At 48.2% G+C, this 69,194-nt stretch overlaps 4 protein-coding genes across 7 annotated transcripts; 2 read left to right on the top strand and 2 right to left on the bottom strand.

Moving 5' to 3' along the window:
- The first annotated feature begins 20,938 nt into the window (after positions 1–20,938).
- ATP5MC1 (ATP synthase membrane subunit c locus 1) lies at positions 20,939–24,423 on the top strand. Of its 2 annotated transcripts, none has more exons than XM_080826269.1 (5): positions 20,939–21,471; positions 22,033–22,080; positions 22,879–22,956; positions 23,675–23,856; positions 24,207–24,423. In XM_080826269.1, the coding sequence occupies exons 2-5, from the start codon at positions 22,042–22,044 to the stop codon at positions 24,319–24,321; spliced, it is 414 nt and encodes a 137-aa protein (XP_080682395.1). In that variant the 5' UTR covers positions 20,939–21,471; positions 22,033–22,041; the 3' UTR covers positions 24,322–24,423. The 2 variants fall into 2 exon arrangements, with proteins under 2 accessions (XP_080682395.1, XP_080682394.1); XM_080826268.1 differs by having other exon boundaries at positions 21,421–21,541.
- A 6,902-nt stretch (positions 24,424–31,325) lies between these two features.
- UBE2Z (ubiquitin conjugating enzyme E2 Z) lies at positions 31,326–46,095 on the top strand. Of its 3 annotated transcripts, XM_080827200.1 has the most exons (8): positions 31,326–31,726; positions 33,725–33,797; positions 35,738–35,925; positions 38,300–38,411; positions 40,660–40,772; positions 41,664–41,754; positions 42,012–42,063; positions 44,026–46,095. In XM_080827200.1, the coding sequence occupies exons 1-8, from the start codon at positions 31,404–31,406 to the stop codon at positions 44,055–44,057; spliced, it is 984 nt and encodes a 327-aa protein (XP_080683326.1). In that variant the 5' UTR covers positions 31,326–31,403; the 3' UTR covers positions 44,058–46,095. The 3 variants fall into 3 exon arrangements, with proteins under 3 accessions (XP_080683326.1, XP_080683324.1, XP_080683325.1); XM_080827198.1 differs by lacking the exon at positions 42,012–42,063; XM_080827199.1 differs by lacking the exon at positions 44,026–46,095 and having other exon boundaries at positions 42,012–43,091.
- SNF8 (SNF8 subunit of ESCRT-II) lies at positions 46,069–55,780 on the bottom strand. Its single transcript, XM_080827201.1, has 8 exons — positions 55,620–55,780; positions 55,206–55,256; positions 52,345–52,483; positions 51,152–51,256; positions 50,596–50,668; positions 49,565–49,706; positions 48,646–48,720; positions 46,069–47,648 (listed from the first exon to the last, which is right to left on the bottom strand). The coding sequence occupies exons 1-8, from the start codon at positions 55,671–55,673 to the stop codon at positions 47,511–47,513; spliced, it is 777 nt and encodes a 258-aa protein (XP_080683327.1). The 5' UTR covers positions 55,674–55,780; the 3' UTR covers positions 46,069–47,510.
- Positions 55,781–61,294: 5,514 nt separating this feature from the next.
- GIP (gastric inhibitory polypeptide) lies at positions 61,295–64,237 on the bottom strand (the record flags this gene model as incomplete). Its single annotated transcript, XM_080826642.1, has 4 exons — positions 61,295–61,445; positions 62,143–62,232; positions 62,767–62,913; positions 64,152–64,237. 4 exons carry the CDS (start codon positions 64,235–64,237, stop codon positions 61,295–61,297), a joined length of 474 nt encoding a protein of 157 aa, XP_080682768.1.
- Between the last annotated feature and the right edge of the window lie 4,957 nt (positions 64,238–69,194).

The following is a 69,194-nucleotide window of genomic DNA, read 5'->3' as shown; positions in this document are numbered from 1 at the left end:
CGGGAGGCCTGCTTCTCCCTCTTCCACTCCCCCTGTTTGTATTCCCTCTCTTGCTGTCTTCCTCTCTGTCAAATAAATAAATAAAATCTTTTTTTTTTTTTTTTTTGACAGAGAGAGAGAGACAGTGAGAGAGGGAACACAAGCAAGGAAAGGGGGAGAGGGAGAAGCAGGCCTCCCGCCGAGCAGGGAGCCTGATGTGGGGCTTGATCCCAAGATCCTAGGATCATGACCAGAGCTGAAGGCAGATGCTTAATGACTGAGCCACCCAGGTGCCCCCAAGTAAATAAAATCTTAAAAAAAATTAAAAAGTGTCTCTTGAGCTCATAGGATCTCTGTTGTCTTCATCTCAGAATATTCTTTTTTTTATGATTTTATTTATTTATTTGACAGAGAGAGAGAGAGATCACAAGTGGGCAGAGAAGCAGGCAGAGAGACGGGGGAAGCAGGCTCCCCACTGAGCAGAGAGCCCGACATGGGGGGCTCGACCCCAGGACCCTGAGATCATGACCTGAGCGGAAGGCAGAGGCTTAACCCACTGAGCGACTCAGGAGCCCCCTCAGAATATTCTTAATCCCAAAGTGGTCCACCTTGGGGCAGCCTGTCCTCAGCCCCTTTGGAGAGAAACGGTGGAGGAGGAGGTGGGGGAAGGGCACAGAGAAAGCTGGGGAAAAGGGAGCGTCCATGTTAAACACCTTCCTTTCTAAGGCTTAGGATAGGAAAACCCTCTCCCTGTATCGCACAACCGAGACACGTAAAGTTAAATTACTGACTGTTTGTTCTACCCGCCATTGCTCTTTTGAGCTCCTTCGTTTACTGTTTCCCACTCTGTGTTTTCTGAGGGGAAGACAGTCCCACCATTTGACAGTGGTCTACTGTGGAGATCACCCAGAAGGCCTCCGTTCACCTTCCTCCCAGATTTCTAGATGGAGCAACTATTAATCACCCCTCCCGGTGTCAACTTTACCTGAAGACTCTCTTGGCTCCCAGATGAGTGCAACAGTTCCAGGCATAAATCCAGGCAACAGCATCCAGAGTAAGAAAAGGGATCATTTATCCATTCTGTATCTGCTTCTCAGAACCCCCCTGGCAGACGTCCCCTACAGATCATTGGCCAAACTCAGGTTCCATGTAGAGAGACCAACCATCCCGGCTGGCCTGGAACTGAGAGGTTTTCTGACATGTGGCGACTTTCAGGCTAAAACAAAGACAGTCCCAGGAACACAGAGACGGTTGGTCACCCTAGTCTCATCCTGTCGAGGATGCCATTGATGTCTCACTCAAATCCCCTTGGCTGCGTGGGGGATTTTGCCAAGGGTTGACTGCTAATGACTCACAGCTGCCTGCAACTCCGAAGTCTTGCAGCTGTGACCAAAGCCGCCCTGCTATGGAGTTTCCTCCACCACCACCAGCACTGCCCCTCCTCAGGGGAGCCTGTAGCCAGTGATCACTGATGGAGAGAGGAAGGAGGTACAAGATGTTGGCCCCCAGTTCCAAAATGGGAGCAGCCTTGTGGTCCATTTCACACTCCAAAGCCCCCCATGTATTCAGATTGAAGCTGATCTCTGAATGAGACCACATCCTCGCTACTCTTTTCCCTGCTTCCGTCATTTCCTGAGGGCAACCTGTCTGTCAATCACTTGCACAACATCCCTGCCTCAGGCTCTGCTCTGGTGAACCCAACACTTGCCTGTTACCAAACCAGTCAACAACCAGGGAAGTGGAAATGCCATGAGTCACTTCAGGTTCTGCCCCCCTAGACTTGGGATGGGAGTCCTCTTCTGACGCACATAATACCGTGGAGAAGGAACACCCGGCCCCAACAAGGTGGACGATTAAGAAGGAAGAGGAAGACGTGATTATGGGTAAGGCCATCAAACCAAAAGTGTGCTCTAACAGGTTACACTCTTGAGGGAAGAAAAGAAGTAATTCTGTCACATCTGGGCTGCCCATTGTACGAGGAGAAAAGTTTGAGGTTTTATGAAAGGTGATCCCCGTGAAACACCCCTGTATCTTTATAAATCCTTCCAAGGTCTTACTAAATTGCCTTGGAGTCTGTTACTTGTGACCAAAGAGTCCTAAATGATACAGACTTGAGCATCCCGAGGAGGGTTCCCATAGTGACGCCTGGGAGAAACTGTGGCTGAGTGGGGGATGGGGGGGGGTGCAAGGACGACACGTGACCACAGAAAGGGAGGAGGCAGTCCTGGACATGGGGTAGTGAAGAGGTTAATTAAGTGCTTCCCTGATGTCTAATGTGCTCAGTTTATGTGTCCTCTAAGACTGAGGCTTCAGGAGGCTTTACAGCAAACACGGTGTGGGGGTCATTGCTATGAACTTCTGCAAAGTGCAGCCAAAGACAGTCTATTACCCAGTAATGACCCTGTTGACAAAAGATGGTAAAACCCAGGGCAGTCTAGCTGCGGTCGTTGTGATCCAGATCAAGAATTAGCCTTGAGGAGGGTCTGAATGGCTCAATGGGAAGAGTGTGCAACTCTTGATCTCCGGGTCGTGAGTTCGAGCCCCACACTGGGTGTAGAGAGTAATAAAAATAAATAAATAAGCTTTTAAAAAAATGAGCATTGAACTGCAGATTCTCTAGGCCACCTCCACCCCCAAGAATGAAGTTAGAGCATTGATTGGAAAACTATAAGATCTTCGCTGTGGGAGTGAGGGTATTGATGGGTCCATGCCACACATATCTACTGACCACCTACTCTGGGCCAGGTACTGTTCTAAGCACTGTTAAAAAAGCAAAACCAGCCTAGGAAATTGGAAGATCTAATCCAATCTAACGATTCATCATTGTGGCAGCATCCCGTCTAGCCAGGAGAGGGCCACTCCAAGGAGTTGTACAAAATGGAAGGTTTTTATAGGAAGGAGGGGTGGGGGAGGAAGGCATAAGCAAAAGAAAAGAAAAGATGGTTCCAAGCAAGGACACTTTCCCTTAGTGGGAAGGGCAGGGGGCCTTCTGCAGATGACCTCACCTTCCTTTGGGGGATGGAGAAGGCCTATGCGCCCATGATTTCATTGGTGCAGAAAATGCCTGACTGACCTTTCTGGGGGAGGTTGAAACTGCAATTAGATTAAGTTTGGTGACTTGGCCTGGCCCAAGGAACACCATTCTGGGCTTGTTGGTTTTCCCTTGAACAGCACAGTGAACAAAACACGCAAAGATCCCTGTCCTTGAGGAGACCAAACTGTAGGAGGATGAAAGATGATAAACAGTAGAGGCACCTGGGTGGCTCAGTGGGTTAAGCCTCTGCCTTTGGCTCAGGTCATGATCTCAGGGTCCTGAGATCAAGCCCCACATTGGGCTCTCTGCTCAGAGGGGAGCCTGCTTCCCCCCCCCCCCCCCCCGCCTGCCTCTCTGCCTACTTGCGATCTCTTTCTCTCTGTCAAATAAATAAATAAAATCTTTTTTTAAAAAAAGATGATAAACGGTAAACATAACAATTACATTTGTTAGAGTCAGAATAGAGCAGTACGCTATAGCACCTGGGCCGCTCAGCTTTGGATTTTGGCTCAGGTCATGATCTCAGGGTCCTGGGATTGGGTCCTCTGCACTCAGCAGGGAGTCTGCTTGGAATTCTTTCTCCCTCAGCCCCTACCCCTTCCCCTCTCTCAAATAAATAAATATTATATATATATATATTTAAAGATTTTATTTATTTGACAGAGAGAGAGATCACAAGTAGACAGGGAGGCAGGCAGAGGGGGAAGGGGAAGCAGGCTCCCCGCGGAGCAGAGAGCCAATGAGGATGTGGGGCTCCATCCCAGGACCCTGAAATCATGACCTGAGCCGAAGGCAAAGGCTTAACCCACTGAGCCACCCAGGTGCCCCAATAAATATATTTTTTAAAGGTGCTAAATACTATAAAGGAAATAATAGAGCTAAGGAAATAATAAGCTAAGTCAGGGCAAGGTTCATGGAAAAGGCAAGCTTTGAGCAAAAACATGAAAAAAACAAAGACAAAAAACAAGGCGTGAGTTCCACGGACGTAAAGGGGAAGAGCAGGAACAGGCCCCCGTGGTGTTCAAGCAACAGGAGGGGAGCACTGCGGGGGGAGGCGCAGGGGCGGTCAGGCAGGCATCAGGGGACCAAGGGGGATGGGCTTTAGGACTTCAGCTTTCTTTCCAAAAGAAATGGCAAGCCCGTGCAGGATTTTGAGCAGAGGCATGACGTAATGTGTGTATATCTTGAAAGGATCTCTCTGGCGGCTGGGCGGGAGGAGGAGAGATGTTAAGGATGTAAGGAAAAGCAGAGCACGTGTTAGGCATTCCCTGCCGTGATCCAGATGAGAAACTGAAAGCGGCTGGGACCAGAGCGGTAGCCCTGGAGGTAGCCAGGAAAAGTGGCCAGACCCTGGATGCAGTCTGGAGGCAGAACCAGCATGGTTTCCTGGGACGGAATGCAGGGCGTCAGAGAAACCAGCTTTGTTTAAAGGACAGAAACAAAACCCCCAAAACCAAACTTCAGATCTCTCCAAAGTATCTGCCCTTTGCGCCCCCTCTGCTGGACAAATGCGAAATTGCCTCCCTTTTAAAAGACCTCAGACTGCTGCGGAATGCAAAAGTGCAGGTTAATTAACCTTCCAGGCTGATTAGTGGAGAAATGTTCCCCTTAGACACTTCCACCCACCCCCGAAACGTACCATTCATACCCTGGGGCTAAGACCCTTAACTGAAGAGGAATTGGTATAGATGAGCAGAGCACCCTAGCCAAGCCAGGTGCTGACTCTTGACTCTTCACCAAGCCTGGGAACTATCAGAGAAAGATAAGATTTCTGGTTTGGGCTTTATAACAGAGACACCCCCCCCACACACACACACACACACACGCACACCAAATAAAATGCTCAGGCCAGCAAGGTTTTATGGGAATTGTAGCACTAGCAAGAATATGTGTATAATGCTGGCAAGCAGAGGTCTGAGATTTCTTTCTTTTTTTTTTTTTTTAAGATTTTATTTATTTATTTGACAGACAGAGATCACAAGTAGGCAGAGAGGTAGGCAAAGAGAGAGGAAGGGAAGCAGGCTCCCTGCCGAGGAGAGAGCCCGATGTGGGGCTTGATCCCAGGACCCCGGGATCATGACCTGAACCAAAGGCAGAGGCTTTAACCCACTGAGCCACCCAGGCGCCCCTGAGCCACCCAGGTGCCCTGGTCTGAGATTTTCTTAACCGATGTTGCTGGGAGACTCCGTTCCAAAGTACATCAAAAGGGTACCAGCAGCAGTAGGAAGTGAAAGGCACAATCCTCACAACTCCCTGTAGGAGACCCTATCCACTGGTCTTCTTTGGGACAGTCTTGAAGGATGCAGGTTGTACAAAAGCCGTCCTCCAAGCGGGTAGATCATAGGCACCGAGGAATTTACTCCAACTGCCCAGAGAGTTAGTTACATGAGGCACCTGTGCGATTTGCTGGTTCTATTTACCTGCACGGACTTGTTCAGCAAGGTAGAGCACGGCTTCTAGATCAATGGCCAAGTACGGTGCTTTCATAGAGCCTTCCCAGTAAACCCTTTGCTTAAGGGTAGCTATTATGATCATCTTTTTTCTTTCCCACTACTGTATATGAGTAATGGTTAATGGTAGGTACTCCCAACCAGAACTAAAATTGGAATTTTGTTAGGGTTGGTAATATAGAGGGAAATATACCTTAAAATTGACACTAATGTGAGTATGGATGTTTAGGAATATTTTGTGTCAGGAAAAATGCAAGAAAATTAGATGAACACTGCTGATGGTCACACAACAGTGTGAATGTGTTTAATGCCCTCGAACTGTAATGGTGCATAAATATAAATGGTTAAGTTGGAGGTGAACCTGGGTGGCACAGTTGGTTAAGCATCTGGCTCTTGGTGTTGGCTCAGGTCCTGATCTCAGCGTTGTGGGATTAAGCCCTGCATCAGGCTCCCTGCTCAGTGTGGAGTCTGCTTAAAATCTTCTCTCCCTCTGCCCCTCTCCCCTGCTCACATGTGTGCTCACTCTCTCTCTCTAAAATAAATACATCTTTTTTATAAAAATGGTTAAGATGGAGAAAGAGAATGGATTAAAAAATGGCTACGATGGTAAATTTTATGTGATGTGTATTTTTTTTAAAATAAAGATTTTATTTATTTATTTGACAGACAGAGATCACAAGTAGGCAGAGAGGCAGGCAGAGAAAGTGGGGAAAGCAGGCTCCCTGCTGAGCAGAGAGCCCGATGTGGGGCTCGATCCCAGGACCCTGGGATCATGACCTGAGCCGAAGGCAGAGGCTTTAACCCACTGAGCCACCCAGGTGCCCCATGATGTGTATTTTTTTAAGATTTTTTAAACTTTCGGGCGCCTGGGTGGCTCAGTGGGTTAAAGCCTCTGCCTTCGGCTCAGGTCATGATCCCAGGGTCTTGGGATCGAGCCCCGTATCAGGCTCTCTGCTCTGCAGGGAGCCTGCTTCCTCCTCTCTCTCTGCCTGCCTCTCTGCCTGCTTGTGATCTGTCTGTCAAATAAATAAATAAAATCTTTTAAAAAACGATTTTTTAAACTTTATTTTCTAAATTTTAAAAAATTTATTCATTTGAAAGAGAGAGAGAGAGAGAGAGAACGCACAAGCAGGGGGCGAGGCAAAGGGAGAAAGAGAAGCAGATTCCCCGTTGAGTTGGGGCTCCACCCCAGAACCTAGAGATCATGACCTGAGCTGAAGGCAGATGCTTAAATGACTGAGCCATCCAGGCACCCCTCATTCGATATTTTTTAAATCATGAGAGAGGGAGGAACTGGGCTGGAACTTGGAAGATCCAGCAACTTCATTATCTTTGTGCAAAGATAACGACAGATGTAAGTTGTGGATAAAATGAAATACAATAAACCCAGGTGCTCCGAAAGGACTTGACACTATACCTTCATAGAGGAACCAAGTGCCCATGAGTCTGTCCTGACCCTTTGCATGAGCAGAGAGCTTTGCTGCGTGGCAGGAAGCCCACGTGAGCATCCGGGAACAAGAACTCCTGTCCTTGGCAAGGGTCCCTCTGGCTGGGCTAACAATCAAATTGACGTGAGACAGATTAACAGGAGAAAATCAAATTTAATAGCATGTGAGTGGGGAATCCACACAGACGTGGAACTTCCAAAGACAGCCAGGCAAAATGAGGTCTATGTGTCATTCCAAACTAAAGAGAAGGGGTAGAGGTCTGGGTGGAGGTCTGGTAGAGAACTTCAGTGGGAAGGAATGCAATTCACAGGAGAGTGGAAAAGGGTCAATGTTTGGTGAACAAAAGTGCGCCCTATCATACAGATGGGTACTCGGATAATACTCATCTCTGCAAATAATCCTTATTCTGGAAAGACCCTCCAGTTTAGATTCTTCTATGCAGTCAAGGAAGGAGCAAAATTTTGTATTGAGCTCATAGGGTCTCCATTGCCTTCAGAATAATCTTCATGGCAAAGTGGCTGTCTTGGGGTGGCCTGCCCTTGGCCCCTACCTGAGCATAGGGTGGGGCAGGTGGACATTATACTCATTGCTTACTCTGGAGATGACAGGGTGATGTGGAGCCATGCCGAGGTGAGACTGAGCCTGAACTACAAGACATTCATAGGTTACGTACTTGGGGAACGGCCACCTCATCATGGTGCCTCTGGAAACGAGCTGGACGTGGATGATTTTTAATTTTGGGAACATGAGTTGTAGTTGTCCTTGAGGTGACTAGGTCATGCTTAGTGGGCTCATCTTGGGCTGTGCTGGGAGAAAGGTGTGTGCGTGTGTGTGTGCACGCACACACGTGACTAGACGACATGGCCTAGAAAATAGTGAAGACCTTTTGGGGTGTCTGCTTGGTTAGGACTCTTCACTTACCCTTTTCCCGAGACAACCCCTCAATACTTGATATGACTCCAAGTCGTATTTGAAAGGTGTTTTTTTTTTTAATGTCTAAATGCATAGATTCTAATGTCTTGATTTCTTATTTAATTACATTGTGGTCTGAGAGTGTGGTCTGCGTGATATTGATTCTTCGGTGTTTATTGAAGCTTATTTTGTGGCTCAGTAAGTGGCCAATTTTTTAAGTGTTCCATGTGTGCTTGAAAAGAATCCATATTCTCTAATGACTGAGTTCTATGGAAATTCAGTAAGTGAAGGTAGTTAATTGTGCCGTTCAAATCTTCTATACCCTAGGGGCGCCTGGGTGGCTCAGTGGGTTAAGCCTCTGCCTTCCGCTCAGGTCATGATCCCAGGGTCCTGGGATCGAGCCCCGCATCGGGCTCCCTGCTCAGCGGGGAGCCTGCTTCCTCCTCTCTCTCTGCCTGCTTCTCTGCCTACTTGTGATTTCCATCTGTCAAATAAATAAAAAATCTTAAAAAAAAAAATCTTCTATACCCTAGTTAATTACTGGTCTGCTAGATCTGTCTATTACAAACAGAGATGTGTTAAATCTCCTACCATGCTGATGAATTTCTGAATTTCTCCTTATAGTTCTGTCAGTGTTGACATTACATGCATATTATTAGACGCATACAGTTTAGAACTACTGTAGTCTCTTTATGAATTGAACCCTTTACTAGTATATATGTGACCCTCTTGTTATAGAAGTGCTTTCTGCTTTACAGGATATTGTGCCCGATACTAACATACTCACCGAAGACCGGCTTCTCAATCCCAGGACCCTGAGATCATGATCTGAGCTGATAGCAGAGGCTTAACCAACTGAACCACCCAGGCGCTGCCCCCCAAATAACTATGTTCTTAAACCCACTCCAGTCATTTTTCACACCCAGGGATCCACAAAATTTCTCTTGTGAAGTTCACCGATCACCTCTAGGCTTCTACATTCAGAGGTCAAGTCTAGACCTCATCTAGTTGATCAGTCCTTCCTTTCTTTTTTTTTCCTTTTTCTTTTTAAGATTTTATTTCCTGGGACACCTGGGTGGCTCAGTCAGTTGGGTGTCTGCCTTTGGCTCAGGTCATGATCTCAGCATCCTAGAATCTGAGTCCTGCATTGGGCTCCTTGCTTAGTGGGGAGCCTGCTTCTCCCTCTCCCGCTCCCCCTGCTTGTGCTCTCTCTCTCTCTCTCTATCAAATAAATAAATAAAATCTTCAAACAAACAAAAACATTTATTAATTTATTTGAGAGAGAGAGTGTGCACAGGAGCAGGGGAGCAGGAGAGGGTGAGGGAGAAGCAGACTCCCTGCATAGCCGAGAGCCCAATGTGGGACTTCATCCCTGGACTCTGGGAATCATGACCTGAGCCAAAGGCAGACACTTAACCAACTGACCCACCCAGGTACCCTGATCACTGCCTCCTTAAAACACTCTTCATTTGACTTTCAAGACACCACTCTGCATTAATTACCCTCCTACTTTGCTAACCATTCCTTTTCAGCCTCCTTTGCCAGTTCTCATTTCCCTGACCTCTCAGTATTGGGGTGCACAAAGCTCCCTCCTTGAACTTCTCTATCTATACTCATTCTTTTTTTTAACCTTGAACCAGAATGTATGTTTTCTTCTGAATCTGTATGCCATTTATTTATTTATTTATAAATTTAATTTTTTAAAAGATTTTATTTATTTTTTTGACGCAGAGAGAGCGAGCGAGAGAGAGCACACAAGCACAAGCAGGGGGAGTGGGAGAGGAAGAAGCAGGTTCTTCACTGAACAGGGAGCCCGATGTGAGGCTCAATCCCAGGACCCTGAGATCATGACCTGAGCCGAAGGCAGACACTTAACCAACTGAGCCACCCAGGCGCCCCTATAAATTTAATTTTTTTTATTTGAGTATAATTAACATGCAATATTACACTAATTTCAGGTGTACAACATAGTGATTTAATGTCTCTATACATTATCCCATGTTCACCCAAGAGGTACTTTTTTTTTTTTTAAGATTTTATTTATTTATTTGACAGACGGAGATCACAAGTAGGCAGAGAAGCAGGCAGAGAGAGAGGAGGAAGCAGGCTCCCTGCTGAGCAGAGAGCCTGATGTGGGGCTCGATCTCAGGACCCTGGGATCATGACCTGAGCGGAAGGCAGAGGCTTTAACCCACTGAGCCACCCAGGCGCCCCAAGAGGTACGTTTTTATCATTAACTTATATATTTGGTCTTTCAAAGTAAATGTGTAATACATATTATTTTGTACAACTTAGACAATGCAAAAAAGTAAAAAATAGATTAATTAAAGAATCTATTACTTTACAACCTAAAAACCCAGAGGAAATCATTGTTTTGTTTTGTTTTTAAAGATTTTATTTATTTGTTTGAGAGAGTGAGAGAGAGAACGTGAGGAGGGGGTGAGCAGAGGGAGAGGGAGAAGCAGACTCCCCGCTGAGCAGGGAGTCCAATGTGGGGCTCAACTCCAGGACCCCAGGACTATGACCGCAGCCAAAGGTAAAGGCTTAACTGACTGAGCCACCCAGGCACCTCAGGAAACCATTGTTAATAGATGTATCTTTCAGATTTTTCTGTTTTTCTCTCTCTGTCTAGGAGTTGTGACATGCCATTAAAAAGTATTTACATATCACTTGGATGTATTTTCCTCCATATTGTAGTGTGTGTGTTGTGTGTATGTGTGATATACATGTATATATTTATAATTGTAGTTAAATATATACCTAGCAAATTTACCATTTAACCATTTTTAAGTGTACAAATTAGTGGAATTAAGTACATTTACATGGTTGTATAGCTTAGAAATATTTTTTTAAATCTCTAAAACTTTTCATAATTCACGTAACATATAATTCAACCACTTGAAATTTACAATTCAAGGGTTTTTAGGATATTCACAAGAGTTGAGCAATCAGCACCGTGGTCAGGTTTAGAACATTTTCATCATTTTATTTTTTTTTAAGATTTTCTTTATTTATATATTTGACAAAGAAAAAGAGATCACAAGTAGGCAGAGCAGCAGGCAGAGAGAGAGAGGGGGAAGCAGGCTCCCCACTGAGCAGAGAGCCGATGCGGGGCTTGATCCCAGTACCTCAAGATCATGACCTGAGCCGAAGGCAGAGGCTTACCTGACTGAGCCACCCAGGCATCCCTAGCCATTTATATATTTTTGAAAGGGAAATGTCTCTTCAGATCTTTTGCCTATTTATAAATTGGGTTTGGTTTGTTTGTTCATTTGTTTACTGAGTTATAAGAGTTCTTCATATATTTTAGACTTAAGTCCCTTACTAAATATATGATTTGCAAATATTTTCTTGTGTTATGTGGGCTGTCCTCTCACTGTCTTGATGGTGTCCTTTGAAACACAAAAGAGTTTAATATTAATTATGTCCCATTTATGTATTTTTTTCTTTTGTCACTTGTGCTTTTGATGTCATATCTAAGGAAATATAGCCTTAATCCAAGGTCAGGAAGATTTATACCATTTTTCTTCTAAGAGTATTATAGTTTTAGTTCTTATGTTTAGATCTGTCATGGATTTTTTTTAAGATTTTATTTATTTATTTGACAGACAGAGATCACCGGTAGGCAGAGAGGCAGACAGATAGAGGAGGAAGCAGGCTCCCTGCTGAGCAGAGAGCCTGATGCAGGGCTCTATTCCAGGATCCCAGGATCCCAGGCAGAGGCTTTAACCCACTGAGCCACCCAGGCACCCTGGTCTGTTGTGGATTTTGAGCTAGTTTCTGTACCTGATGTGAGGTTGGGATCCAGCTTTATCCTTCTGTGTGCGGGTATCTGGTTTCCCTGGCACCATTTGTTGACACAGTATTCTTTCCCCTATGGAGCTGTCTTAGAGCCCTTTTTGCAAATGAGCTGACTATAAATGTAAGGATTTATTACTGGACTCTTCCTTCTTTTACCTTGATCTGTCATCTCTCCTTACACTAGTACCACACTGTCCTGAGTACTGTCGCCTGTAGTAAGTCTTGAAATTGGGACGTATGAGTCTTCCAACTTTGTCCCTCTTTTTCAAGATTGTTTTGTTGTTAGGCGTGCTTTGAATTTTCATTTGAATTTTAGCATCAGCTCTTCCATTTCTTTTTTTTTTTTAAGATTTTATTTATTTATTTGAGAGAGTGCAGAGCCAGAGAGAGAGAGAGTGAGCACAAACAGGGGGAGGAGCAGATCCCAGGACCCCAGGATCATGACCTGATCCAAAGGCAGACACTTAACCAAATGAGCCACTCAAGCACCCACTAGCTCTTCAATTTCTCCAAAGAAGCCAGCTGGGATTTTCATAGGGATTGTATTGAATCCTTACTGCAAAGAGTCCCTTCTATTCCTAGTTTATTGAATGTTTTTTTTTATCATGAAAGTATGTTGTATTTTGTCAATGCTTTTCCTGTATTTATGGAGATGGTCATGGGGTTTGTGCTCTTTATTATATTAAAATGCTATATTGCATTAATTGTAGTGTGTTAACCAACCTTGCATTCCTGGGATAAATGTCATTCAGTAATGGTTTATAATCCTTTTTATATGGTGGTGGATTTGATGTGCTAGTTTTTGTTGAGGGCCCTTGCATCCATATTCATAAAAGATATTTGGCCTGGGGTTTTCTTGTGATCTTATTATCTGGTTTTGGTAGCAGTATACTATAGGCTTCACAGAATGAGTTGAGAAGTGCTGCCTCCTATGCTCTTCTGTGTTTTTAAGAGTTTGTAAAGGACTGATGTTAATTCTTCATTAAGCATTTGGTAGAATTAATGGGTGAAGCCGTCTGGACCTGGGCTTTTCTTTTCAGGAGTTTTTTCTACTACTGATTCAATCTCTTTATTTTTTATATATCTGTTGAGAGTTTCTATTTCTTCTTTTTTAAAATTTCTTTATTTATTTAACTAATCTCTACATCCAGTGTGGGACTTGAACTCATAACCCATGCTCTTCCAACTGAGCCAGCCAGGTACCTCGAGATTTTCTATTTCTTCTTAAGTCAGTTTCAACAGTTTGTGACTTGCTAGGAATTTGTCCATGTCATCTAAGTTGTCTAATTTGTTGGAATATAATTGTTCATAGTATTCCCTTATAATCCATTTTATTTCTATAAGGTCAGTAGTGATACTTCCTCTTTCACTCCTATTCTTGGTAATTTGAGTCTTCTGGTTTTCTTGGTTACTTTACCTAAAGGTTTGTCAATATAGTTAATCCTGGGGATGCCTGGGTGGCTCAGCTGGTTAAGCATCTGCCTTTGTCTTAACTCATGATCCCAGGGTCCTGGGATTGAGTCCCACATTGGGCTCCTTGCTCAGCAGGGAACGTGTTTCTCCCTCTCTCTCTGCCTGCTGCTCCCCTGATTATGCCCTCTTTCTTTCTCTGACAAATAAAGTCTTAAAAAAAAAAAAAAAGGGTGCCTGGGTGGCTCAGTGGGTTAAGCCTCTTCTTTCAGCTCAGGCCATGATCTCAGGGTCCTGGGATCGAGCCCCACATCGGGCTCTCTGCTTGCAGGGAGCCTGCTTCCTCCTCTCTCTCTCTCTCTGCCTGCCTCTCTGCCTACTTGTGATCTGTGTGTGTGTGTCAAATAAATAAATAAAATCTTTTTTAAAATAATAAAATAAAATAAAACATAGTTAATCTTGTCAAAGAATCAACTTTAAGTTTTGCTGATTTTCTCTACCATCTATTTTCTATCTCATTTATTTTCATGTTATCTTTTTTTTAAAAAAGATTTTATTTATTTATTTGTCAGAGAGAGAACACCAGCAGGCAGAGTGGCAGGCAGAGGCAGAGGGAGAAATAGGCTCCCTGCCAAGCAAGGAGCCTGATGCGGGACTCAATCCCAGGGCCCTGGGATCATGAACTGGGCCGAAGGCAGCCACTTAACCAACTGAGCCACCCAGGCATCCCTATTTTCATGTTATCTTTATTATTTCCTTCTTTTCTGCTTGTTCTGGGTTTAGTTTGCTCCTCTTTTTTCTAGTTTCTTTCTTTTTTTTTTTTTAAGATTTTATTTATTTATTTGACACAAAGAGAGAGAGAGAACAAGCAGGGAGAGTGGAAGAGGGAGAAGCAGGCTCCCCGCTGAGCAGGGAGCCTGATGTGGGACTTGATCCCAGGACCCTAAGATCATGACCCAAGCAGAAGGCAGTCACTTAACCAACTGAGCCACCCAGCTGCCCCCTTTTTTCTAGTTTCTTATGGTGGAAGAGTGGGTTATTGATTTGAGATCATCCCTCTTTTTTAATATAGGTGTTAACAGCTATAAATTTACCCCTAAGCACAGCCTTAGCTGCATCCTATAAAGCTTGGTACATATGTTTTCATTTTCATTTATCTTAAAGTATTTCCTAATTTCCCTCATGATTCTTCTTTGACCCATTGGCTATCTAGGAGCGTATCATTTAATTTCCACATTCTTGTGAATTTTTTCTTTTGGGTCAAATAGATATTTCTAGTATGTCATTTTAATTCTCTTGTTTCTTTCACTGTATTTTTTTAGTTATTATTTGATGGCTGCTGTGGGGATTTCAATTAGCAGCTTAACTTAAAACACTCTACTTCAAATTAATACTAACTTAATTTCAATAATATGCAAAAACTTGGGGCGCCTGGGTGGCTCAGTGGGTTAAAGCCTCTGCCTTTGGCTTGGGTCCCAGAGTCCTGGGATCGAGGCCCACATCGGGCTCTCTGCTCAGTGGGGAGCCTGCTTCCCCCTGCCTCTCTGCCTACTTGTGATCTCTGTCAAATAAATAAATAAAATCTTTTTTTTTTTTTTTAAATAGGGGCGCCTGGGTGGCTCAGTGGGTTAAAGCCTCTGCCTTTGGCTCACTTCAGGATCCCAGGGTCATGGGATCGAGCCCCGCATCAGGGTCCCTGCTCAGGGAGCCTGCTTCCCTTCCTCTCTCTCTCTCTGGCTGCCTCTCTGCCTACTTGTAATCTCTGTCTGTCAAATAAATAAATAAAATCTTTAAAAAAAATTTTTTTTAAATAATAATAATATGCAAAAACTTTACTGCAATATGGCTTAATTCCCCCACTCTCCTTTGCATGCTTATTGTCATACAAATTATGTCTTTAGATATAAAGTCCTTTAACACAGCTTTATAATTATTTCTTATGTAATTGTCTTTTAAATAAGATAGAAGAGGAAAAAGTTACAAATGAAAACACATTATAACGTCTTTTATATTTACCTGTGTGTTTACACTTACTAGTACTGTGGATTTGAGTTACTGTCCAGCGTCCTCTCATTTCAGCCTGAAGGACTCCTTTTATTATTTCTTATAGCTCAGTTCTGCTAGTGATTAATTTCTACTACTGATTAATTTCTACTATAATTTTTGAAGGATAGTTTTGCTGTCCTTCAACTGAGCCCTGCAGAAACCTGTAAGCTTATTCAATTTTAAATAATAAGTTTGGGATGCGTGGGTGGCTTAGTCAGTTAAGCATCTGCCTTCGGCTCAGGTCATGATCCCATGGTCCTGGGATGGAGCCCCACATCATCCTTCCTACTCAATGAGGATTCTGCTTCCCCCTCTCCCTCTGCCACTCCCCCTGCTTGTGCCCTCTCACTCTCTCTGTCAAATAAATAAATAAATAAATAAATAAATAAAATCTTTAATAATAAATAAATGATAACAAATACATCAGTGACCCTATGTGCCAAGCACTGTTCTTTATGAATTCATTTAATTTTCATAACAGCCCTGTATAAGGAAATGGAGCACAGAGAAGCTAATCAACTTACCCAAGATCACCTGAATAGTAAGTAGAGCATTTGGACTAGAATCCAGACAGTGTGACTTTAGAACCTATACCCTGAACCACGGTACCTTACTGCCTCTTTTATAGTTGAATTGTCATCTGAAAAATTGTGTTATCTGAAATTCTTGCTCTTTGCTGCGTGTTCTCATCTTTGCTCATTGTGGGTTATTTCTTTACAGAGATCACTTTTTCCGTTATTATTGTGGCAATCCTGCCTGAGTCCAAAGAAGGAGTTTCACACTGTTTCAGCTCAAGGGCATCTCTAGTCCAGAACCACTTTTAATGCCAATTCCTTATCTTGGACATTCCTGGACAACAACGTATAGATTTTTTTTCTATAATGTGGTTTTATAAGTAATCCTATGCCCAAATGGGGCTTGAACTCTCCCCCCTAAGGTTAAGAGTCACATGTCCTACCAGCTGAGCCAGCCAGGTACCCAACAGGGCATAGTTTTATTTTTTTTTTAAGATTTTATTTATTTATTTGATAGAGAGAGACACAGCGAGAGAGGGAACAGAAGCAGGGGGAGTGGGAGAGGGAGAAGCAGGCTTCCCACTGAGCAGGGAGCTCCATACGATGTGGAGCTCCATTCCAGGACTCAGGGATCATGACCTGAGTCTAAGGCAGACGCTTAACGACTGAGCCACCCAGGTGCCCCAGGGCATAGATTTAAATTCAAAATCAATATAAAATATAATCCCGTAGTTACAAATTCTTAGGAAAGGGGTATGTGAGGGGCGCCTGGGTGGCTCAGTGGGTTAAAGCTTCTGCCTTTGGCTCAGGTCATGATCCCAGGGTACTGGGATCGAGCCCCACATCGGGATCTCTGCTCAGCAGGGAGCCTGCTTCCTCCTCCCTCTCTCTCTGCCTGCCTCTCTGCCTACTTGTGATCTCTGTCTGTCAAATAAATAAATAAAATCTTTTAAAAAAAACAAAGAAAAAGAAAAAAGAAAGGGGTATATGTGTGTGTGTGCATGTGTGTGCTTTTGTGTGTGTGTGTGTGTGTGTGTGTGTGTTTCACCCAGAGCAGGGAATAGGTAGATAAGCTTCCTTGTTGCCTCCCTGTGGATGGATTTTTTTTTTTTTTTTTTGGTCCACCTGTCAAAGGGTATAGCCTTTAGAGGATCTTTGCTTTATTTGGAAATTTCAATTCCAACTCCCTTTCTCACACAGACCCCAAACCCTTCTGTCCTCATGGAGGATTAAAACTCAAGCCCCTTAATGGGGCGCCTGGTTGGCTCTGTCATTAAGCGGCTGCCTTCAGCTCGGGTCATGATCCCCGGGTCCTGGGATCAAGTCCCGCATCAGTCCCGCATCAGCCCCACATCAGTCCCGCATCAGTCCCACATCAGTCCCACATCAGCCCCGCATCAGCCCCCCATCAGCCCCGCATCGGGGAGTCCCTGCTCAGCAAGGAGCCTGCTTCTCTCTCTCCCTCTGCCTGCTCGTGCTCTCTCTCCGTCTCTCTAATAAATAAATAAAATCTTTAAAAAAAAAAACAAAAAACCTTACTTGGGAAAAAAAAAAAAAAAACCCAAGCCACTTAATTCCTGTGACTAACACTCCTTTCTCTATCCCACCATATTCCCAGCCGTGGCTGCTTCAGTTTAATATAACATGTTTACTGCTCTGGTTTTATGTTCTTTCTTTGTTTCGGGTCCCTAAGGATTTTCCTTACTTTCTTGTGAGGCCAGCTATGCGTTTAAAAGCTAGCATTTATCACCATGAGTCATCTCTCTTCTTACCCCCCCCACCAAAAAAAATCCCTCCTTTTATATTTGTTGCTATTGTTGTCCCAGAATATATCATTACCAGCTGGGTCATTTAGAAAAGGAGGTGTTTTTTCGGACTGTGGAAAATTGGTAATTTAATATGATAGAGAACACATTTTATTTTAGCTATCAAAAACAAGGCCATGCATTTAAAAACATATTTGTCGTATTTTTTCTTTTGGTAGCATCTTTAGGTGTTGTGTCCGGAGGACTCAGCATATTTAATTTAGTTGTATTGACAGAAACGGAAGAGCAACAGTCACATTTGTGCCGTGTCATGGCCATTGCTGACTGGTCTAAGATTGGATACACCAACTCTCCTGTGTTTTTATACATGTTGTTCACTGTGCCTGGAATAGCCGCATCCATTCTCACCCTCTCCCCTGACATATCTAGCTAACTTATATTTATCCTCAAAATTCAACCCAGAAATTTTTTTTTTTTTTTTTTTTGTTTTCAAAAAGGCCTTCCTTGGTTCTCTCCAGATGAAGTTAGTCTCTCCCTTCTTTGTATTTTGTAGGTAGTTTTCTTGTGGTGCCCATGAAGATGATTCGTTTTAATGATTTGTTTGCATCATGATTTTCTTGCTAGTTTGGAGTTTGTTTGGGGTGAAAACTGGTATTATTCGTCTGTGCTCAAAAATGTTTGTTGAACTGAATTTCTAGTGAGGAACCGGTCTTAAAGGAAGAAAGAGAAGATGTTGCGATTAGACTCTAGGCAGGAAAGGAGGGTTTTAAGAGTCAGAAATGCCTTTGGAAAGAGGGCCCTCCTGGCTTATTACCCACAAGTTTGCTCTTTGCCACCTTCGTCAATAGCATTTCTACCTACAGAGCAATCCTCTGAGTTCCCACAGTTTTTTGGCCCTCCAAGATAGCTTGTCTCACCCCAAGATGCCAGGGCCAGATTTGAGGTTTTCCAACCTACTTTTCACTTTACACCCACTCCTGGTTACTAGTTCAATAATGAAAAGACCACCTCCACATATACTATCTCATTTACTCCTTAAAACAATCTTGTTGAGGGACGCCTGGGTGGCTCAGTTGGTTAAGCCACTGCCTTCGGCTCAGGCCACGATCCTGGGGTCCTGGGATCGAGTCCCGCATCGGGCTCCTTGCTCAGCAGGGAGCCTGCTTCCTCCTCTCTCTCTGCCTGCCTCTCTGCCTGCTTGTGTGTACTCTCTCTCTCTCTGACAAATAAATAAAATCTTTAAAAAAAAAATCTTGTTGACAAAGGAATATCTCTCTTCTATAGATGAAGACTGAGTCTTAAAGAGATTAAGAACCTTGCCTCGAATCACACAGTAATAAGTGGCAGTGCCAGGATTTGAAACCTGCTAGTTAAGGACTCCAAGATTCACGTTGAACGGCCTGAATTCCAGTAGGTCAAACTTGACAACTTTGAGTGTATGCTAGGAGTAGAGCCACATGACAAATTTGTATGTGAAAAAAAATTAATACATGTAGACAGAGATAATTCACATGAAAATATAACTTCTGTTTCCTTTTTTAAAAAAATGTATTTATTTGATAGAGAGAGAGCACAAGCAGGGGGGAGCACCAGGCAGAGGGAGATGGAGAAGCAGACTTTCCACTGAGCAGGGAGCCCAATGTGGGGCTCGATCCCAAGACCCTGGGATCATGACCTGAGCAGAAGGCAGACACTTAACTGACTGAACCACCCACATGTCCCAAAAATATAACTTTCCTTAGAGTAGGAACAGAAAGAGAACATTCACCAGTCACCAACCTATGCCTCGCATTTATTTTATTTCGTATTTCTATAAGGCAAGTAGTATTAACCCTTTTTTACATGTTCCTCGGTTTTAGGAGGCCCAAGAACCTCCTTAGCCATTAGGTTAAGAGGTTCTGCTTTGGACCCAGACACACTTGGGTTCAAATACTGACTTTAGTGGTGCCTGGGTGGCTCAGTTGTTGCGCGTCTGCCTTCAGCTCAGGCCATGATCCCAGGGTCATGGCATGGAGCCCCACATCAGCTCCCTGCTCTGTGGGAAGCCTGCTTCTCCCTCTCCTACTCCCCCTGTTTGTGTTCTTTCTTTCTGTCAAATAAATAAAATCTTAAAAAAAAATACTGACTTTACTACTTTTTTTCTTTTAAGATTTTTGTTTATTTATCTGAGAGAGAGAGCGTGCACAAGTGGGAGAAGGGGCAGATGGAGAAGCAGGCTTCCCACTGAGCAGGGAACCTGATGCAGGGCTCAATCACAGGATCCTGGGATCACGATCGAGACCCCAGACAAAGACAGAAGCTTAACGAACTAGGCCACCTAGGTGCCTCCTGACTTTACCTCTTCACCAAAGATGTCAAACTGGAGAAAGATATTCTGTGAAATGAAGTAATCTGTAAAATGGGGATAATAATACCTACTTAAAGGGCTGTTCTAAGGATTAAATCATCTAAGAGCTGAAGGAATTTTAACACAATACTTGCCATATGATGAGGCCTCAACCAATGGTAGCTTCTAACACTAAAGCCAAGAGAGATTTGGTAATTTGGTAATCTCAGAGATATGCGTATCCATTTATATGGCAGAGCCATGCCAGGAACTCAAGCCTGTGTTATCTCAAAACTCCACATTCCTTCCATTTTACCATGCCAGCAAGTTATCCTAATCTCCGTCATGAAATATTTTTCTAAGAATCCAGAGGTCTAACCTTCCAGATTAGCATGATTTTTAATCTTTTGCTGTGATTATAGACTCATAAAAATATAAATCGACCTTACTACACTATCCAGAATTAACTATTAATATTTGTTTTATTTTCCTCCAGTCCACATTGTTTTCTGGAAAGATTTCCTAACTCATACTTTCACAGGCAATAGTATAAGATAGCGCCTGGCTCACACTAATAAAAAGAATTCTGAGCGGCGCCTGGGTGGCTCAGTGGGTTAAAGCCTCTGCCTTTGGCTCAGGGTCCTGGAATCAAGTCCCACATCGAGCTCTCTGCTCAGTAGGGAGTCTGCTTCCCCCTCTCTCTCCGCCTGCCTTTCTGCCAACTTGTGATCTCCGTCTGTCAAATAAATAAATAAAATCTTAAAAAAAAAAATGCTGATAGCCTTTAGGCCTTTTAGCTAATGTCAAGTGTTACATCTATTCTTATCAGCTTAATATCTGACACGTCCTCTATCCTAGGACAATATGGTAAACGGATTTTTGGAACTAGGAGCTAGAATAGGACCTTGCTCCAACCACTTCACTTGTATCTCTTTGATTAGCGAACTTAAATATTATTTCCTTGAATGTCTATTTCTTCTTTAGCGGACTGCCTGTTCCTATACTTTGCTCGTTTTCCTGCAGGAGTATTAAGTGTTTTATCCGTAGAATTTGCTTTTTACAATACAAAAAAAAGAAAGAAAAAAGAAAGAAAGAAAAGAAAAAACTTAAAAAGAAAAAAATCTTGCTGGTTGTCCATGGCTTCCGAACTCTGGCGGATGCCCACAAAGCCGCGCTCGCCCACTAGTTAACTTTCAAGGCCAGCGGGAGGCCTTTATTCTCCAAGGCGGAAGGAAGGCTTCCACGAATCACGAGGGCGCGAATTGCTGCAAAGGCGGTGGCTCCCCGGACCTCGGGAAGAACGTCTCGCGGGATCTCAGCCGTCCTTGGGCCTCCGACCTGACTACAAATCCCGGCATACAACGGCCTGAAGGTCCAAGCACCCGAATGAAGGCGTAGGTCCAAGGTCATGTGTCTGTGTGCGTAAGGCGTCCCGTCATCTCTCCCACGCCTTTTTTTCTGCGGCGTCCACCTTGGCAGCCATTTTGTGCGGGAGGTTCTGGAACCTGTGAGCCCCGCGGACTCTATGGTTGAGCATTTCAGGGACTGACCAATCGGAAGCCAGATCTCCGATGAAAACCCCGCCTTCACCCGCATGAAGGCGGGAACTGCCACGAAGCTCCTGTGGAGAGAGAGGAAGAAGCTGCGGAAAGCCAATAAAAAAGGAGGACTTGACGACGTTAGCCAATGAGGATGCGGGAGGATTGCGACCAATGAGAGTGGGGGGACACCGGGACACGTGGGTGGGGGAGCTGAGCGCTGAGACCTAGAGCTAAAGCCGGGAGGTGAGTCAGTCACCTTGAGCGGGACAAACGCTGTGGTCGGTGTAGGGGCAGCGGGGCAGTGGGAGTGCAGGTGACTCGGGGCCGGAAGGCATCGATGGGCAGGGGCGTGGGCTGGGCTGTGTGAAGGGGCATTTGTCCCCCGGGCCGGGAGAAGCGATGGTTGCCTATATCCTTAACAATGTTAATTACCAACGGTAACGAGCGATTAACTATCCCCACTGAGGCGGGCCGAGAACAGCTGTGTAACATGGGCAGCACTCTGCCCGGCACCGACCCAGTATCTGCCTCCAAAAGTCTTCCCTGGAGACCACCCTCTTTAGCAACATTTCCTTCCTGGGGTTTGGGCCCTCCTTCCTCTACTGAAGATCCCCGTGACCTTCCTTTGCAGACCCTTTCGCGCTGTCCCTCTGACCTCTAATGCCCTCCTCAGCTGGGGCACGGTGCAAAGAAGAACGTGGTGGTCCAGGGAGGGAGGACGGGCGGGGTGAAGGGGACGACCGAAGGTCGCCGCTATAAGCAGAGGACTAGGCTGTGAATGAATCTTTCTTTTTTTCTCTGCAGACTGAGAAAATGCAGACCACCGGGGCACTACTCATTTCTCCGGCTCTGGTAAGCTGCGGCTCCGGGGTGATCTGTAGTGCCAGATGTGGGACCTGTCGACATTTAATGAATGAATTGAGAGAAGCTTGGCATCCAGATGTTGTTGGCCTTTGGGGGAGGGTGTAGTGATGCAGTTAACTCCCGTTTATTTAAAACTGTAAACCAAGCTTTCTTGGCTTTGGAGCGTGGTCAGAGTCCGAATATAATCTTTACACCCAGGCTGGCTTGGCGGTAGCCAGACAGCCCACTGAAGCAGTCATTCAAGCTTGGCTAGAACTCTCCAGGTAATTCCAGTGTTCAGCCATGTTTGAGAACCACTGCATTTTGTTGGCATGTTTCAAGAAAACTCGGTTGCAGGGAGGCTCTGCTTAGCTGGTGGTTCGAGGAGCCTCACCAGGCTTCCTGACCCGGTCCATTCGGGGTGTATAACAGTGAGTACACTCTAACAAAATAAGATTTCCCCCTTCTGATTCTTTGGGTGATCCGGGTGCAAAAACTCCCTGTCCCTGGTTTGATGTTAGTGTGGGTTCTTCCCTTCTGGGATAGTGATAAGGGCTGTGCCCGTAGAAATGAACTTTGGTACCTGGGTTTAAATGGGAAAGTTGCCACTGCTAACTACACCTGGGTCTTGGACAGCTGTCTCTGGTGTAGGCCTGTCTGGTAGAAACAGGAATGCATTAATTGACCTTGAAACACATTGGGCATTTTTTCTGTTTATAATCTTGTCATTTTTGACACAATTTCAGCATCTAGGCTTTCCTGTTTCCCTTGCTTGATTTGGAGGAATGTGTCTTTCTGATTTGACAGATTCGCTGTTGTACCAGGGATCTAATCAGGCCTGTGTCTGCCTCCCTCTTGAGTAGGCCAGAGATCCCAGCTAAACAGGTAAAGGACTGTGGGCCCTCCTGTAAATTTCCCCAGGGGCACCTGCCTGGCTCAGTCGGTAGAATGTGCGACTCTTGATCATGGAGTTGTAAGCTCGAGCCCTACATCGGGTGTAGAGATTACTTAAAAATAAAAATCTCGGGGCGCCTGGGTGGCTCAGTGGGTTAAAGCTGCTGCCTTCGGCTCCGGTCATGATCCCAGCGTCCTGGGATCAAGTCCCACATCCGGCTCTCTGCTCAGCAGGGAGCCTGCTTCCTCCCTTCTCTCTCTGCCTGCCTCTCTGCCTACTTGTGATCTGTCTGTCAAATAAATAAATAAAATCTTTAAAAATGATAATAATAATAAAAATAAAAACATAAAAATAAAAATCTTAAAAATTAATTTCCCCAGCAAGGGGTTCTTCAAGATAGTGACCTGTAGGCCAGAGTGGGAAGACAATTAGAGAATCTGTGGTGCTTTAATAGCTCTAAGTACCCTAAGGTGAACGTTGTAGGTGAGAAGTTTGCAAAAATGAAGTTTCCCTAACCCACAAATTTCCCTGGCCCTGTCAGGAAATGGGCCTGAGGACTAATTCCCAGCATGCTCTGCAGTCTGAGCATTCTCTTCCTACCAGGCAATTTGCCGACAGTTTCAAAGCCCAGGTGGGTTGAGTGAGGGTATGGGAGTCAGCAACCTGTCCTTGTGCCTCACTGCCTCTCCTTTCCTGCTTGCCTCCCAGCCATCCTATAGCAGCAACTCCCCGCTCCAGATGGCCCGACGGGAGTTCCAGACCAGTGTTGTCTCCCGGGACATTGACACAGCAGCCAAGTTTATTGGCGCTGGGGCTGCCACAGTTGGTGTGGCTGGTTCAGGGGCTGGCATTGGAACAGTGTTTGGCAGCTTGATCATTGGCTATGCCAGGTAAGTTTGGGGGTGGCCTAGAGCATCTCCTACCGTAAATTCCACCCCATTTGGGAGAAGCCTCAGCAGGAGCTCCCACTAGCTTGGAGCTGATTCCATCGACCTCCTGTTTTCTCCAGTGATCTCTGAATCAGTATTTAGATACGTCTCCAACCTGGCTGTCTTAAACTTACCATGTTGGTACTCTGCTTACCTGTCTAAATCCCCAGGATATATATAGGTTAGGCCCTCTCCCAGTTTCAGCAGCCCCTGCCCCCCCGGGCCATTGACCCAGTCTACCTGTGTCCTCCACCACCCATGCCCTTACCCCTTCCTCTCCCCTGGCTGGCATCGATCTCTGTCCCTGGCAGGAACCCGTCTCTCAAGCAACAGCTCTTCTCCTATGCCATTCTGGGCTTTGCCCTGTCTGAGGCCATGGGGCTCTTCTGTTTGATGGTCGCCTTCCTCATCCTCTTCGCCATGTGAGGTTCCACGAGGGTCACCTACCCGTCCCTGCTGCTTCGACTTCAGGCCATGCCGGTGCTGGAGTGTGCTAAGCTTTATCATTAAACACAACGTTTCTCTAAACCCATATGCCTGCGCCTCTGTCCTTTGCCCCTGCGGAGGGTCTTGGTGGAAAGCTGGGACAAGGGAAGTGGGAATGGGTCAGCCGTTCATGGTTTGCAAATCTTCAGGGCTGAGAAGTGGCTCTGCCATGACCTGAGAACATGGAGGGTTCCCTTTATTTCCCAGAGGGAGCATGGAATTGTCCAAGTAATGATAATTGGTGCTTTTTTCCCTTTGAATTTAATAAAATAATAATGTGTCATTCTTGAGAGGCTTAATTTGCTCCAAGCTCTGTTTTAATTACTTATTTCAACAAATGGTTTATACCTGTTTTACAAATGAGACCAAGCCTTGGGGCAGCAAAATAACTTGTCCAACATCACAGAGTTGGGCAGTGGAAGAACTGGGGATTCCACCTCAGGCCAGCCTAACCCGTTAACTGCTGTGCTGTCCCATCTGTTTTTGTGACGGCCCCACAAGCAGGGTGGCACCGATAGGGAAACAGTCCCAAAGAAGTGATGTAGCCGGTTGGAAATGGAGGCGGGCCTCCATCTGCCTGCATTTAGTCCCACTTGTAAGTTTCACTTTCATTCTTAGATGAAAGAATGAAAGACACTTTTCTTAGAGTGTCTAAACATTATAGAATAAGCAGATGAGGTACAGTTTCTGTTTTTGGAGAATTTACAGTCTTAGCCTTGCTAGGGCAAAAAAGGGGTGAGGGTTTTTTTGGTTGAACCAACCAGTAAATTGCTCAGCATCTTCCTCATGGTCTCAGTCTTTGCCCAGCAGGCTTCCCCAGCTTGGCTAAAGCGCGACTGGCTGATAACCCAGGGGAGAGAGCGCTCAGCTGGTCTACGCACAGCCACTGCTTCTCTAAGCCCCAGCATGAGCAAACGGTGACAAAATGAACACAGAGGTGATGGTTAACAACGATCTGTCTCAAATTGGATGGTCTCTAAAGGGGTAGAAGCGGGGACCCATTTTGTGAAAACCTTATACCTCCCTTTCAAAGCTTCCGCAAAATGGCGAAACCAAGAATATTCCTATCCAGCTGAAGGGCAGCTAGCAAAGAGGGTTGAAACACCAAAAAATGTGAATTAAGAAGAATGGATTGAATTTCCATGCAACTAAGGAAAGTCTGCAAGTATTTAAGTGCTAAGCATCCTCCTAATAGTCTTGGGGAAGGCAGGGAAATCTAAGATCCTGTCCTTAAGGAGTTGGGGGCATTAAGAGAGTAGAAACCTTGAACAGTGTCCCACATTGAATATGTGGGTCCAAAACTATGTGCTGTAGGTGAGGGAGAGCAAGGAAGCCAGTGTGGTAATAACCTCAGCTAACCCGAGAGCACTTGGGGGTTAGGCGCAGTGCTAAGCATTTTCTGTGAATGGCTTCCAACATCCCTATGAGGTCATTTTTATAGTCAAGGAAAAAGAGGCTCAGAGAGGTGAGGCGACCTATGAAGGTCACACGGCTGATCAGTAAAGCTGGAATTCAAACTCCAGGACCTGTGTTCTTATCACTGTGCTGACTCACCTAAGCTTTACCCAAGTTCACTGACCTGCCCGATAGCACACAGCACACCAGCAGTTCCAGTCCCAAGTCCATCTGACATTCATTCAACGATCATGGTCTCATACCACAGGACTTTTCAACCTTGGCACATCTGGGGATAGATAATCCATGGTCGTGGTAGGGTGCCCTGTGCATTGTGTGGTGTTAGGCAGCATCCCTGGCCTCCACACACTGGAGGCCAGTAGCCACCTCCCCACCCCCAAGTTGTGACAACCAACTAAACACCCAAATGTCTCCTGGTTGGGGGCAAAATCACTCCCAGTTTAGAACTACTCATCTCCCATAACCTGCTGCTTGTCCTCTTTAAGTAATTCTTAAGGTTGTCCCCAACAAGCTAGTATTAGAACCTGAAGCAGAACCCAGGAATCATAGGGCCAAAGAGAAAGAATGGAACTCAGGTTGAACCAGCAGCTGAGGTATCCCCAAGGGAGCAATGGATTAAACTGGTAATGTTACAAAAACGGAATGTAGTAACCCTTTGGGATGTCAGGCCGGCATTCTTGCCAGGTCACTCTAATGGTAAATCAAGGAGCAGCCTCCAGGGAAGGTGATTCTCTTGACTTCCTGTGAAGCTCCAGGAACCTAGTTTTTGCCAAGGGGCTGGCAAGAATTTCCCTTGATCGTGAGCTCCAAACAGCCTTGGAGTTACTGGACTTACAAATCCAAATCAGCAAGTTTGGGAATGTAGTTGGGCCTAGAGAACCCTAGAGAGTCAGGGGAGAATTCTGCCCCACCCCCAACAAGGCTAGTTAGTCAATTATAAGGCTAGTTAGTCAATTACCATTGGGATTCTTTAGGGTCTACGGCCCAGGGGGGAACCATCTTGCTTAATGCAAAATACTTACAAGTAGATACAGAGGTGTATGATTCTTCCGTGAGGATCCGCTGTTTTCATTATACTTCAGAGGCAGTGACCAAAAACAATTAGTACCTACTCCATAAGAGCTCAGCATGGTAGCAAAGAACATAGAGGGGAATGCAAACACCATCCCTGCCACTTCTCAACTGGGTAATTCCCCTGAGATTCGATTCTTCACCTCTAAAATGGGGGTAAGAAAAATTCATGGTAGTTGGGACAACAAAATAAGATAATACAGGTAAATGTATGCAAATAATGATGATACATGTAACATATGCATTGCGGTGTTAAGATACATGTAACATTCCATGTATTCAGAGAGATGTAATAACACCTGTATTCCTAAATTTTTTAAGAGGGTACCTGGCTGGCTCAGATGGGAGAGCATGCAACTTGATCTTGGGGTTGTGAGTTTGAGCCCCACGTTGGGTATGAAGATTACTTTAGAAAAATTGAATCTTTTTTAAAAAGTTCTTTAATATTAAAAAAAAAAGTTCTTTAATATAGCTATTATCACTTGTAATCAGAAGCCACAAACTCCCAGTCCAAGCTCTGATTTTTAATTTTAGTCCAGGTTTTATGACCTGGATGGGAATTCATCTATCCCTGGCATTGAGCCCAGGACAAAAGGCTGGGCCTTATGTGGGGGAAGGACTGCTCCTGAGGGACATAGAACTTTGGGGAAAGGGAGAAAGATCTTCATGATTTCTCCTCTTAGAGTTGAGGCACATCAGTGACCTGGACTCTATGACACTTGCTGGCCTCTGTCCTTGGGGGAGGACATTTGTCTAGTTGCCATGAGCAAGGTGTTACCAAACTTTGTTGCACTAAGAGATGGCTCGGCGCAGGGCAGTCCGACACTGGAGGAGAGAGGCTTGGATCCAAATTCCTGTAGGAAGACAGCTTAGTTGTGTCACCAATCCCCAGAGGACATGGGAGAGGCTCCAGAAGGCACACTCTTGCCCTCTAGCCAAGCTGCCAGAAAAGCAGCCAGGTGTTGCTTTGAAAAAGTCAGTAAACACTGGACTGAGCAATGCCAGCTTCTAACACTGCTGCTAGCCTCTCCTTGGCCTTTCCTCTTCCCTGGCTTAGAGGCTTCCTGGAGCTCCCTTGGAAGGTGGTGAGCTGGTCCTTTAAGCAGCTGCCATGCTCTAAGGCCCTTCGGGCCTTGACTTGCAGATTCCTTGTGCAAGCCTGGCTCAGCCTTTTGAAAAGAAAAACAGGCATATCTGAGCAGGAGGAGGAGCTGAAATTCTAGAGACCCATGGCCAGGGAAGGGCAACTCGCTGCCCTGTCCTCATTTCCGCTCTGTTCGCCGTGTCTGCAGCATTCACTGGATGTCAGTTCGTGGAGATACAAGGTGGGTTCTCCATGTTTTCTGCCTAGAGTATGTCACAGTTAGTAGCTAGACAGGGTAACCAAACCAGAAAAATATAAAGTAGTATGTGCTGCAATAAAGGTATGAATCACTTGAGGACAGAGTAATTCTAAATGACTAATAAATAGTAACTATAAGAATGCACCTGGAGGTGCAAATCATGGGAGAGAAAGTGGTATTTCAGCCTACATTAAAGATGAGTCGGAATAGTAAGAGTTAATAATTATTGAACATTTACTCTGAGCAGGTATTGTGCACATTCTTATCACATTATCTCTCTCTTTTTTTAAAGAGTCATTTATTCACTTTAGAGAGGGTGTGAGTTGGGGGGAGGGGCAGAGGAAGAGGGAGAGAGAATGCTGAAGCAGACTTCCCGCTGAGCATGGAACCTGACCTGGGACTCAATCCCAGGACCCCAAGATCATTACCTGAGCTGAAATCAAGAGCTGGCTGCTTAACCAACTGAGCCACCCAGGCGCCCCACATTCGCTCTTCTTTATAGCTACTATCATTTTACCAATATTACTGATGAGAAATAGAGGCTCAGTGTTTCAATAACTAGGATTTCCCCTGGCAGAGTAGAGGGAAAGAGTATTCCAGGGAGAAAAAGTATGAGCAGAGGCCTGGAGGAGAGATAGTACATGGGCAAGTGGGTTGCCCATTGTTTAGACAGTGCTTGCCACTCTACGAAACACTTGTGGAACTGTCACACTTAATCCTCAGAAAAACCCTAAGAGGTAAGAATTAGCACCATTCTGTGGATGCAGAAATAGGCTCAAACAGGCTATTTGTAAGCGGTACAGATTAAAAGCTGGAAACTCTTCTGGATCCAAGATGTTTTCTGTCCACTGAAAACAATAGCCCAGTAGTAAGGAGAGGATCCCATGCAGGAATCCTCTTGCCACCCCCGGGCCTTCTCTGGGCCTCTGCAGACTAGAGTCATGGAGGAGGGATGGAGTAGTGTTTTTCTTTGTGAGGTTATCAGTGAATTGACTTTGACCACCTTACTAAATGAATAATAACCAAACAAAATTCCAGAATCCTTTAAAAATGAATAAAACCTAGTCTGAATAGGCAATAGATACACAGTACAATATTAAAAACGTACCCATCCATACACACACCTTGGCCAACCTTGTCAGTGATCAAACCATCCGGAGGCAACCACTGTTACCAGTTTTTTGTGTATCCTTTCATAGATATTCTGGTATCCTTATGACTATGGAGTGGTAAAATGCTAAACCAACAAAACATGAAATCTGTATAAAACATTGTGTTGATTCATTTTGCTTCATGTTAAGTACCTAAAGCTATACTAGGCCCCCTGCTGGGTTCACTGACAGTACATGCTCGAGAGTGCCAAGAGAGCGAGTGTGTGTGTGTGTGTGTGTGTGTGTGTGTGTGTGTGTGTTGTAGGGCAGGGGTTGGGAGCAACACGTAACAAAGGACCACATGAAGTAAAATTCAGTCAATGTGGGAGAGCTCCAGGCTGTGACAGCAGTTAAAACTTCTTCTCTGGAGTCAGACAGATTTGGCTTACAGCCCCAAATCTGTTGCTTGCTCTCAGTGAGGCCCCAGTTAAGTGACCGAACCTCCGTAAGCCTCTGTTTTTCCATCTATCAGAATGGACTAATAATAGTACTTACTTCATAGGGCTGTTGAAAGGAACAAATAAGACAAAGTATACAAAATGCTTGGCACATATTAAGCACTCAGTAAATGTCAGCTAAAGAAACAAAATTTTTATTTTTTATTTCTTTAAAGATTTTATTTATTTATTTTGACAGACAGCAAGAGAGGGAACAGAAGCAGGGGAAGTAGGAAGGAAGAAGCAGGCTTCCCACTGAGCAGAGAGCCTGATGCTGGGCTCGATCCCAGGACCCCGGAATCACGACCTGAGCCAAAGGCAGATGCTCAATGAGCCACCCAAGCACCCCAGAAACAAATTTTTAGTCTCAATAAGTGCTGGCTGTTATCCACTCAAGTCCATGGTCCCTTATTGGAAAATTCAGGAAACAGTGAAAAGTGTACCTTTTTTCCTAAAAACCAGTTTGGGCAGCCAAATAAAACACAGAGGGAGGTTATTTGTTTGATGTAGTATGGATATTCACACGTGTACCCTAAATTAGTAAGAATATTCATACATTTTGCTGTCAAAATATCAATGTTTGGTTACTGGGAGGTGCCCCAGACCTTACTGGGAGCGTTACTCTCAATTCTGAAATGCATCTGGCCAAGAGTTTCCGGACAAGATTATGAGCCTGTGTTCTTGCTAAAAAGAAAAGAGAAAGTCTATTTTAGAAGGCTTCTGTGTTTCTTAGTCCATAGTATGCTATTTCACCTTACATATCCCAGGAAAGCCCTGAGGAATCCTCCCTGGATTTAAACTCACAGCCCCTTGATTCCTATATATTCGAGGACTTGTGGGAAGAAAAAAGACTGAGCTTGGAGTCAGGAGGCCTGATTTTCTTCCTTTTACCGAGCTTCTCTAGGTCTGTTTCATTATCCCTATGGCAACGCCTAGCAACAGTGCTTGGCATTTACTAGCCCCTTCATAAATGTATACTGAATAAACTCTAAAACGAGTAGTTTTTCGCTCGCCGGTTCTGATTCCTTCCTCTTGGTCCTGTTGCAGGAAGGGGGCAATGGCAGCCTGCCCTCCGTGGGTGACAGTGCGGGGAGCAAGGATAAATTACAGAGGTTTTCAGACAGGAAAGAGCCCTGAGCAAGTCGACTCATCTATTCAGAACCTTCCCCAAGGAAGCTCGATCCCCACTCCCGGCCCATGGACATGACCGAGGAGGGTCTCTTTCGTTAAGGGTGGGGATACAATCCTTCCTTCCTCTCCCTGCCACACTTGAAAATTAAATATTGCACGTCACTGGGCTCTCAGCCGCACCTCGGCGACCCGGCACGCTTCAGAGCCTCCTCCCGCAAAGCGAGGGCCAACGCGGGCCCAGGTCCCCGGCTCTAGTTCCCACCCCCTGTCGCCCTGGAGGACCGTGGGTGGACGCTCTTGCAGAACGCCTCTCGCTGGTCGGGCGGGGGTGGGCGGAGCCAGCGCCGCCCGGGCTGTGGAAGCGGAGGGTGGGGACACTCTGGCCCGGCTCTCGGTGGTGCGGGAGCGGGAGGGAGCAGCGGCCGCTCTGGTCGGCGGACGTGCTGCCGAGCAGTCCCGGAAGCGAAGCAGCGATGGCGGAGAGTCCAACTGAGGAGGCGGCGACGGCGACGGCGACGGCGGGCGCCGGGGCGGCGGGCCCCGGGGCGAGCGGTGTCGCCGGTGTTGTTGGCGTTAGCGGCAGCGGGTTCGGGCCGCCTTTCCTGCCGGATGTGTGGGCGGCGGCGGCGGCTGCGGGCGGGGCCGGGGGGCCGGGGAGCGGCCTGGCTCCGCTGCCCGGGCTCCCGCCCTCGGCCGCTGCCCACGGGGCCGCGTTGCTTAGCCACTGGGACCCCACACTCAGCTCCGACTGGGACGGCGAACGAACCGCGCCGCAGTGTCTACTTCGGATCAAGCGGTGAGCCGGGGTTTTTCCTCCCCCAGCCCCGAGCTCCGGGGCTCGACCTTCCCCGCCCCCCCTTTCCCACTACATCCCCCCCCGCCCGCTGCCTCCGCGCTTCCCTCGCGGCGGCCCAGCTCCAAGGCCCACGTCTTGCCAGCCCGAAGCGTCGCGATCCAAGTCCCCTCTCCCCCCGCCCGCAGCTCCACACGCACCAAAGCCCTCCTCGCGTGCCCAAGTCCGACCCCGCCCCTCGGCTACCTCCCTTGAGCCCTCCGTCTCGGTGCCGGACACCCTCCCCCATACCTCCCGCCCGAAACCCGACCCTTTCGCGCTTCAGCAACACCCCCTCCCGCCTTCCGCGCCGCCTCTCTCCCCCCTTCCCCGCCGCCTCTCTCCCCCCTTCCCCACCCGAGCCCTGCTAGATGCTGCCCGGAGGCCCCACCCATTGCCCCCCCACCCCAGCCCCGCGTCGTCGCCTCCGGAGCCCGGTTTGTAACACACGTAGAGCTTGGTTTTCGTGGCTTCACAGTCGAGACCAACCTTTCTTTTTATTCCCCATCTCCTCAAACCGTCTCCCCAAGTCTAGATCGTTTCCCTCACATACCCGCAATCTCCCCTTGAACCACTTCTCCAGAACCCTAAAGCTCACCACTCTTACACCTGTTCCGGGAATGCAGGCTTTCTCCCCTAGTCTCACTCTGGCTTGTATTATCCCACTCAAGAGTTTCTTGTATTTTTTCCTCTCCATCGTCTGGTTTACTTTTCTGAAGCAAATATACCTAATTCAGTTATAGGAACAAAGGCCCAAGTCCTTTCTGTGCTTATTTCTTGGGTGACTGATTTTAGATCTTATCATTTAATAGATAATGTTTCTGCAAAAACGCTTATCGTAGTACCTATTGCATAGGGAAAAAGTAATTCTTTTTGGCCGCTATTAATCCTGAAACCTGTTTCCTGATGACTAGTCTCTACCTTTCCCTGTGCCCCTCCACTGCAGCCATACTCATCTAGGTAATCTCACCGCCCGCCCCCCCCATGTTCCAAGTCCCTTCAGCTGTCTCTACCTACCTTTCAACATTGTAATAATGATTAAACAGGACATCGTGTGTAAAGTACCTGGCCCAGTGCCTGACGCAGATACCAGCTCTATTAGGGTCCAACAGGGTCGCCACCTCTAACTTCAGAACCTCAGCACTCCCTTCTACTCCTGTCCTCCATCCCCTTCAGTCTGCCAGTCCTGACTTTTACCTTTGAGTTCTGCCAATACTTCTTTCCTCTGCTCTCTCACTTGTTTGCACTTTACATCTCTGTGAACCCTACCAAGCCTCTTCCCACCTAGAATGTCCTTTAGACCCGCGCTCAGAACGGATGCATTCTAGATTGTGCACGACAACCTACAGATCCTCTCTCTGTAGTAGCCAATGCATGTCATCTTTCAGATGTGAGACCCAGCAATTTCAGAGGGTACCCTCTGCAGTCTGAAGAGATCTCTACCCTGTTGGTACCTTGGGCAGGAAGACCATGATTGCTCCTTGCTAGCTCACTTGTTTCATAGAATCCCCGTGCCAACAACGGTCGACTGTCTACGGGATTCGCTTTTTTGGTGGAGTTGATTATGTTTTCCCAGTTACTGAACGGTCTTCGTTTAGCATTCAGTCGTAGTACCTGGGAGTCTCAGAGGTGGGGAGTGAATGAATTGCCCTGTGGGAGGAAGAGAGAGTAAATGGGATGTGGCTTTTCCAGGGTGACATCTGATGCCATTGGGATCTCTGATTTTTCCCCCCTCCCCCTGAGGAAACAATGCCCTTTTGATAATAATTTGCTCTCTGCTTGCCTGACAAGTACTCAGCTGAGATTTCTCAGCCAACAAGACAGTGCACACATTTGTGGTACCAAGCACCACTTTCTCAAACCCTGGCCTCATTGAGGTGCCACCAGCTGTCCTGCTCAAGGGATTCCCCTTTTTCCTCCTCTCCCTCACTCCCTTCCCCACCTCCTCTTGGTGTTATACAGGGATATCATGTCCATTTATAAGGAGCCTCCTCCAGGAATGTTCGTCGTACCTGATACTGTTGACATGACTAAGGTATGTAACTTGGAGGGGGTTGGGGGCTATTGGGAAGCTGGGCCCAGAAAGTTGGAAGAGCCTAAAAGATTATCCAGCTCACATCTCTGACTACATAAATGAATAAATCAAGATCCCAAGAGAATAAGTGGCTTTCCCAAGGTCACACAGTGAGGTGGAGCAGGGCCTTGAACAGGTGTCTTTTACTCAGGTGCCAGTAGGTCTGGTTGACTTGGAAAATCCCTGTTTATGCCACTTGTCCCAGCTTAACTATTATTAGGGCACTCTTTCACTCTCAGAAATGCACCAGTTGGGCTGATAGATGGCATAGTCATTCATTTTATTACCCAATTCTTCCCCCATCCTGTCACTCTTGTCTCTTCAGTATGATGCTGTAAATCACATGCACAGAAGATTGGGGATGGGGCAGACCTGAATGAACAGAGTTTATACTCAAATGGGCTTGTGCAGGCTCCTGTCCTCACTGGTTGCTTTTGAATATCCTTTCCACCCCAGAGACCATTCCTGTCTTGTCCTCAACACACAAACACAGAGAGGCTGAAATTCCCCTGACTTAGATACTCAGGCCTCTCTGTCATTGAGCGCTCTACCCTCTTTTAAACGCTCTACCTTCACTTAAACTGACGTTGGGAAGAAATCAGATTTCCTAAATCTAGTATTGTTTAAATGAAACCTCTCTATAGTTTCAGATTTCTTACAGTAAAAGTTCAGACATTGTGTTGTTGGTATTTCTATTTTGTTTCAAATAGGTTTCCCTGTAAATTGATTTTTCTTCTTTTTATGTGATTGGAAATGTTTTTCCTGGGACATCTTGTCCTCAGTCAAGTATCAGTGTTAATATGCTAGTTCCCCGGGGTCCCAGAATTGATGTCCTATTGATGCCATTTGAGCTTGCTATTCCAAATGACTGAGGGCTAGAAGATAATCCGGGGAGCCACCAGGGCAAAGTAGGGCCTGAGGCATTGCATTGCAGGTCTTTTTTCGTCTTACTGTTTAAATTCTGAGCAGACCTCAAGTGCCTAGCAGACTTTGTAGGAGAAGAAATATAACAGAGTTTGTTCAGGTTTTCCTCCTTTCAGGAAGGGAAAGCTTGTTCAGTAATCATGGCTGGAGGAAAAGAGTTTAGCATTCCGTTCTAAATGCTACCGATCTGTTTTCTTTTTAAATTAACCAACAGTATTGGGGAAATTTCTGAGGATGGTTGAAGGGCTCCAAATGGACCCTGAGTTTCCCCGTTTTTCTTTTCCATCTTTGGCACAAGTTGGGTATGGCCTGAGCCACATCCTCCACAGTGGGTTTGATCCTCTGTGGAGGCAGCAGACCCCCCCTAGGCCTCCATCACAGCCCTCAGCTCTGTGCCCTTACTGGCCCTGGGGCTGTGGCCTCCAATGCCTGGGCTCTTTTCCATTCATCTTACCTCCCCTTTCAGCCACATAAGTGGAGGGTGGGGTCGCATCACACGTGTGTTTAACCCAGGCACATCCAAGCTGATGTGCTCGGTAAAAATAGATACTCGTTTCTGAAAATTAAACGTGCTAGGATAATATTTTACAGGTGCATATTTTAATGTGCGCAGTGGTGTGCCGTCTAGACTTGTCACATAGAGCACTGATGAGGGAAGTCTAAACAAAAACCCTGCTGTCGGGGAGTTTTAAGGGACACTCAAGGGTGATCCTTGATCGGATTCACTTTTTACCTTGGGCTCTAACTGTAGAATGTAGCCCCCGAGTCAAATGCCACTCCACCGGAATGGGGTTTCTTAAAGTTTCAAACCTGTGTATCAGTGTGAGTGAGTCCCGGCTGCTCCTCCTGCACGGTGAGGGCGTGGAATACGGATGCCAGTCGAAGGGCCTGCTTCTGGTGTGGGGAGCACGTGGAAGCCAGGCGGGGTTGGGATGGGACATCACCTCACAATTTTGAGATGGGGTTTTATTTTGCAGATTCATGCATTGATCACAGGCCCATTTGACACCCCTTATGAAGGGGGTTTCTTCCTGTTCGTGTTTCGGTGTCCGCCCGACTATCCCATCCACCCGCCTCGGGTCAAACTGATGACAACGGGCAATAACACAGTGAGGTTTAACCCCAACTTCTACCGCAATGGGAAAGTCTGCTTGAGTATTCTAGGGTAAGAGGAGACTCTTCTAAGTGGCCAAGTTGGTTGTTAGCAAATAATTGCTCTAGGCCAGCCTTTATCAACTGGGGTTCCTCATCTGAACCACAGAACACAGAAAATGATTGGAGGGACTGTCGCCTCAATTCTCCCCAGGATGGTACGCGACGAGTATCATTCTAGGCGCCAAAGAGACAAGTTCATTTATGATCTACGATGGCTGCCTTAGCAAAGTGCTTCTCCCCGAGCTGCACCGGCACCCAGGCGCTTGCAGCCCTGCGGACTCTCGGGTTCCACCCCAGGCCTCCTATGTCAGAAACTCCAGGGGTTGGGCCCCGCAGTCTGTGTCCTCCAAGCCCTCCGGGTGATTCAGGCACCGCTCCAGCTTGAGAACCACTTCCTCAGGGCATCGGAGCTTGATTCTCTCCCGAACGGGTTGAGAAAGGCTGCAGATCTGTACCATGTATGATTGTGGGTGTCTTGTTTCTGAGTCTCTCAATGAGTGGCTTTGGAGGCGGTGGTGGTGATGAGGATGATATGATATTCTAACAACTGAATGAAAAATGTCTAAGGTTGGAAATCACATCAGATGAGAAACACGAGTTTCAAGTACATTTTGTTTTCTGGGCGCTGCTGAGATTTTTGCTTCATGCAGTTCTCATTGGTTCCCTTTTAATTGCCTAGGGGGGTTACAAATTCAGAATGGAACCGTCTGCTGATGTTTTCTGGATCTGTCTTGCTCGTGTGATCTGAGTTTCCCCTGGGGCAGAGAACAAGTGCAGGGTGAAGTTGGGAAAGTCGCCCGAACAGGGGGTGCGGTTTTCTTTCTTGTCTAGTGTGTTTCCCAAGTGTGGGGTCGTGGGGGAGGGGTGGGGGAGGGGGAAGACAGCTGACCCAACCTGAGGCGCAGCTTCTTTTATTGATTTTTTTAATCTCTCTGATCCAGGGGTATGTTCTGTGATGGTGACAGTGAGGAAGTCCTTCACAGGAAGTTGTCCTTCAAGAGGTCCTTTATGTTGTTAGGGTATCTGTCTCTGCGAGTAGGACAGGGGTATACATAGCCCACGGCGGTGAGGGTACTCGGTGGTTGTTTCTGTATGACATCTGTGCGAGACAGGGTTTTTGTTCTAGGTTCCCCATTAGGCCAGTAGGAAACGATTCTGAATGAACCTCAGCTCACAGTGGAACCAGGGGAAGTAAGATGGTGGGGAACAAGTGGCCAAAGTGTGTTGGGTGGAAAAGGAGAAGCTACCCTGAAGTTGAATCTTGACCACAAGGAATCACAGGGTAGAAAATTCCCATGTGTTCTTAGTCGACTGTTCTCTCTGTCAGCCTCAGTCCTTTCCTCCCTACGTAGAAAAAAAGATTGGGACTGCCTTACTGACGAAAGAAATGTAATGAAAATTTACCCTGTTGACTTGCCTCTCAAATAGGTAAAGTCTTAGTGGAAGTCTTAACGCAGGGTCTGGCTTTCCTGGAGGAGTAGAGCTGAGGGGAGCAGGCTGAGAGGCTCGGAAGAGCGAGCCTTGATGATGACGATGATGATGAGCTTGCTTAACTGGGCTTTCCTCGAGAGTAGCTGGGAAAGGGAATTGGCCAGTGAACTTGAGCAAGCCAGTCCTGGCTTAGGTTGTGTTCAGCTTCCAGATCAGGTGCCACCTCTTCAATGAATTGAGCTAAAAAGAAATGTCATTATTGTCCAAGTCACGCTCCTCCTCCCAGGATCTGGTCAGGTCGATGGAAGACAGGAGCAATTCTGGTGCTTTTCTTTTATTCGGGATGGCTTCCATATATTATTTCAGACCCTCCTTGGGTCTGACCCTACTCCCTTCCTGTCCTTTGGCAGAGTCCTGTAGTCTTCAGAGAGTCTGACACTCTGGGGGCTGGATACAGGGCAGGATCCCTGATCATCAGCCCTGCTACATGGCCTTGAATCAGTTGGCTGTATTCAGGCCCCCTGCCCCTCTGTGCTCAGCTTCTGTCTCCTCACTAACTCCTTCACCACCTTCCAGATTTACAGAGGTTAACACTTAGGCTGAGTTTGGTGCTGTTTTCATACCTTTTCTCTTCCATTTTGATGATTGGAACCTTCCCTGGCTGCTGTTTCTTTCCTAGGCGGATGAAAATCACTTCAGAGTTATAGGGCTTGCTTTACCCTCTTTTCTTTTGTCCCACTTGATAAGAGGATTAGGCAGTTGACTGATTTCTGGTGAATGAGGGTGAGACAGGCTGGGGAATTCCAGAGCATTAATAGTGAAAGAGAACGTTTGGTTTGACTCACTGACACGGGTGCTGCCGGGCCCCAGGGTGCTGGTGCACTAGTTTCTGTGGCGGCCTTCACCATCGCTCTCGGCCTCACCCTCTTCCCTCCGTCTGCTGTGTTTTGCAGTACGTGGACTGGCCCCGCCTGGAGCCCAGCCCAGAGCATCTCCTCCGTGCTCATCTCCATCCAGTCCCTAATGACTGAGAACCCCTATCACAATGAGCCTGGCTTTGAGCAGGTAAGGCGGTGGGGGGAGGGGGCAGCTGGGAAATGGAATACTGAATTTGAAGAGCTCTGAGAGGTGTGCTTAAGGGTCATGTTTGTTTGTTTGTTTGTTTGTTTGTTTAATGTCACCATAGGAGAAAAAAGGAGCTGGTATGTGTGCTCCTTAAAAATGTTTTTTTTTTTCCTTGTAACTTACAATACTGTTTGGTTATTTCCATTTGACTTGGGTTAATCTACAAGGTGGGAATCAGTGGAGTCCTCTGGAAATTAATTCTAAGCCTGCTTTTGGGGGCTGTTGCAACCGGTGGGTTCTGTGTGCCCATTCTCCCAAAGAAGGTACTTCCTAGAGTGACTCCTGTTCAGCTGGGTGTTTTTCCGGAGTTACAGAATCCTGTTACCTGAAGAGCCAGAGGAGCTAGTGGGGCAAGAACATTGCAGTCAGCGCTGCCAAAGAGAAGGGAGAGGAAAGTTGCGTTTTCCAGGGGTATGCTATGTGCCAGCTGCTGCCAAATTTTTGTATATGTATTATCTCATTTAACTTTTACACTAACTTGGGGTAGGGGCGCCTGGCCATTTCAGTCAGAAGAGCAGGTAGCTCTTGACCTTGGGGTCGTGAGTTTGAGCCCCCCTTTGGTTGCAGAGAATACTCACTCGGGGTAAATGTTATCCCCATTTTCAGATGAGATATTGCTGACACGGACAGGTTAATAGCTTTCACAAAGATACACAGATAATGGTAGAACCCAATATTTGCCCTGGAGCCAAGAGTTTTTCCATTGTTCCAGAATGCCTTCCAGGATTACTCAGAAGTACAGGGAAAGAGTTCCAATCATAATCCCCAAAGATAATAATTCTATCTGGGTGACTAAAACAGTTTAACTAATTTTTAAAATATTTGAGGTAATGCTAACATTGACGGTTCATTTATAGACCTGAACAATAGGAAATACCTTTTAAGAGGGAACAGAAGTTATTCCCAAAATCTCCTTTCCAAACAAATAGTGTATTTGATTATAGGATTAGGTAGAAATGGAAAAGGGCCTCATTGGCCAACCAAGGAGCTGATTGGAAGGTCTCTCCTTTGTTTGGAAATTCAGGAACTGTGACTTTTATTCTCCCAAACCTTACTGGTCCACAGCCGCGGGTCCCTGGGTGCCTTTTTCACAGCCCCCCAGGCAGAAGGAAGTGGCCAGCTGTTCGTTTCTTCAGTGGTTAACATCCGGACAACTCACTTCTTTCTTAAATAACTGAAATGGCTTAATGTCAGGAAGGGTACACTTGTTGGGCACCACACAACTTCCTTGGAATCTGATCGGATCACCACTCTCATTTCTCTTCCCCACTGTTTTCATATGTTGCTTGCTGTTTACCAAAGTAGTGATTGACAGTCCAGCTTCACAAACATCACGTGTCATCGAAAGGAATATACTGCAGTTTCATGTCCGACCTGACCCACTGAGCTCAAGCTAGTAGTTGGCTTGCTGACTGACAGGTGGTGAATACTATGGTTTTCCTAAAAAAGTTGAACGTATCCCATGGCACCCCTGTGAGCCTGCTGTGGTGCATTTTGGAAACCATGGTAGGAGAGTGAGGGTATATATGTCTTTCCTGCTCATGATGTGTTTTAATCAGAGGCCAAGGTTCTGGTTGCCAGGTTGGTGGTAGGGGGACCATTACAGAGTAGAGGAGGAGTTAAAAGGACGGGAGACTCTGCTCCCTTCCGTCTCTACCCACACATTCATATCGGCTTTCTCAGTCAGTATTGGAGTTTTCTTTTGGAAACTTCAGGTTCTACTTCTAGTAGATTCATAGTAGTTGATTTCAGTGATGGTGTAACCCTGCAGACATAAAAAGGAGTTAGCTGGGAAGCATCCAGATGTTTATAGGGTTTTTTACTGAAACTCTTAATGTCATGTTTACCCTTTGGTCCCACCACCATTCTTAACATTTGGTTCTTTCCCATCCAGTCTTTACCTCAGAGGCCTCTCATTTCAGCCTTAGAATCTGATGGGTCTAGTTTGCTGCCTACAGGCCGGGTGACCTATAACAGAGGCTGGGTGTGGGCACACATGGGGGGAGGTGAATGATCTCAGAAAGAGAAACTCAGTTGCTCTTCATGGATCTGCCGTAGTCAGAAAGGTATCTTCTAGGTTTGTTTACTTGGGTCACGCACCCCACGTTATTCCCAACGTCTCCTCCTGTTGACTTTTCTCTTTGCCTAAATTTTGTACTTGGGCACTCTGGTGTCTGTTACGTTACAGGAGAGACATCCGGGAGACAGCAAAAATTACAATGAATGTATCCGGCATGAGACCATCAGAGTGGCAGTCTGTGACATGATGGAAGGAAAGTGTCCCTGCCCTGAGCCCTTACGGTAGGTGTGTGCCAAGAGCGCCCACTTGGCACTTTGGTATTGCTATTGGGAGGCTTAGCTCTGAGAACCTTTGGGGCAAAATCCACTATTGGGCACCAGGGGAGATAAAGAAAAACAAAAGCTTTGGTTCCCATTTTCAAAGAGTACTGGCTAAGGGTCGCTCAGGAGAAAGTTCAGCAAGCTGCTCTGTTCTAGGACAGTGCCAAGACCAATGGGAACGACATAGCCCATAGCCTCCAGTTTGCTGAGGGCCTGGACTTAGTGAAGAGCCTTACTTGTTCTACAACCAAATGAGGTGTAGAGCCCTTCATAATGAATCCATTTCTCAGTGTTGGAGTTCACTTTTAAATGTTCAAACTAGATGAACAAGGTCAGAGTTACTGAAACAAACTTCTGGAAGAACTTTGAGTAAGGGCTAGGATAAGGGATGGCCTATGGGAAACACAAGATTGAGGCATGAGTTGAAGTTGGGATTCAAATGATCAATATTAACAGTCACCCTCCTTTAATAATCCCTGAGGTATAAGAGCACTCAGTCTTGGGTTGTCAGCTTTCTTTCTCCATTTTCCATTGAAAGATCTTTGTGAGGGGGCGCCTGAGTGGCCCAGTCAGTAGAGCGTCTGACTCTTGCTTTCAGCTTAGGTCGTAAGATCGAGCCTTGCGTCGGGCTCTGCACTCAGCATAGAGTCTGCTTGAGATCCTGTCTCCCTCTGGCCCTCATGTTCTCTCTCTCTTTCTCTCTCTGAAATCTTTTTTTTTTTTTTAAAGGAAGGTCTTTGTGAGATGCCAAATCTGGGCTTGGGAACTCTAATTGGCAGTAAGGTTAGATGGTGAAGGGATGATCCCTTCCCCACCACGCTCCTAGCTCAGGCTTCTCTGCTTGTTTTCCAGAGGGGTGATGGAGAAGTCCTTCCTGGAGTATTACGACTTCTATGAGGTGGCTTGCAAAGATCGCCTGCACCTTCAAGGCCAGACTATGCAGGTAACGCAGCCCCTGCCACCGACTCCAGAGGCCGCACAGCAGACCCCATAAAATCCCTCCCCAAGGATAGCATCTGCAGCTCTCAGAGAAGTCAGAGCCAAAAGGAACTTGTCACTTAAGTTGCTGTGACCCAGGGAGGAGACCGCCTTGCCTAATTCCTGTGGAGTTGCCTGTCAGTCTTGCTGTAAACTAGATGCTCATGGGTAGAGTCTGAACCATCCTGCTTTCTAACCTGGAATGCCTCCCCTTCTTAACAGTCTTTTCAAACCATGAACATTCAGCCCTCTCAGACTCCTAGTGATGATAAGGGTAAGTTCTCTACTAAGTCTGGTCCCTGGCTCAGAGGGGTGCTCAGAGATTGAGGCTAGGGAAATGTTGAGTATGTGCTCTGACATGTTGAAAGACTCCTGTTTGTTACGAAGACAGTAAGCGTTAGTTTACTTCTGGACTCCATTGGAGAAATGTGCTTCCACTTCCAGTTGGAATGCAGGATTTAAGCGTCCTCTAAAGAGGAGATTCTTGGGGCATCTGGCTGGCTCAGTTGGTAGAGCGTGTGACTCTTGATCTCAAGGTCGTGAGTTCGAGCCCCATGTTGGGCATGGAGCCTACTTTAAAAAAAAAAAAAGAAGAAGAAGAAAAGATTCTTATGAAACCAAATGGTAAACACGCTCAAAGTTAAAAGACCTGGTTGGTAAGAGGGTGAGACTCCCCCTGTCCTGAAGGACCAGTTCTTTTGTCTTTTGGATCATTTACCTGTGGTCTTGCTTAGATTCGTGCTGACTTAGATGAATGACTGAGGCCACTTAAAGTTCTCTCTAGCTCTTCCTGAGCTGCTTCCCCCACCCAGCCTGCACCAACAGCAGTAGGAGTAAATGTCTTCCTTCCTCAGCTGCTGCTCAGAAATGGTAGTTGCCCTGTCTTTTCCTTCAAGGCTTTCCCAGCCACCTGCCCGGTTTAAAACTCAAAGGGCAGGGGCGCCTGGCTGGCTCCGTCTGGAAAGCATGTGACTGTTGATCCCAGGGTTGGAAATTTGAGTCCCATGTTGGGTGTAGAGATTACTTTAAAAAAATAAATAAATAAAATACAAAACAAAAAAACCTTAAAGGGCAAGGCCAGATCAGCATTAACTCGTTCCCGACCCCTTTTTCAGAGTCCATTGTAGGTGATGCCTTCCATGCTTCGTTCCCCATCAGGAAGTCTCATTGCTGGTATTCAAAAGCATTTCCAGTATTCACTCTGTGGAGGAAAAATAACTTGTGATGAGAGAAGGAAAGGGAAGAGCAGCGTCTGGGGAGGAGGGAAGTGGGTGGAAATGGAGCCAAGGATGAAAAAACGAAGATTTGAAAAATGACGGCTCCAGAGTAAGTGTGGAGTTCAGCCTGTGGGGAACATAACCTTGAGAAGCAGAAAGTGTGGGCTATAGTCACAGTGACTGTGACTTCTGTTCACTGGTCCCCAATCGTGAGGGTGACTTGTGGGCAGAAGTGTGGAAGGAGTGTATGTGGGAGGGAAAAATCATGTACCTTTTTGTGACTCAAGAAGTCTCCACTTGTCTAAACCCTGGCCCTGCACTACTTCGCTGCCATATTCTCTGTGTAGCATTTACGTTCCTTGTGTTTAGACTCTCCACTCCCACCCTGGTTATTTTTGAGATTTTAAGGACACTTAACCCCTTTCTAGAAAACTTTTGGAGATGTTCAGTGTAGAATGACAGGGACTGAGATCAAGGCTGGGCAGCCCTGGAGTGATGCCTACAAAGTGGACAGGGAGGTGTTGACAGGGCTTTCCGGAAGAGTGGACGGGTGCTTATCTGGAAGTCTGAACTCCTGAGTTCCAGACTTGCCTATGATGTTGGAAAAGCAGATTCCCCCTTTTGAATTATAGGGAAAGAAGGATGATACTTCCCTTTGTATGGTTTTTACGAAGTTAATTGCAAACCCAGGCACACGTATTGGTCACAGTTCTGGTCTTGAATTTCTGTTTCTTGCCTGTCTCCCCTTTACTGTGACCCTCTTCTGCCTAGTGGCTTGCTTTCAGGGAACAAAAACATTTGAATGTTGTCCCAGGCCAGACCTGTCTGGGTGGCAGTTAGTGTGCTGTAATATTTCTAAATAGAGGGCGTGCTGTTTGCTGTTGGGATTGAGCACTCTACCCTCTACGCCCGTGACTCGGAAGTTGACCATGCGTCCAACATGGGCCCAAAGCTACTCTTTCTAGGGTGAGCCCCCCAGACTCGAATCTTCCATCCTGCTTGTCTCCTTTCCCCCACAGGACCCTTTTGGAGAGAAGCGTGGCCACTTTGACTACCAGTCCCTCTTGATGCGCCTGGGACTGATTCGTCAGAAAGTGCTGGAGAGGCTCCATAATGAGAACGCCGAAATGGACTCTGATAGCAGTTCGTCTGGGACAGAGACAGACCTGCACGGGAGCCTGAGGGTTTAGACCCTGCTCCCTTCTCCCCTCCCCCCACTCAAGGGTCCCAGCAACGTCCCTTCCCCCCCACCCCAGGGATGGAGAGGCACTGTGTATCTCCCTCCAAACGTGACGTCATCCTGCAAGATGGCAAGAACCAAGCCAGCTCGGATCCCAGGGTGTGGGAGTGGGGAGGCTATTCCTGACCTGATCTCCCTGGCTCTCGAGCATCCGGGGCTGTGTTCATCCCATAGCAGGGGCCAAGGTACCGACGCAGGAGCACCCAGGGTGAGGGCCTCTGGCAAACACAAGCGGCCGACACACCTCTCCGCGGGGCCAGCTCCTCAGGGGGAGGCGGGAGACAGAAACTGTAATTCCAAGAGGGAGCGTGCCCACATGATTGAGGGGGATATCTGGAAGGGAGCTTTGGGTGGGGGGCTGTCTGTGACACTTAAGCAGTCTGGGTGGTTGTCTGTCTGTCTGCAGTCTTGAAGCAGGGCTTCCCGATGCCCTTTTCCTCCCTGCCTCTCTTCTCCCAGTACTTCCATGGGCCAGCATAATTTTGTTTTTCCTAATTTATAGTCACTGTTCTAGACAGACCAAAGAGAAGGAACAGTGGTGGAGTCTAGGCTGCTGATCAGTGAGCTTTACCTAGCACCTGAGCACCTTTCTCCTCTGCCCACCCCACCCCCCCATTCCCTCACCCATTTCCAGATTTAAGACAGAAGGTAAATGTGACTGGGATGGAACCGAGGTCCTGGTAGGGCCTGCACAGGCACCATGAGAAGCTGATTTTGTTCCCGCAATCACTGATTTGAAAAGTTCCCAACGCAGCCAGCTGCTGTGTGTGGGGTACGAGAGCCACTACATAAAATAGTCTTTTACAGATGTTCCTAAATGCTAGCCATGATGAGGGTATTTCCCCTGGGGGTGGGGTGCAGTGGGGAGACTGATGCTAGTCCTCTTGTGTTCTGTTTGGCTGTCCTTGTGTATTTTCACCCTGGCCTCTAGTTACCCCCCACCAACCTCCCTCCCACTTCAATGCCCAGGGACTTGTGGGGAGCAAGGGTTGCCAATGGCAGAGGGGCTGGGGCTGGGACTCTGGGCCCCGCTGCTTCTCTTGCCTCTCCGCCTCCCGTCCTTCCCAGCTGCTCTGTCACTGGCTCTGATGGCTGTTTGCCTGGCTATGTTGCTTCTCCGTCTGTATCTAGCTGCAGTGATCCTTTAGCTGGTTGGCTCAGAAGACTGTGTGTTAGGCGCCCTGTGGTACTGGGCACTGAGGAACTCCAGCCTTCCCCTTTTTGGTGTGTTCTCCCCATACTTTGCAGATTCTTACTGTTAGGGCTCCCAGTGGGGTGTTGGTGATCCGTGTGACGCAGGGCCTCAGTCAGTATCCAGCCGCGTGTACGGGAGAGGATGACTTGGGCCTGCCCTGCCCGCTGCTGTGGAGGCTTCTGCCTGCGGGTCATGGGACTTCCGGGGAGTTCGGAAGGGGTTGGGCACGAAGGAGAATGTCCAACTTGGGAGGGCAGGAAGCAAAGAAACTGGACAGGAAGTGGGCTTGGGGAACGGAAGTTTATCTCGGATACCTAAGGCTGGGTCTCTTAACAAGGAGACTTAAAGAGGGACCCTGCTGCCAATTTCCCTCTTCCATTCCCAGAGCAAGTACAGGGCTCAGCAGAATGCCCTTGGTCTGTTGGTCCAGTGGTTGTCTGTCATCCATTTAAGTGTTCCCACTTTCAAGTGACAATCCTCTCCTTGGCCCTGCCGTGGGCAGAGCATGTCTGGCATACCAGCCTGACTTTTATGCCCTAATCTTGAGTTGAGGAAATATATGCACAGGAGTCAAAAGAGATGTCTTTATATCTGACTGTACATAAATGAAGTTTTTTTTTTCTTTTTGGTGCAATAAAGTTTGTTTTGGCAGAAGGAGGAAGCGCCTGTGGGTGTGGGAGGGTGTGTGTCAAGGGAGACTGGGATCCTCCAACAACCACACCTCTCACCCAGGTCTGAAACTGCCAGGGAGAAAGTGCTCGATGCATTGTCTGGAGGCTGGAAACTCCGGTTACAGGGCGTGGGTGGAAGCAGGGCTGCCGGGGATGAGTCTCCCGCCAACCAGAAGTAGCAGGGCCTTTTCTGAGACCACGTCTGGCCATCAAGGAGAGGAATGCCATCTTGGCCTCAGTTGCTTCCAAGGAGCTCCTTCATAAACTGGGAAGGGAGTATGTCCTCCAAGGACAGGCAGATCTAGACTGTATCCCTGGGTAAGGAAAAGGCATCTTAAGTTCTGGATAATCCAGATCTCACTTGATTTTCGGGTATCTGGTATGAAACCAGCTCTTAGGAATTCTGCACGAAGACTCATGCAGCCACCTTCCTTCTCTACTTGCTATAGAAGGGCTCTAGCTTTCTGGCACAGAGGCTTTCCCTCTTGGCTGACCCCGTGGCTAGGAAGACATTCCATGGGACACGGCCAGCCGATGCCAGGCAAAGCCACGATGCGGGAAGGCGAAGGCATGCATGCCAGTGCACTTAGGCTCTGGCTCCTCACTTTGCCTTTTAAGCTGGTGGCCTGCACCCGGTGAGTTAATTCAGGAGACCTACTCACTGAGCCGGTGAAAAGTGGCCATGCGGATTTAAGTGTGTTTAGAAGACAGCACAGGGTAGGTGTTCAGTAAATGAGGCCCTTCCCACCGCTAAGGCGAGAGGGACCTAGTGATCACAGGAGGGAGAGCTGGTACGAAACTCAAGGACTAGACTACGTCCACTGTTGGTCCATTCCCCTAGGTTCCATTGTTTCTTTCCTCTAACCACCATTTACTTTGACCTCTACTTCCTTCACACTCAGCCAAGTCTTTTAGAACCTGGAAGCTCCAGAGGAAACTGGAGGAGACTGAACGAGTGGCTGTTACTGGTCCATTAGGGTCTGCTTGCTTGAGATAAACATTTTTATAAAGACAAGGTTTGAACTAATGGGCTGTAATTTATGTCCCAGGACTACAAATAGCCAAGAGACTGTCTAGCCAGGAGATAGACTGCCTTCATTCTAGACCCATCCCTACCGTGAACTTGGAGGTGACCCATGCAGGTCATTTCGTATGTGCTCGCTGTTCTCTGTGCTACTCAGGTTAGCCTTACTGGATAAATGAGTTTTTCTCCAATAAAGATGCAATGTGAAGGCACTTTAAAAAAATAAAATAAAATAATGGGTGAAGAGTATTGAGGAAAGAAAAAACTTGAAACTCTTTTCTTTAAAAAAAAAAAGTTATTCAGGTTTTATTCACACCAGCAGCTCTGCCCTCCTCTTCCTGCCTGTTGCTGGGGCTCCTTCCACACTGCCAGAGTCAGGGGAGGGCTTCTCTGGCCTCCTCCGCTGTAATCTCCTGGGAGTAGAGGTCAGTGAAGAGAGCCGGCAGCCAGTAGTGGGCCTCCCCTGGGGCCTGTAGGTCCAGCCAGGCCAGCCCTTCCTTCAGCAGGTGTTCCTGGAGGGGAAAGGTAGGAAGAGTTGGAGTTCCTGTAAGGGGGACAAACGACCCCCAGACCTGTTTTGGCATCAGTGGGGTTTTCAGACTAAATCTACACGAGTGCCTTCACACCTTTACACAACCAGACTGGAATGCCAGGTTCTGTTTGGCCCTGACCTTTGCCTGAGGTGCAAAAGATGCCACCAAATCACTTAACCCGTGCTGCTGGGAAGGAGGGTAAAGACAAGTAGCGTGGGATGTTGGAGAAGGACTGTGGGGCTGCAGAGACGTCTGCCCTATGGCCTGAAGCAAATCCCTGATCCCAGTTCCCTGAAGCAAAATGGACACCACTGTTGTAATTACGTTTCTGTTAACTTATGGGTGAACCTTTATGGACAAGTTAATGGAGGGACTCTCTTAGTTTAGAATGGACTGGCAATTCTTACAGCCGGAAATAGGCTCAAGATGGGCCCGGTTGTCCCCAGCAGCATTAAAGAGATGTTTATGTTACCCTGCTTTCCAGAAGAAATTAAGTCTATAGTTTAATTGCCTGGATAAGGAAGAAGGTATGAAAAGCCAGGGTTACATTCTCCTGCTACTCCTTCACATCAACCTCTCATTAGCATCACGAGATCTGTATATAGAGAACACTAACTATATAATACCCAGTGTAATAGTATACCATTATGGGTATGTAATTAAGTAGGTACCAGTTCCCTTCACTCTGCATTGACAGTGTTACTTCCAGTACAAACTGTATGAGCTGTCTGACCAGGCTCGACAGGTAGGGGGAGAGAGGAGGTACTGGTGACTGGCCATGCGGAGTTAGAAGCCTGCCTCTGAGTCCGACCTCAGGGGCACCTTCAGAGGAATGCGGGGGTTGCCTTGCTTCTCTGTGGTGACAGCAGCCTTCAAGGCAGGAGGCCAGCAGAGCAAGGCTAAAGTTTCTGCCGGTGTGCTGTCTGTCCACCAATCTGGGGCCTGTCTCTTCTGGGCCATTCCAGAATTCACATACCAGCACTTGCCGCGCTCGCTCGGTCTCCCATTTAAGACTGGCTTTGATATCACTGACAGTCACGTAGCCGTTTTTCTGAAGGAAGGAGGAACGAGGGAGTCAGTTAACAGTGGACTTTCCCTAAGAACCCAGCGTCTGCCCAGCAACAACAGACCGACCCAGACAGGAGGAAGACCTGCCCTTGAAGCCTAAGAGCAGGGAAAAAGAGTATTTAGAAGCCCCAGCAAAGAGAGAGAAGCGACTTTCAGGGTGACAGGTTGCGGGGGGGCAGGCTCGGTCTTAAAAAGTGGGGTCCCTGGTACTAAAATACTAATTTAGACTTTCTCCGAGAACGCCAGAGTATGACAAGATTCAGAATAATTCACTGAAAACAAGAAATGGTGACAATTCCCTGCCTCACCTTACCCGTTCCCCAGTAAGAAAAGCCCCTCCTTTTTTAGTTTTGTTCTCCATTATCGGATTAAGAAAACTGAACATGTCTTCCCTAAATCCGGGGTAAGGAATGGGGAAGGAGGGGATACGCCAAGGCATGCTGAGGAACGGGGGACTGGCAAACGAGATGAAACGTTTGTTTTGAAGAACCCATTCAGAGTGTAGTACTCCGAAGACCTCAGAGAATCGGTCTACCCAAGCAAATCCAGCCCGCTGTCTGCATGTCTGTCTGCTCCACTAGACTGTACGCTCCCTGAGAGCAGGACCTCTGGTGCCCGCCGTTCTGCCCCCCACAGCCTGGCCTGGTGCTTTGCGCTGTAGCTGCTCAATAAATGTCTTCTAAATAAGCACAGGACTGAGTCGTGCATCCACTGGACAGTCTCAGCGGAAGACCTGAGTCTGTGCTACTCCCGAAGTCCCTCCCAGACTGTACCCCCCCGCCCAGGCCCTGCCCCCGCCCCTGCGGCCCCCAGAAGGCAGCCGGTACCTCGGCCAGCTGCAGCACCACGGTGTGGTCCATGTTGAGCTCAGCCGGGACGGACTGAATGAGGTAGGTGCCACCCACGGGGATGATGCCGAAGCCAGTGCCCAGCGCCTTCAGTTTCTTGATGGCCCTGATCAGGTCGTCTCTGAGGGGAGAAAAAGCCGCTTAAAGACCCCTGGCACAGCAGACCCAGCCTCGACGCAGTTTCAGCTCCTGCCTAGCCGGGACCCCCTGACAAGACTCAAACGGCTGCATGACAGTCGGTGACCTCAGTAAGAAGGCAGAGCCAAGGGGCACCAGACGGCGCTGGGACACTCCTGGGAGATGGTACAGGGATGGAGCAAAAACCCGCCCACAGGAGCCCACCAGGGAATGGGAACGAAGGAGCTCCATGCAACAGACGACAGGGAGCAGTGCAGACTGTGGTAAAAAGGAAACCAGAAACCACCCATGCATTTTACAGACGGCGACCCAGCTGCTGATCGCCATTGGGAAATTCAGGCCCGCTCCTGCCAGATCATCTGATTTCTGGTTAACAACTGAACTCAAATTAGGGAAAAAGAAAACCCACAAGACCATGTGTAGACCCTATATTCAGCCCACATACTGACAGCCTTTTTTTTAACCTTTTCTCAAACTGAAGTCCCGCATGGAGGCTGCTGAACCAGATCAACATGTACCCCACCTTCTGACTCCGTTCCCCAGCCTTTCCCGGTGTGTGTGCTAGTCTCCTTCACCACAAATACTTCAATATTAATATTAAAATAGTAACAATACATGCATACACATAAAAAAATGCTTAGAAGAAAATACACGAAAATGTCAATAGTTGTAATCTCAGCTGAGAAATAACAGGTGGTTTTTGGTTCTTTAGGTCTGTATTTCCCGTTTTCTAAAACACAGGTTTTCTGATCATAAAGAGGAACAAAACGATCCCGAAAGTAGCCTAGACATGTGAGCAGTAAAGAGAAAAGATTTCCATCTGATTTTTAAAGACCCTTCCATACTCCAAGGGGTTGGGAGGCAAGACCTACTGGCTGACGTCCTGCGCGAACTTGCCCCTTCCTTTCAGCACCTGCTGGTGCAGCTCCTCGAGGGTTATCAGGCCTGTGCGAGCGGGGAGGAAAGCAGGGGGAGGATGAGCTTTGTGGCTGAGCCAAACCAAACCAAACCCAAAATACAAATTATTAAGATGACCCTACTGGATGACCATTTTTAGGTCACATTTTGGGGAGCCGAGAAAGTGGGCATCACCCCACCCTGGAGCACCAAGACACATAGTTACTAATTTTAAAATCATAACCTGGACATGTTGTGTATCGAGGGAAAGGCCTATTTCCTACCTCCCTATTATTTTCTGTAATGACCAGGGGCTAAGAACCTGCTGGGCGAAGCTCTCTAGGGAATAGAGACCATTATTCAGGTAGTTCCATTTTTCAACCACATGAAGCCGCTAAGATGCTTCTGAAGACCTAAGAGCTTCTCAAGATCTTATTGGCCTGCAGTCTGGAGGATGGAAAAGATCATCTTTCAAGGTCTTCTCCCTCCGAGAAGTCCAAAGCCCAGCGCTCAGGACTCAGCCAGCCTCACCTCCATTCCGGTGCTTCAAGGCCAGGCACACCTCAATAATCTGGACCCCCAGCTCGTAATAGAAATCCCCGACGCCTAGCATCTCAGACCAAAATCCTTTTCCAGCTGAAAGAAAGAAAGGAAAAAGCCAGGTTATAGGTTGGTTTCTATCCTTTCTTTTCTTTCCAAGATAGATTAAAATATCTACCCCGTGGGAAGCATTCCCTGCCTAGCCTAAGTCCTGGGGCTCCATTTACTACTCAGGATCCTCAAGACAGTCGAACTCTTGGGAAGTCCTCCTAAAAACCAGCTCGGACAGTTGGCAAGGGTGGGCAATCTAAAAGGCCTTTCTGTTTGGCTAATTCTGGCTCCGAACACTATAAAAATGAGTCTTCTGGGGACACCTGGGTGGCTCAGTGGGTTAGGGCCTCTGCCTTCGGTTCGGGTCATGATCTCAGGGTCCTGGGATTGAGCCCCGAGTCGGGCTCTCTGCTCGGCAGGGAGCCTGCTTCCCTTCCCTTCTCTCTCTCTGCCTGCCTCTCTGCCTGCTTGTGATCTCTGTCTGTTGAATAAATAAATAAAAAATCTTTAAAAAAAAAAATGAGTCTTCCGTTCCCAAATTATACAGTGAAATACAACGGGACATAGGGTCTAGACAAGGCTGAGAGAAACCATCCACAGACCTGGCCTTCAAAAATCCACCGGAGACAACAGTTCACTGGGGGAAAAATGCAGGTTACAGAGTAGTAATTACAGCATAACCCGATATGTTAGAAGAAAAAGTTTATAAATAGGATGAAGGTGCCCAGAAAGCTACCTCAGACCGTTAATATTTCTCTCTGCAACTACAGAACAGGGTCCAGAGACTCGTACTTTCTCTTTTTCTTTTTTCTCCTCTATTGACTGACTCCAGGATGACATGCTACTTTCATTAAAACTCAATTATCTTTTTAATAAAGGGAAAAAAGTCCACTGTAGGTCACGACTCACGGGAAGGCCCATACCCTGGCTACGAGCCCGAAGGCAACGTCTCCGGCTTCCCCCTCACGCTGCGCACTCAGCCATCCTGCTGGGCACTCCCTGGAGACAACAGCCTCTTGCTCTCCCTGCAGGCCCTTCTCGAAGATGGCCTAGCCACAGTGCTGACAGCCGGCAGAGCTGCTGGCCCTCTGGAGCCCCAGGAGAACACCGCAGCCCCGCACACAGCTCCTTACAGGCCAGTGGGTCCACCCCGATGGTGGCGCACATGTCCTGGAACTGCACCCGGAACTCGGGATTCTTCCGGATCTCCTGCTTGTGCTTGCTGGCGAATTCCTCCAGGTTGCTCTTGAACATGTCCAACTGCTTCGACATCTGTAAGGTGGACCAGGGGGAGGTCAGGGGCAGCCCAGTCAAGTGATAACCCGATGCCAAAAGTAAGTTCCTGGCCCAGTGGCAGGGCAAAGGCTGAAATAACCTACCTCCTCCAGGCCTGCCATGACGCTATTTTTTGTTCCCTTTCTTGCTCAGTTGGGAGCCTGCTTCTCCCTCTGCCAGCTGCTCCCTCAGCTTGTGCGCTCTCTTTCTCTCTCTCAAATAATAAAATCTTAAAAAGATTGATGTATCTTAACTTGAGAGAGTGAGAACACGCACATGCACACACGTGAGCAGGAGGAAGGGCAGAGGGAGAGATCGTCAAGCAAACTCTCCACTGAGCGTGCAGCCGCACTGGGGGCTCAATGAGATCATGATCAAAGCCAAAACCAATAGTCAGACACCCAACCGACTGAGCCACCCAGGCGCCCCTATTGTTTCCTCTGTTTATCCCTAACTTTCCTTCGTGGTTCTGTTGTCAGCTGGATTGGGATGGCATAATGTTTCCTCAATTCTGTAACACACATTTTTGGGGGCACCTGGCTGGTTCAGTTGGTGGTAGAGCACGCAACTCTTGATCTCAGGGTTTTGTCTGAGCCCCAAGTTGGGTATAGAGATTACTTTAAAATCTTTGGGGGTGTCTGGGTGGCTCAGTAGGTTAAGTGGCCTACTCTTGGTTTTGGCTCAGGTCATCCTCTCAGGGTCGTGAGACTGAGCCCCACCTGTCTCCGCACTCACCTTGGAGTCCAGTTAAGACTCTCTCCCCATCTCCCTCTTCCCACCTGCACGCTCTATCTCTAAAATTAATAAATAAATCTTTAAAGTATAAATAAAATAAAACATTTTAAAGTTAAAAAAATAAAAAATAAAACACACATTCCCCCCACCCCACATGTTCCTGTTCTAAAGTCGGGATGCATCTAACAATTTTATCTAATGTGATACTTTTTTGTTTTCCCAGAGAAACTGTTACTAGATTGAAGGTCCACCCCAGAATCCATTTTGTCTTAAAAATGAGAGAATGTGGAGGCGTCTGGGTGGGTCAGTTGTTAAGCGTCTGCCTTCAGCTCAGGTCATGATCCCCAGGGTCTTGGGATCGAACCCCACATCGAGCTCCCTGCTCGGCGGGAGGCCTGCTTCTCCCTTTCCCACTCCCCCTGCTTGTGTCCCCTCTCTCACTGTCTCTCTCTCTCTGTGTCAAATAAATAAATAAAATCTTTAAAAAAAATTGAGAGAATTCAGTATTCAGAAAGAAAGAAATCTTCAGCCACTGACAGAAAGGTTACACAGGACAGAAAGGAAGCCTGGTAGGAATTAGGTTTGCAGTGATTGGTGACTCTTTCAGTCATGGACCTTCTTGGGAATCAACTCCAAATAAAGAATCCTAAAGGGAGGGGTGGGTCTACCAGATTATATTCCAAAGCTAAATACAAATGGTTTGGGAATTTTCTGACTTATTTGTAGCATTCCTTCTCTTTCCCTAATTAACAAGGCCTATGTTCCACCCACCAAGAGCAATCACTCCTGGCCCAACATCTCCTCGTTTGCTACATTTTATAAACTAAAACATAATCACCATTTCCAGTTGATTCCTGTATGTCATCTCCCCTATGAGTGGAAGGTTTTGTTTCTTTCTTTTTTTTTTTTTTTTTAATAAATAAGTACTTAGGGGCGCCTGGGTGGCTCAGTGGGTTGAGCCGCTGCCTTCGGCTCGGGTCATGATCTCAGGGTCCTGGGATCGAGCCCCACATCGGGCTCTCTGCTCAGCGGGGAGCCTGCTTCCCTCTCTCGCTCTGCCCGCCTCTCTGTCTACTTGTGATCTCTCTCTCTCTGTCAAATAAATAAATAAATAAAATCTTTAAAAATAAATAAATAAATAAATAAATAAGTACTTATTTATTTTAGGGGGAGAGAGAGAGCACAAGTGGAAAGGGCACAGAGAGGAGGAGAGAGAATCTCAAGCACACCCCCTGCTGAGCGAGAAGCCCAACAACCATGCTTGATCCCACCACCATGAGATCATGACCTGAGCAGAAACCAAGACTCAGACACTTAACCAGCTGAGCCACCCAGGCACCCCTGAGGTGGGAGATTTTGAAGAGCACAGCCTATGTCTACTCTCTTTCCTCAGTACAAGGATCCATTTCCTTGCTTAACTGTTTCCTCCTCTTCTTTACCAGTCCCAGTAACTTCGTGAACTCAGGGCATGAAAAGGGAATCACAGGCACCGCACCCCATCACTGACACACACTTTTGGTACGCACCTAGATGTGACGGTGATGGTGAGGGGCCACACAGCTTAAGCCCTATTTTCATGTTATTCTTAGGCACTTGAGGTGAAAGTCCCCAAAGACCTAATTCAAACAGCTCTACCACCTACTACCCATGTAATCTTGGATAAATCACCTGAATGTCCTCAATTCTAAACTGAGAAGAATAGAGTTCCCTCCTGGTAGGATCGTCAGGATGAACAAGATAGTGTATGTTTAAAAAAAAAAAAAAAAAAGACACGTGCCTGGGACGATATAAGCATGTAACGACTCAAAGATGTTAGCTATCACTCTTATTAGCAAGTCCCATAAAAGATCTGAGCAGCCCAGAAACCGAGATTTGCCAAATACCCTATTTTTAGTTCAATCCAAACAATCTAGTTTACATCAGAGGTGTCCTGTCTAGCCTAGTCGGGTCTCCCTTCCTGCCTGGAGCCCTCCAAACGACTCACCTGGGCCAGCTGGTCTTCCGCCAAGACAGTGCCTCGCTCCTTATACTTGGCCTGTCAGACAAAGAGACCAATGTGAGTTGAGAGTGGGCGCTGGGGACTCCCACTTGTACTGCCTCCGATGAAGTATGAGAAGAGGAGGGTTTCTCTTAAATGGTTTTTCTTAGGGTGAGGGATGAGGAAGTAAAACAGACGGCTAGTCTGTAGTCATATTTGGGGACGCGGGGGAAAGGACTGGTGGATCTGCGAATGCTGACATTCCAATCAACCGGAAACTGAAGAAAGTCAGTTCCCCGGGACCCGAAGAGCCCGTGTCAGATTCTAATGGGGGGCGATTTGAGGGTACAGAGCTCTGCTCCGAGACTTTCAGTCTCTCTCGGGTCGGGGATGGCTGTAGGTCGGCCTTCTTCTCCTCACCTCGGCAAGCTTCTTCTTAGCGATGGCGCCCGCTCCCACCCCGCGGCGATGCATCCCCACCCTGGGCCCGGGGACCGCCCCGCTGCCGGGACCCCGGGTCTCCGCGTCCCGGGATCCGCCGCCGGCTCCCAACGCGGAAGCACGGGGCGCGCGTCATGTCCGCGCGCCGGAAGCTACGCGCCGACTTCCTGCCGCGGGGCAGAGCGGCCCCGCCTTCCTCTGGTGGTCAGGACAGGAGTAGCCCGCCCGGCGAAGCCCCGCGGCGGGGAGGACGGGCGAGTGCTGACGCGGAGCCGCGGCGTCTTTGTCGGAGGCGCACTCCCCCCACCCACGTGGGCGCCTCGGAGCCCCCGCGTGGTAGCACGACTGACGCTCGCCGGCCCCCGGGCTCGGGTTCCCAGCCGCCAACTATGGGCCAGGCGTTGAGTCGGCCCGAAGCTTCCAAATTGAGCATGAAGCACAACCCATCAGCTCTAGTGTAGCCTACCTGTTGCAGTCACACGCAGAGATTCTAAGACCTTACAGTTAAGAACTTGGACTCTGGAATTAGATAGCCGGCTCCATAGCTCAGTTCCACTGCACGGGCCCAGTCACTTCAGCCATAGTCCTGAATCTCTTGTGTTCTAGTGTCCACGGTATAGAGTAATACCAACTCATGAAGTTGTGAGGATGAAGTGAGAAAATTATAACAAAGCGTTTAGGGAGATGCCTGACATATAAGTAAACATCAGTTACGATTGTTACTCATCAGATTTGGAGTGGAATCAGCCATCTGTTTGTTTAGAAAGCTCCATAGGTGCTTTCTACAGCGTTGAGCCCAACAAAGGAGCTAACGAAGGATTCTTAAGCCAGGAAGTTGTTACTTGACTTGTTAGATCAAATTCTTGTTTTAGAAGAATTAGTGACAAATGGGGCGCCTGGATGGCTCATTCCCTCAAGTGTCTGGGCTCAGGTCAAGATCTTGGGGTCCTTGGATTGAGCCCCGCATGAGGCTCTCTACTCAGCAGGGAGGGTGCTTCTCCCTCTACCCCTCCCCCTACTTGTGCTCTCTCTCTCCCTCTCTTTCTGTCAAATAAATAAAATCTTAAAAAAAAAAAAAGTGACAACCTAGACTTAAGTCAGTCATAGCAATGCAACTAGAAATGATGCAAGCTGGCACTAAGATATTGGCCATGAGGTAGAGAGAATGGGATGGTTTCAGGAGATATTTGGAGGGCAGAATGGTAAAACTGGTAAGATGGAGACAGAGTGGGTAGGGAAAAATGCTGTTTTCTGTCTTGGGCAGCAGGGTGGTGCCATTCAGAGAAGGGGGTGTGGGAACAGGGACTGAGACCACAGGATGAAGCTGGGGAAATAATTTAAAGTGGTTTTGAACAAGTTGAAATTGAGGTCTCTGTGACATCACAAGAGAGACAACCAATGGTCATTTGGATGTATTAACATAAAGGTCTACAGAAAGAGGTGGGCAGAGCTACCGATCCAGAATCATCAGCAAGGTGAAATCACAAATGTGAATGTTACCAGAAGTTTCAAGTAAAAGGATTAGAAGAGGACGTGAGCAGAGATTGGTGACAGGATATTTATTTTTTTTTCCTAAAGATTTTATTTATTTATTTGACAGACAGAGATCACAAGTAGGCAGAGAGGCAGGCAGAGAGAGAGGAAGGGAAGCAGGCTCCATGCAGAGCAGAGAGCCCGATGCAGGGCTCGATCCCAGGACCCTGAGATCATGATCTGAGCCGAAAGCAGAGGCTTTAACCCACTGAGCCACCCAGGCACCCTGGTGACAGGATATTTAGCCACCACTTTGGACCCTGAGGGATTACGGAGCCATGGCTCAGGTCCCTGACCTGAGGATTTCATGGAGCAGAGCGATTACACCAGCCTTGAGCTGCCTGCTTCTGGATGCTTACAAGAAAGAGAAATAATGTTCTATCTTACCAAAGCCACTGTTGGTTACCCAAACCCAGGTGTTTTTCTGTTATTTGAAGCAGAATCTGGTGTTAGTGGGTGTAAGGACCAAATTTCAGATTTATCCTCAGACATATACTTAAGACACTGAGTTCTATAGATAGTCTAAGTCCCCTTAGAAACAAACTTCCCAGACACAGATTTGCTCTTCCAACACGAACTAGCCATCTCCTAAAACACTGACCTTCAATATACCTACCCATGCCTTTCTGCAAAACAACATGTAGCCTCTTACATACACACATTTACCTCCTATTCTCATATTCTTACTACACCACTCCTTAACACAAAAATTTGGTCTTTTCTTGATTCACTGACACACACAGACACACCTGCCTCATTTCTCACTCTTTGACTCACACGGTATAACCCCTTAAGATACATGCACTGATCCTTCACTCACACTCCTTTCTTTAAATTTATTCATACCCTCAAATGCACACACACTCACTCTCGTAGGTGCAAACGTTGGCCGGAGACACATCTGGTTACCACACTCAAGCAGACACACTCCTTCCCTTATTCAGACACATTTGTTCTCTTTCAGGATTTTAGAGAAAGTATGTTGACCAGTAATGTGCTGGTAAATGTTTAACAACAACCTCTCCAGGCTGGGAAGGAGGAGCTCTGATTTACAGCATTTGTCAATTTTCATGGTGTACTCTGGCCATGGCCGATTTCAAGGTAACAATGATTTTACAACCTGCTCACAAAATGCCTGACAATTGCATAATGGCTCTCAAAAGCGCTCCGCTCCAGTATACCCTGAATGCCGACCATCGCACATGCTGTCACTTGCTTTAAGTGACTCACTGGCCTTAGCCACAGGGTGGCTGAGAGCAAGGGACTTTAATTCTCTACCTCATGGAGGCAGTGTAGTGCATGGTTAACAGCTAGTATGTTATTATCTTAAAACCGCTGTGATGAGGCTTTAAATGAGGTTTATAAAGAGCTGAGCATAATGCCTGGCCCATAATAAGGACATTGTACAAATTTATTCTAAATAACCCTTTCTGATTTGCTCACCCCCAAAGACACCCGAGGCTCCAGAAATAGAGATCCAACTTCTCCCCAAGACAACTTGGGGTTCTTTTTTTTTTTTTTTAAAGACAGCCGGTTCTACCATAGAGATTCACTAAACTGTATCTTCTGAGCAAAGGCATGCTCTAAATTGTGTGGTACACACTCTCCAAACTCAAGGAGTTTAGAGGAGAGAAAACCTAAAATGTCAGAGCTGGAGGAGACTGCACACCGGCAGCCCTTGGGCAAATTCAGTTCTCAAAAGTGTTTTGTTTGGGCAGCAGAAAGCGTGTCTCTTCCATTTTCACAGTCCCCATCCTTCCCATTGTCTTATCCCCTCCCCACTCTGCTCAATTATGCCACAGGCCTAGCCCTTCCGCCAATCCAGCTTGCCACTCCCTGACTGAAAACAATATCCTTGTATTTTTAAATTGAGGTTTAGGTGGGTAAGTGATAATCAAAGTTAACTTACTGACCATTTACTTTGTGTCAGGCACTCTCTTAATTAATACTTCAACCCTGGGAGTCAGGTACTTCCGAATCTTTTTTTTCACAGACAGGAAACAGGCTCAGAGAGAGGAACTAACTTGCCAAGTCACAGACCTAATAAGCGATTTGTCTTTGAATCAAGGTGTGTTTGACTCGTGTCTACTAAAATGTGACAAGATCAAGGGGAGAGAGGACATTCCAGGCGAGATAGCCCACGTGAAGGGGGAGGAGACAGGCCTGCCTTCCGTGGCAGGCATTGGTTTGAACACTGGCAGATAAAGGTATTGATTTTTGGACAAACTGAGTTGGGCCCTTTCCCTTCATTCCCACTCCCACCACCCCAGGATAAGCCTGGAATCCTGCAAAAGAGGGTTCTCTTAACTGGTCTTTGTTTCTCACTGCCATCCTAGTTCATCTCGGTATATAATCCTCACTCATGACGGTTTGGGAACAAAAATAACTCTTCAAACCTGCCCCTGCTCAAAATCCTTCAGGACTTGCCCCTGCTCTGAGGATAAAATCTGAGAAGTTTTAACATGGCCTTTAAGACCCTTTCTCTGTCCTCCCGTCCAGCCTGATTATGCTAATCTCCCCATTGTGAAGGAGGGGGGGGCGTCCCTTTGTACAAATAACATTGAGGTAATGTTTATTAAGGCTCTCCTCATCCTTTGGCCATCTTATCCTCACCATCGCACTCAGCTTGAATGTCACTCTCTCAAAGAGGCCCTGAGACTCCATCTAGACGAGTCTGCTCTGTTCTCATAGCTCTCTAGTCTTTCTTCATATAGCTGTGCATGTGGCGCAATTATTATTATTATTTTTTTTTTTTAGAAAGGGAGGGAGGGAGGAATCAAGGGAGGAGAGAGAGAATCTTAAGCAGGCTCCAAGCCCAATGCAGAGCCAGAGGCAGGGCTTGATCTCATGACCCTGAGATCTTGACCTGAGCCAAAATCAAGATTTGAAGGCTTAACCGAGGGAGCCACCCAGGCGCCCCAGCATGTTACATGATTATTAATGTGTGCGTGTGTGTGTTTAAGATTAAGGTCTGTATCCATCACGGGTCTATAAATTCCTCAGGGACAGGGACTATGCCCATTTCCATGATTGCTGTGTTCCTAGCAGTTAGCACAGCCCCTACCTCTACAGGTATTTGGAGAGTAAACAGACGAATTACAGATGTAGGCAGGAACCATATCTCCTTTTCATTGGGTGGCACACGCCCACAGACAGACAAACGTTGACAGTGCTCAAGCAGACATTTGAGTAGGTTTTGACAGTGAGGACAAAGATTTATTTCAGCTTAAACTTTATTGGTTTGGCTTCTCTTGGGTACCCTGGAATGGAGCTGAGTCCTGAGTGAGCGAAGGGCAGAGTCCGGGCCCGAGTCACTGAAATCTGGAGAGAGTGGAAGGAAGAGGGGAAGTGGTTGGAGAGGAAGGTCACTATCTACTCGGAGTCAGCAAATTAATTCATCCTGGTCCCCAGCCAAGGTTCAATGACCTTTTTAATTATAAGTAATCAAAATGATTCCAAAAAGCACCCACCTCCCTATGGAGAATTTCTCATACTCTCCTCCATTGCTCCTTTCCTGCCCTCTACCAGAAGCCATCCCAGATCTACTCCCTCTATGCCTCCCTAGCTCGCCAGCATCAAAGCCTGAAATGTGTTCTAGTTTCCAAGCCTCGGTGTCTGCATCTTGAATGAGGGTCCCGTCTCAGCCCTTAGGTAGATGGGCTCCTTTGTGGCATTTAGCCACCCCTTGCTTCTGGGACATAACAGATTAAAGGACCTCCTAGCTGGCGAGTTGGGTTCCAGAACCAATGAGACCAACAATGGCTACAGACAGGGGCAACATGCCTGCAGCTCCAGGGGCCATGGGACAAGGGTACAGAGGGAGAGCTGAGAATAGATGGGCAGCTTGGCTCTGGTGTGCAGGGGAGGGGAGCACAGCCTCTCACCCAGATAAGGTGGAGACCCAGAAGTAACGACAGCTGCCAACATTACTGAACTCTTCCTCCTCCCATGTTGCTCTCAGCTCTTTCCTCCGATGATCTTATTTAAACCTGACAACAATCCCACAGAAGTGGTCTGAATAATAAGCCTTGTTTTCTTGAGAACACTGAGGTTCAGGGAGCCTTGTTGGTTTGCTAGCACATCCTGGGGGGCCGATCTGAACCCATGTCTGGCCCCAAAACTCAAGCTGTAAGCACGACACGAGACGCCCGAAACCACCAGACAGCCCACCTGCGCCTGCAGACTTCCATCTGATCCACCATCCAGGCCAGCAGCTCTCGAATCAGTAAATCCCTGAGCAAGTCTTCATCATTGGGGGTCCTGGGGAGGGAGCTGCCAAGGAGAAAGCCTCAGCCGGGCTGGGCTGTTTGAGCCTGGGCCCCACCCAGAGTGAGTAAATACAGGGCTTGGGACTCCCAGGGGCAGCTGGGGTCTAGGGAGGGAGTCAACACAGCTGCCTCTCCTTATCTCAGCTTTCAAAGCTCCACCCCGACCTGTGGGCCCGGGAATACGGGTTCTTCAGTGTAGGAGGCACCCCACCCACCCACCTCTGAGAGCATCCCCGAATGCATCCCCAAAACCCAGGAGATTACTTTGGGGACAGTCACTCTTCAGAATGTCCACAGATTGCTCAGCTTCCCCAGAGAGGGGATCACTGATGTCAAGGGACTGGCCTTGAAATGGTCCCTGTTCCTCAAACAGCCTTCCTGAGGTCTGTCAGGGAGAAGTAGGGAAGCCAGTTCCTGACGTCCCCCTGAGGTCTCTTTCGCTGCCCTCCTCCTTGACTCTGTGATTCTGCACACCAAGTCATCAATCTTAGGGACTCTGACCCCAAGCCCCTCCTAGGACCCCAGCCCCTATTCCTCCTCTGCTTCTCCCTTAAGCTCAGGCTGGCCTCCAGGAGTTTCTCCAAGACCCCTCTCTGAACCAAGAGTGGAAGGGGATGCTTATCTGGGGCCCTGACCCGCTCTGGGGTCTGGGAGAGGGAACAATGAGGCCCTGCCCCCCCTTCCCCGGTGGGCGGACTCACCCCTGCTGCTCCCTCTCCTCCTCCTTCCTGTCGGATTGATGGGCCAGCTCCAGGGCCCCGGCCTCCCTCTGGGTGATGTTGTGTTTCCAGCTGGTAGGGTAAAGATGCGGGAGTGGGTGGGGCTGGGAGGCTCCAGATGTTCCCCAGCCCAAAGCCTCCAATCTTTTGGGACCTTAACCCAAGTTGCCAAGCGAACCTCTTTCTCGGCTCAGCCGCCCCACTGCCTGTCCTCGGCATCTACCACCAGGCCGACCGAGCAGCCAGGACGAGGTAAGAGACTCGGCCAAGAGAAGGAAGAAGGACCAAGTCCCAGGTGGCCACTACCGCCGGCAGCTCTGCTCCCTCTGCCTTCGTCGGCAGCCCCCGCGGGGATCCTCTGGGAGCCCCTATCTCTTCCCTGATCCCTCTCCTTAGAAGGAAAGGAGTGGAAAATTGCCTTGGTCCCACCTCCCCAGAATGGGCAGGTCAGGGCCACCGTGTCGCCCAGCTCCCCACTGGTGCCTCAGTGAAAGGCACCACTGGGAGTCGTGAGTCACCGGCCCGTGTGGCCTGCGTGGCACCAGTGTACTCGAAGGAAGGTGCGGCCAGCCCCAGGCACAGGAGGGAGCATGTGCTTCGACTCACTCGTTCTTCTTCCCCTTCTGCGCCAGCAGCCAGTTCACAAAGTCTTGCTGGCGGATCTTGTCCATGGCGATACTGTAGTCGCTGATGAAAGTCCCCTCAGCATACCTGGGGCCTCGAGGTCGGGAGCCAGTGACCTTCGCGTGGACTCTGAGGGGCAGAGGGAGGAGAGAGCTAGAAGCCTGGACACCGCAGGAGGGGCAGGGGGTGAGGGGCATCAGGAGGCAGGGCCAGATGATCCTCGCTCACAGGAGGCCTGTGTTTGAGAACAAACCCTCCGTTTCCTGGGAGTCCATTTTTATGGAGATCCCCTCTTGTCTACGCATCTGGCCCCTGGGACTTTATCCTCAAGCTCAAGGACCCACTTCCGGCACCCTCAGTGTGTGCGACTCTGGCTTGGGGCAAAGAGGGATCAGGGAAGAGGACTGACCTCAGTTCCTTCCTTCCCTCTTCTGGCCTGCTCCCCACCCCGCCCTGCCCCACCCCACCCCTGCCCATTCAAGGCTTTGTTCCCGGTGGCTAGGAACAAGAGTGAGCTCTTCCATAACAGCCCTTGTTGTAGGGCCCGTCCTCTGGAAGGCCTTTACTACACAGACTTATTTGGTCCTCATCTCCTCTACGAGGTAAGACACTATTTCTACACCCTTTTTGGGAATGAGGAAACCAAAGGGCGGAGAGATTTTCTAGCACATCTCTTAGGGGGCAGATCCAGGATTTAGCCTCAGGCAGGCTGGGTCCAGGTCTAAGTTCGCAAGCTCGACGCCATGTTGTCCCTCCTTGCACCTGTCTGATGGCCGTGCCTCCCGTCTGCACGGCTGGCGGGACGGGCCCTGTGGCCAGTCCTTGCATCTGACAAGGCACAGCTCTCCACTCAGACGCGTCTCTCTCGGTCCTCCAGAGCACACAGCCCCCTGCTCCGTATGCTTGTGACACTCTGCTTTCCCCCCCGCCGGAAGCGCTCAGGACAGTTGGCAACTCCCCTAGGTGGTTCCCATGAGGCATTTGGGGACCCCTCAGCCCTAATATATCTTCTGTGGCTGGTGCACCGGGGGCCGCTGCACAATTTGATCAAATGCACACGTAAGCGAATGGTCAAGGCTTCCATTAGGAAGGGAGACGCTGTCATCTACTTCAGACCTTTAACCACCGAGAAGTCCTTCCAGAGATCTAACCACAGTCTTTTCTGTGGCAACAGCAGCTCATTATAAAAACTCCTGGGTTCCGTGCGAACTCTCCACCCGGACTGCCGGCCGGGTTTCCCCTCTGGCTTCTTTCCTCTTGGTTTTGGGATTCTTCCCTTTCCCACCTCCCTCCGTCCCCGAAAACCAGAACTGGGTCATTGTCCCCAGCCTCCTCCTCTGCGCCAGACCCCTCCCCTGCAGCCCTACCTGGAGTGACCATCTGCCTTCTCTCCGAGCACCACTGCCAGGAGCAGGGACCCCAGTAGCAGACTGAAGACCTTTACGGCCACCATCTTCCAAGGGTGATTTCCTAAGCAAAGAGAAAAGAGGGACCGGGATGAGGGCAGGACCTGCTCAGGACAGTCAGCAGGGCCGGCTGTGTCCTGCTGACGCCTCGGGGCCTGTGTGGGTTCTGCAAGCTGGGGACACTGAGCTCTGGATGAGGGCATGGGGGGCAAGGTCCAGGCAGAAGAAAGCAGCCCAGACCCACGTGCCTGACAGCCCCCTGCCCTGCTCTGGCGGCTGGACCTCACATGTGTGTGGTTCGGTGGGTCTCCCCTTACAGCCTCCAGAGTCCATAGCAGCCTGCCTTCTAGCTGTCGGACTGGACGGTCACCTAAACCATCACAGCCCTCTTGCCCTAAGGGAAAGCCACAAGTAGGACCATTCCATCCTCTCCCTCTCGGGCTTCACTCTCTCTACTCCAGGAAGCTCTTCCCGGGGTGCCCAAACATGTCTAGGTCTAGCTTTGGTTTTCAGGACTTGGGAGGAAGGCTCTTTACTGCTCTTCACCCCTACCGAACACCCCCGGGGAGGGAAAAGGGCCAGATCTCGCTCGTCCTCCTGCCTTCGTCACGTGGGTGTTACAGGAATCCTGAGAGCCGCCGCCTTATTTCTCAGGTAGAGGAAAAGAAAGTGAGAGGCAAGGATGGCGAGCATCTCTGGGTGCTGAGACCCGCTGCCTGTCCAGTATCCCGTCCACCCACCCTCCATCCCGGCTGCTCGCTCACCTGGCTTTCTTCCTGACTCTTCCAGAAGGACAGGGCGAGGGTTTCTTCCTCCTACCTTCTGGTCCTTTGGAACCTGTCTCAAGAAAGTCTCCCGCATCTCCTTTATATCCAGGCATCACAGACCTGCTGATTAGCCTAAAAGCGTCTTATCTCAAGAAATTAGGTCCACAGCTCCCGCCACATTAAGTCCATTTTACGCGTAATAAAGTTGCCCTTTCCACCTGAACTGGGCTAATTGATGATTAACATTTGGGTATCTCCAGTTGCCAGGAGTGGGGGGCAGGCCACCTTAAGCGTCCCCTTCCTTCTCCCCCCTCCTCCCTTCTCAGCACGGGACCCCCGTATTCTTCTAACCCCACCTCCTTTCCAGGGTGTCCTCAGAAAGGGTGCCCTGGGTGAGGGGAGACTTAGGTCAGGTGGCACTAGCTGGGGTAGGACCGCTCCCATGGGCAATAGGCTACCCCTGGGTCCGAGACAGTGGGGCACAGTTATTGGAACCCCAGTTTTGGATAGTGGCCCATAGCTCTGGCAATGAAGCAATGTCCCCGCCGGCTACAGAGGACTACAGAGTGAGAGGTTGAGGGACCATGAAGGATGGGGCTTCCTGGGGTAGCTGGGAACTGGAAACTTGCAGTCAAGCTGCCTTTCGGCACAGGGGCAGGACAGAGTGGGGGAAAGAGGTACACTCACCCCCCTGGAAACTTGAAGGAAGGTGGGTAGCTGCAATTCTATCTGTAAAAATTTATGACACCCAGTGTGGACCTGTCTCTGCCATCAGACTATGGGACCGTGGGGTCATGCTGTGCCTTTCGGACTGGGGTCTCTCCAGTGCTGGGGCTTTGTCTCCCCCATCAGACTGGGGGCTCTCTGAGATCAGGAGTGTGAACCAGCCAGGGCTATCTGTTCCCCGTCCTATGAAACTTCCTGAAGCTAAGGCCCATGTCCGCCCCTTAGAAGGGAAACTCCTCCAAACACTGCCTCTGCCTTTCTCCAAGCGCTTAGTACATGCCTTTGTCCTCAGGGCTGGGTCTAGAAGGAGCAGGGGAGACCTCCAAGGCCTCCTTCCTGGGCCCTTCCTTCTCCACTCACCATAGTACTTTGAACCATCAACAACCAAACTCATGTTCTGCTTATGAGCTCCAGGGTCTAATAAAGGCCACTTTCCTTTCCAGGTAAACTGTGGCCAGGAAGCAGCTCCAGCATGAAATTAAGTGTTTGTGTGGGATGAGAGGTCACTGGACCAGGGGGTGCAATTCACCTCTGCTTCCTAGAAACCTCGCCTACCCACCACCCATTTTACACAGTCTAGAAAAACTTCTCTCCGGGCAAGCTCTCCAAATTCCATCTCCCAGCTATCCACGGGCAGTGATTACACGTCATTTCAGATTTGGTCTCTGAATGGGATGTGGGGGCGCTTGAGATCCTGCTTCCTGTTGAGCCACAGTTAATGGGCTCAGAAGGGTTTGTGTCAAAACCTGGGTACCCCAAGCAGGGTGGACACCATTCCCTGGAACCCCTAAGTCTAATGCCAAACCAGAGTCAAGGAAGGTTCTAGAATGGGTCCCTGCATCTCTGAATGCCTATCTCATGCCCTGGGGATTTGTTTTGGGGGCAGGCTGCTCTGAAGGCCAGTTGTGCCTCAAATTCTCACACACACCCTCTTGGAGGGGACCTCTGTGCAGCCCTCAACCTGTGTCCCTTTGATCTTTGGCTCTCACACCCTGCAGTGGACACACTAGGGAGAATGTAGCCTGGGCCTTGGGGGAGGAAGGACTGTGGGGAGAATCTGGGGAGGGTATCAGAGAAATGGCCAGATGCCCAGGGGAGCCCACAGCCCCCACCCCCAGAGCATATCAGGAAGCTGGGGAATGGAAAAGATGGCCTTCTGAAGTTTCTAGGGAATGGAAGGGCCTGCTGCCCTTGATCAAAATAGTTCAATAGGGCGCCTGGGTGGCTCAGTGGGTTAAGCCTCTGCTTTGGCTCAGGTCATGATCCTGGGATCCTCGGATCGAGTCCCGCTTCGGGCTCTCTGCTCAGCAGAGGGCCTGCTTCCCTCTCTCTCTCTGCCTGCCTCTCTGCCTACTTGTGATCTCTCTCTGTCAAATAAATAAATAAAATCTTAAAAAAGAAATAGTTCAATAAATCTATTGGCAATTCCACCAGCCTGTCCGAGCACCATGAGAAGTGCCTGGTGTGCAGGGGTGGGAACAGGAAGGGGGCTAGGGCAGACCCTCAGCCCACTGGGGAGAATTTCCAGGATGTGAGGGGTCAGGGAGGTCACAGGGGATGGGAAAGCAAGAGGAAGCCTGGATATAAAGGCCAGTGGCCCAGACAGGTGGAGAGAGCGGGGCTGCACGAAGGGTGTCTAGGATACATGGAAGCCAGGCCATCAGTGCAGGATGGGACGATGGCCGTATGCTTGCCAGACACCCCAGGGTCCTGCTTTCCAGACCCTCCTGACTTCTGGATCCAGGCCCCAGGATGAGAGCTGGAACCGCAGAAAAGCCTGGGGGGCTTGCTGGCTCTACCCTCTCCCTGTGGTGACTCACCACCCCCTCCGCAGCCCCAGGGCCACCGCAGACATTCCAGACCCAGCTCAGCAGCCAGGCCAGGGTGACTCAGAGGGCTGACTGCAGCCTCCCTGCCGGGTACTCTGCTTCAGACGTTCTCTTGGTCTTCAAGCTCCCCGGCTGACTCAGAAGGCAGACATCCCTCTCCCAGCTCTCCTACACCAGGTGGCAGATTTATACTTCTTCTCCTGCAGAGGAGACAAAGGGACAAACTTTGCTGAGTCATCGGGTCTGTCCTGATTCCTAGAAGGGTCACCTCCAGCTTTCCTCATCGGTCGTACCGCAAACCCAGTCGTGGTTCCATACATTTTTGCCCACATCCAGCCTCAGTACCCCTCAGGCCAAGATAAACACTTTTCAGGGGGATCTTCGAGAAAGAATATATTTAGCCAATAGGATTGTGCTAACTTCGTATGGTGACGGATGGTAACTACATGTATGGTGGTCTGCATTTTGTAATGTATACAGTTGTCAAATAACAATGCTACATCCCCCCAGCAAATATAATACATCAACAACACTTCAAATAAAATAAAGAAATAAAACCCCCCATTAAAAACACGGAAGATACTATTTACAACGTCTCTTGGCCATCTGCTATACGGGCATCAGTTTGGAAGTCCCCTCTCAGCTCTAACCCCAATCCTTGCTGTTTTCAAAGGCCATATTTTTGTCTGCTTTGGTTACTCAAGAAAAGAGCTCAGCCTTTAGGAATTGTGAACTAATCCATGGGAAGAGAACTGTGGGGCAGTGTTTGAACGGGGAGCGGTGGCCGCAGGGGCTCTCACTTCCAGAGAGGCAAGAGCTAGTGGTGTATTTAGGGTGAAAGGCCAAAGGGCAGGGCCTCCCAGGGAAAACAGCCTTCCTGACCCCTTCTCCGTCCCGTGGGAGTGCCTCTTAAGGGACAGAGTTGAGGAGTGACAAGGGAGGGCTCCCCCTTCATTTTCCCTGCAGGGGGACAGCTTCCAGGGTCCCCAGTGAGGCCCCCCACCACATACCCGCCTGCGGTGGGTAGGGGGAGGGTCTCCTGCAACCTCAGCAACCACACTTTTCTTTAAGGAGATTAGCCTGTGGGGCGGAAGAGGAGGATTCAAACCCCAGCTCCGCCCACCAGCCGCTCCCGGGTGAGGCTTGGACTTGGGCAAAGCCCTGATCCACTCTGAGCTTTTAGTTTGCCCATCTCTGAATTGGAGGTAAGAAAACACCATCTGGGGGCAGCCCTGCCATGCTTGATCTCAGGGTAGTGAGTTCAAGCCCCACATTGGTATGGAGCCTCCTTAAAGAACAAAGAAACAACCTCCTCTTCCCCCTCTCACCCCCCACAAAAGAAAACCAGAATCAGTCCTCCCTACCTCATAGGTAAGTGTGACATTAATATCTTGTCAACGTGAAGGCATCCTGCCAGTGTTGGCGGGTGGTTTTCTCTAGAATGATCTCCTCCATCTCACTCTGTGGTGAGCAGGCAGACGAAAAAACAAAGCCAGGCCAGGAGACTCGGTGGCTGTTAGTTAAGCTGCTAAGTGTCTGCCTTAGGTTCAGGTCCTGATCTCTGGGTCCTGGGACAGAACCCCAAGGGCCAAGCTACTTGCTTAGCGGGGAGTCTGCTTCTCCCTTGCCTCTGCCCCTCCCCCTACTCCTGCTTGGCTTAGGCCCACGCACTCTCTCAAATT

This window comes from Martes martes (assembly GCF_963455335.1).
Source record: "Martes martes genome assembly, chromosome: 16".
Taxonomy (NCBI): domain Eukaryota; kingdom Metazoa; phylum Chordata; class Mammalia; order Carnivora; family Mustelidae; genus Martes; species Martes martes.
This window is presented reverse-complemented; position numbering and strand designations above follow the sequence as displayed.

Excerpts from the sequence above, each read along its gene's own strand:
- ATP5MC1 (XM_080826269.1), top strand. The coding sequence starts at position 22,042 with ATGCAGACCACCGGGGCACTACTCATTTCTCCGGCTCTG. Across the intron at positions 22,957-23,674 it reads CAGAGATCCCAGCTAAACAG|CCATCCTATAGCAGCAACTC; the intron begins GTAAAGGACTGT and ends CTTGCCTCCCAG. Across the intron at positions 23,857-24,206 it reads TTGATCATTGGCTATGCCAG|GAACCCGTCTCTCAAGCAAC; the intron begins GTAAGTTTGGGG and ends TGTCCCTGGCAG.
- UBE2Z (XM_080827198.1), top strand. The coding sequence starts at position 31,404 with ATGGCGGAGAGTCCAACTGAGGAGGCGGCGACGGCGACGGCGACGGCG. Across the intron at positions 31,727-33,724 it reads TGTCTACTTCGGATCAAGCG|GGATATCATGTCCATTTATA; the intron begins GTGAGCCGGGGT and ends GGTGTTATACAG. Across the intron at positions 35,926-38,299 it reads GTCTGCTTGAGTATTCTAGG|TACGTGGACTGGCCCCGCCT; the intron begins GTAAGAGGAGAC and ends TGTGTTTTGCAG.
- SNF8 (XM_080827201.1), bottom strand. The coding sequence starts at position 55,673 with ATGCATCGCCGCGGGGTGGGAGCGGGCGCCATCGCTAAGAAGAAGCTT. Across the intron at positions 55,257-55,619 it reads CTAAGAAGAAGCTTGCCGAG|GCCAAGTATAAGGAGCGAGG; the intron begins GTGAGGAGAAGA and ends TTTGTCTGACAG. Across the intron at positions 50,669-51,151 it reads CTTGAAGCACCGGAATGGAG|GCCTGATAACCCTCGAGGAG; the intron begins GTGAGGCTGGCT and ends CCGCTCGCACAG.